The sequence below is a fragment of the Arachis ipaensis genome, chromosome B4, assembly GCF_059453495.1.
Source record: "Arachis ipaensis isolate K30076 ecotype BB chromosome B4, ASM5945349v1, whole genome shotgun sequence".
NCBI classification, from domain to species: domain Eukaryota; kingdom Viridiplantae; phylum Streptophyta; class Magnoliopsida; order Fabales; family Fabaceae; genus Arachis; species Arachis ipaensis.
Genome location: NC_142439.1, coordinates 9,798,102 through 9,849,414, shown reverse-complemented (window position 1 = coordinate 9,849,414; position 51,313 = coordinate 9,798,102). Strand labels below are relative to the sequence as shown.

At 37.0% G+C, this 51,313-nt stretch overlaps 4 protein-coding genes, 1 long non-coding RNA gene and 1 pseudogene across 7 annotated transcripts; 4 read left to right on the top strand and 2 right to left on the bottom strand.

The window, feature by feature from the left end:
* Positions 1-3,381: 3,381 nt before the first annotated feature.
* LOC110270891 (uncharacterized) lies at positions 3,382-5,712 on the top strand. Its single transcript, XR_002360634.2, has 3 exons — positions 3,382-3,651; positions 5,041-5,125; positions 5,613-5,712. It is a non-coding gene; the product is annotated as an uncharacterized LOC110270891 (long non-coding RNA).
* A 7,941-nt stretch (positions 5,713-13,653) lies between these two features.
* LOC110270890 (ADP/ATP translocase ER-ANT1) lies at positions 13,654-15,620 on the top strand. Its single transcript, XM_088484349.1, is given in 3 exon segments — positions 13,654-13,932; positions 14,635-15,006; positions 15,348-15,620. Coding segments are annotated over 3 exon segments (909 nt in total). The 5' UTR covers positions 13,654-13,668.
* Positions 15,621-16,785: 1,165 nt separating this feature from the next.
* LOC107638811 (ADP/ATP translocase ER-ANT1) lies at positions 16,786-20,914 on the bottom strand. Its single transcript, XM_088485642.1, has 4 exons — positions 20,422-20,914; positions 18,664-18,949; positions 17,590-17,961; positions 16,786-17,248 (listed from the first exon to the last, which is right to left on the bottom strand). The coding sequence occupies exons 2-4, from the start codon at positions 18,925-18,927 to the stop codon at positions 16,973-16,975; spliced, it is 912 nt and encodes a 303-aa protein (XP_088341768.1). The 5' UTR covers positions 18,928-18,949; positions 20,422-20,914; the 3' UTR covers positions 16,786-16,972.
* Positions 20,915-21,149: 235 nt separating this feature from the next.
* Positions 21,150-30,940, bottom strand: LOC107638807 (protein ROOT HAIR DEFECTIVE 3 homolog 2). Its single transcript, XM_016342204.3, has 22 exons — positions 30,589-30,940; positions 28,171-28,237; positions 27,878-27,980; positions 27,516-27,586; positions 26,985-27,048; positions 26,842-26,907; positions 26,704-26,751; positions 26,552-26,614; positions 26,413-26,469; positions 25,991-26,149; positions 25,846-25,914; positions 25,673-25,764; positions 25,079-25,157; positions 24,577-24,742; positions 23,971-24,095; positions 23,614-23,876; positions 23,088-23,184; positions 22,806-22,976; positions 22,617-22,721; positions 22,187-22,281; positions 21,931-22,027; positions 21,150-21,703 (listed from the first exon to the last, which is right to left on the bottom strand). Exons 1-22 carry the CDS (start codon positions 30,926-30,928, stop codon positions 21,416-21,418), a joined length of 2,685 nt encoding a protein of 894 aa, XP_016197690.2. The 5' UTR covers positions 30,929-30,940; the 3' UTR covers positions 21,150-21,415.
* Positions 30,941-37,992: 7,052 nt separating this feature from the next.
* Positions 37,993-44,929, top strand: LOC107638808 (tubulin-folding cofactor E). Of its 3 annotated transcripts, none has more exons than XM_016342205.3 (16): positions 37,993-38,132; positions 38,856-39,196; positions 39,470-39,640; positions 39,925-39,971; positions 40,694-40,840; positions 40,935-41,009; positions 41,682-41,791; positions 42,169-42,293; positions 42,383-42,444; positions 43,284-43,391; positions 43,472-43,506; positions 43,676-43,738; positions 43,897-43,988; positions 44,104-44,180; positions 44,264-44,341; positions 44,534-44,929. In XM_016342205.3, the coding sequence occupies exons 2-16, from the start codon at positions 38,887-38,889 to the stop codon at positions 44,630-44,632; spliced, it is 1,599 nt and encodes a 532-aa protein (XP_016197691.1). In that variant the 5' UTR covers positions 37,993-38,132; positions 38,856-38,886; the 3' UTR covers positions 44,633-44,929. The 3 variants fall into 3 exon arrangements, 2 of the variants coding, with proteins under 2 accessions (XP_016197691.1, XP_016197692.1); XR_001619866.3 differs by having other exon boundaries at positions 37,995-38,132; positions 44,094-44,180; XM_016342206.3 differs by lacking the exon at positions 37,993-38,132 and adding an exon at positions 38,146-38,570.
* A 2,870-nt stretch (positions 44,930-47,799) lies between these two features.
* On the top strand, positions 47,800-48,354 carry LOC148566628 (uncharacterized; annotated as a pseudogene).
* The last annotated feature ends 2,959 nt before the right edge of the window (positions 48,355-51,313 follow it).

The following is a 51,313-nucleotide window of genomic DNA, read 5'->3' as shown; positions in this document are numbered from 1 at the left end:
TATTTAATTATTTATTTTTCCCAATAAAATAATGTTTGTCATCACTAATTAATTTAGTTAATTTCTTAACTCAACACAGATTATTATTTGTGGACTGGATTGCACTTAATAAGCTGGATATTATTCTTTCTCATATTGCAGTCTCTCTTTTTATCCCCCCTAGTTCAGTTTTGAGGTTGGAAAATTTGAAGACTTTGTTTGAAATAAGTGTAGGATTTTGGCTGGGTCGAGCTCCAGAGTGTCTTTGTGTTGGTGCAGTCATGCACCCACAGATGAAGTGAGGTATCTGAATTGTCCTTGTGCCATTTAGGACTACAGAGATGTATGAAATGGCATGCTTAGCTTTTTTGATCTGTAGCATTTGTTTGGATATTTGAATGGTTCGGTTCTGATATCTTGTATAATGAGATGAAAAGGGCCCTCCGGCAATCTGCTTTTATCCTGATGAGGGAGTTATCATGGTGTTTCTTTGGCCACAAAATCGACTGGCGAAGATTGTTTCTTCTGGCGGCTGTTTTGACTATATCTAGTATTTTGTTTCAAATGCTTGTATATAGGTATTTACTAAATGATCAATCTCCTTATGAAAATGATTCATCACACCCATCCTTGAATAACAGCACCACCAAAGAGGCAATACTTCAGCAGGTTTGCCTCAGCCTTCCTTACTCTATTATTTTACTTAATTTGTCAAATGAAGTAGTCCAATCAGTCGCATTTGAGTCAGAGAGAGCAGAAACCCACCTGGATAGTTCAATCTCTAGGAGTAAAAGGGAGGAAAAGCTTGCTGATGCAACAAAAATACATGATTTTCACCCCCTCTTGGTGTTCCTTCTTATAAGCAGGTAGAAATTGGTGAGACCTTGAACCTACCACCTTTTCTATAAAGTCACCAATAAGTTGATGCATATATATTTCTCAGAGACACATACAGTTGTTGCCACCTCATGAGGCCCTTGTGTATGCAAAGAAAGAGATTGATAATGCCCCTTTGGTTAATGAAGATCCTAATCTCGATGCTTCTTTATTTAGGAACATTTTTGTTTTCAAAAGGTACCTCAAATTTATTTGTTTTTATTTTTGAGCGCATACATATTCATCTTGCAAGAAGGATTGGTTTGTTGTTAATACTTATTAATATTCATGATACTGAATTGAAGCATTTTATTTTATACTTTCCTTTAGGAGTAAAAATGTGAAAGAGTTCACATTTGTTGGTCACATGCATAAACCTGTCAAATTTTGCATAATAAGCTTTTATCACTGCACATTGATTTCCTTATGTCAAACCTTTTGAGAATATATTCCACTTGTGACCATGGTATATCACTGTCTGAACTACACAACCCTGAGTGCGGGATGAGCCTGATCCTCTGTTCCATGGCAGTAGTTCTACAAATACTTAGAAGACGATGTCTAGTCAAACTTTTATTGAGAACAAAACTGGTTTGCACCCAGAAGAAAAGCATGAATACAGATTGTGCCACAAAAGGGACAAACTTTTCGTTAAACATAATCCCCAAGATAGCTGGTGGAATGGATAATTTCGAGCCAGCTGTCGATCATATTGATGATATGAATCCAACACAAGCAAGAGCGAGATGAATACATGACGGGTTACATGATACTTAGCAATATTAGCAACTTTGTTAGGAGTAGTAGTTAAAATAAAATAAAAATAAATAAATAAAGTATTAATATATTTTTAATTAAATTTTGACTTATTTCAATATAAATTTTCTGTCATGATTTTTTAACCTTAGATGAATTCGTATTTTATTGTGTATTCTACGAATATCTAGGCATTATTTTAGGAAGGATGAGATATATCCTTACTTCCATTTAGTAGAGAATATTGTGTCTTTACCAATGCAATGATCAATTGCGATACATAATTTTTCTTGAGAGATTCCCACTTACCATATGTTCCCTTTAAAAAAATTATTTATATGATTATTTATCATTTATTCCAAAAAATGATTATTTATATGATTAACTATTATTCATTTCGGAGAATAATTATCTATATGATTAATTATCATTCATTTCGAAAAATGATATTAATATTAAATAAAATGTCATAAAAGATAAATAATAGAGAACTTCACTGGTTAAGCTTACAGATTACTTGTAAATCTAACATAAGGGAGAATTGAACTTCAAAAACTTAAAAGCCTTCAATAGGCCCACTTCATTGATTAACAATGTGCACAGAAGCAAGTACTATAGGTTCACTAATTTTCTAAGATTAGACACAGGAAATAATCTATCATGGGGTTGGAGGAGCGTTTTTGAGGGAAGAGTTTTAAAAAAGTGACAAAATTTTTTTAAATATTTAAAGATTTGAAGATTTATTTAATCAAAAATTGACTGGCAATAATAATATTCTTCTTAATTTAAGGATTGCTACTTGTTTTTAAGTTTAATAATTTAATTATTTATATAAGATAATTATTTACTCTATTTTTTAAATAAAAAATAAAATTATATAATATATAATAACTTTATAAATTTAATTGTTAACATTATCTTCGTTATTCTAATCATGTAGTTCATTCAGTTGCTAACTACTTAAATGCAATTATGAATTATGTTTATAACCTATAACTATGATGTTATGATTACTCATGTTTGGTCCAATAAAAGAGCCCAAATCTATATACGTTGTTGGAGGCATATAAATGAGCCCACCAACATTGACAAAAAAAAATGATATACTAGAGTCAACTAGCTATTTACCCAAAAAAAACATAACGGAGTCCAGTTGCCAACCACCTCCCTAAACACTAAACGGTATTTGCAATGTAGCTGGCTCTCCCATTAGCCCATCCGACAAGTTGCAGAAGCCTCTCGAAACTTGTCTCCCTGAGTGTAGCAACATCTCCACTTGTCACAACATCCTTGCATCTGTATGGTTTACATCTGTACGCTATAAATATCCTATATTTTATCTATGTTCTTTATATATCCTGGCATCCTGCCAAATTTTCTTGGGTTTCGCTGCCATATCCAATTGCTGCAGAGAAAGTCTTGTACAGCTTAATTTTAATTGTCCTTTTCTTCTGCATCTCTCAATTTGGTAGATTAACTGTTAATTTGTGTAAATCTAAATTTTATTTAAAAATTTACCGTTGATCAGTAAATTATTATGGCCATGAATTCTTTACTCCTACTTTTTTGTAGGAGTATGATTAACCATCATTAAAATAATAACAAAATATACTCCTTTTTTTGAAAAAAATTATTAATTAGATTTTGATCCCTCAGACTTTTTATTTTTTAACTTTTTTCCTTTTCTTTTTGATTTTAGATTTAGAGAACCCTAGCTAAATGGAAGTTCTGGACCCTGTACCTTACGGCTTGCGGAAGAGCTGTTCGTTACTATAGATGCATCTGATCTGAGCAGCGGATCATGATGCCGGGGAGTTGTTCACAGCGGAAGAAGTTGGAAAATGCTAGAGTTTTTCTTCCAATTTCAATCATTGCCATTCTCTCATCCTCTTCCTCTTCTCGTTCACTTATCATCGCCACCGCAACACGCCTCAGATAACATGAGGAGTAATCCGCCGCCGCCGCGCAAAACGCTATTTTTTCTCCTGCGAGCTTCTCCTCCTTCCTCGAGCTTTTGCTCTGCTAGCTTCTCCTTATCCAGTAACGTTCCTTCGCCTCCTCGATCTGTTTCTCAATTTGCGTTCTAACTTCTGACTTTTAGATCTGTAACTAAATTCACATCCTCTTGTTCTAACTACTTCAATGATTGTTATATGCTAATTATTCTAATTACATCCTCTATCAATAATGTTTTCGATTTTGATTTTGTATTCACTCTTAATTATTTTTTCTAGCATTTCATCTTTCATGAGGCTTTAATAATTGACTCGATGCTCTTTATTGCTTATTTCTTCCTAGTAATTTCATGGAAGTTCTATTTCGGTTCATTTCTTGTGATGTGCTGCTATCAAATTACCGAATTTAGGGTTTTCTCTTCTTGATTTTGGTTTTGGTTCCATCGAATTTTGATTTTGGTCCACTCCCTACGATTGTTAATTTTGTGATTGTGCCACTACTTGATTGTTAATTTTGGTTTTGGTTCCATGAAATTTTAATTTTCTTACTGATGCAGAGGTACATAAAGCAGAACAATGACGTTGCTCTCTGTGCACCAGGGATGTGTATCAATTTCTTTCACTTCTCTACTTTCTTCATGCACATTATTACCTCATTACTTCTTTTTCCATTAGGTTCCATCAAGAAAATAATCATTGTTTTAATATAACCAATATGGTACTATTACTTGATTGATTGTGTCAAAAGCAATTAAGAATTAAGATACAGGAGTTTTCGATATAATTGAGTTACTTTGACCTTATTAATCAGTAGTTTTGAATTTTAGATATAATCCAAATAAAGAAGCTAGTATTAGTAATTTTAAATTTTGATCTAATAATGGAAATCCATCTTGCATTGTTTCTTCTTGAGTTCTCTCTGTGCTTCTTGAGTTCTCATCACTTTTGGCTAATGAAGCTCAAGCAAAAGCTGAAGTAGGTGATAACTATGTGTATGCAACTATTGATTGGTCGCCTCATGATAAGTTGTTAGTATATTGATCATTCAGATAGCATATGAGAATTAATATCTTTTGGAGCTAATTTATAAGGGTTTTAATATTTTAGGTATCAAATAGGTGTTTTACTCTAACTTAATTATGCCGTGGATTTAATCTATTCGGGAATGACAAAATTCTATTCACAGGGAATTTTTGAAAAGCTCATGAGCAATGCTGTTAATGCCTAGGAACTGCACTTAAAAGGAGCTGTGTATGTAGCAATATTTGAAGTGTTTTTATGATTTCAGTATCTAATTTATAATTGAGGTTTGGTGTTTAAGTGTTGTTTTGTATATATCAATTGCACCTTTATGAATCTGTTGAAATTTATATCAATTGCTGCTCTAAAAAATTAAGACTGTTTAAATTAAAGCTTTACCAAATTGAATTTAAGATTTATGTGGTGATTGAATTTGTTTGTTTGCCATGTACAGGGGTGACCACACAGTAAAGATAATTGATTGTGAAACTAGAAGTTGCGTAAAGGTGCTAGGTGGTCATAGAAGGACGCCTTGGGTGGTAAGCTTGTAGTCTGGCTTTCCATAGTAATTTATTGGATCTATGCCATTAATTTCTTTTGGTGCTTATTGTATAAAATGAATGCTCCAGTATGAATTTTGATAAGATATGCATTTAGAAAGTGACAATTCTATGGAATTCAGCACCAAGTTTTCATTATTATCCATCAAAACCATGGGCTGTTGTTCAAATTGTGTGATTTTTTAATGTTTTGTTATTTGCTTACTGAATACTGTATCCTAAATTGGTATTTGAATAATTTGTTCAAGTGGTTAGTAGTTGTTGGTTTGAATAATTTGTCAAAAAGACTTGCTGTGATAAATATGAAAATGAGAGAGCAAGGTTAAAAGTTAAAAAGATAAAAAGAGAATTAGCTGGGCTAGGCTTTTACTCCCTACTCAGTCTCTGAGCTGCGCTGCAAAATCAATTATCTGCAAATTCTGTTTTGGCTCACTTTTATTTGACACAACAATCTTACTTCTTTCAGCTTGATGCTTCGTCTTAATAGGACCTTTGTCACTAGTCCTCTTATTTGGGATTTGAAGGCACTTCAAGAGAATCCTCACTAGTTCTCAGCACACAAATTTTAAGAGGAAATGTTACTGCAATAAGCAAGCATGAAATTGGATTAGTTAATTTAGAAAGACATCTAGCCACAGTTAAGCATGATTCAAATGAAACCAAAACACCTGAAACTCCAAAGGTTGTAAAGTTTTAACAGATTAAGCTATAATTCTATCAAAGCTAGAGAGAGGGATCAAAAAGTAAACATTTCTTTTCCTAATAGGATTTCAGCAACAAAATTGCATCATACTCTAACCATAATCTGAGGAAAAAGAAGTTTGTGGAACCCATGTTTTCTGATCAGTGAATTTTGGATTAGACTTGCATTATTTCATACATAATTACATAAAGATATTGACTTTCAGCAATAACAATATTACGTGCCACACCAAAGGTGATGGATACTTGCAACTACCTTTAATTCAAACATATTCTCGGCACTCAAAAATTAGTGGTAACATAAGGCATATTCATCATTCAAAATACAAATAACCATAGGTTAAAGACAATCACCAGTAATCAAACAGAGGTGATAGAAGCAGGTAAGCAGGACTTCAAACTTTGGTTCATAATAGTAAATAGCAATAGTCTAACATGTAACAAACATAATATTTGAATAGATCAATGTGACAAAGAACACAATAAATCCACTAACGAATGAAGGATAGCGAATTTTTCTTTTTCATTTCTATGATAGAATAAAAAAGCAAATGCTTCACATTATAACAATCTCGGATGATGCACGGAGCACACTAGGCTGAGCCGAAAGGTCTGAAACACAAGGGAACGAGGAAAGTGTTAACACAAAGGATGGCAATCCATTGTGCAAAATGGTGTTTGTTGATTGTGAAGGAGGTGACTAAAGGTTAAAGGTTAACCTAATGTAACTGTAGCATAAGAGAATTGGACAGCAGAGAACTGCAAATAGAGGCTTTGGCTGCCACAAACCGGCAGACTAGCTATAGCCAAAGAATGCTGCAGCTCTCAATATATGCAAACCAGATAATGCAATCTACATGATTCTATTCAATGGACAACAGGATTAAACTTCTAGAACATTTTGGATCCACCAAAAAAGTGTAATGCCGCAAATATTATCCTAAGAATGGGTGTCAATGACATGGATTTTGGTCTAGCTCAGAGTCAATTCAATGATACACCAAAGAGAATGCAAAGCAAAGTCCCCAATTTGATTTACCCTACTATGAATTAGCAATCACTACCACTACCGAATGAGCCCCTCACTCCACCCGATGTCTTTTTGGGATGAATTTTGACTCTTTATCAGCTGTGTGAACTCTTCTTGGCAATCACTAACTGAAGACAAAAGAACCATGAAATGATTCGCCATAAACTAGCATCAAGCCATAACAAAGAGTACAAACCTCAGCCTTTGCTAGTTGAGGTTTTGACGTTGAAAAGGGAATGGTTCAACAAGGATTTGATCCCCTCATGCTCAAAGTTCAGATTTGATTGGCCTTTACACTCAATTTTGTTTCATTTTCATTGCAATAACATTCCTCCTAACTATTGAGTAGTACAGCAATATCATCACTATTATCCCCAGAATCAAGGCTGGAAGAATCAAATCCAATTGGCAATTTCTGAGTGTGGAACCTAATAGCTATTTTGAAATCATTAAAAAACCTCCTGAAATTCAAATTTGAATCCCCTCTGCCTCCAAGTTTCAAGCTAAGAGAAGCAGCAGAACACACACTTTGCTTTGTGACATTGAAGTGCAAGTAATTTGATAAAGCTAAAGCGCAATTATCAGAGCCAAAGGTGAAGAACCTGGAATCAAAGGCAAATCGACCAATATGGGATACAAAATCATGGACAAGACCATGTTCTTGTTGAACACTCGCCGAATGAAACATGGTTTTTGTTCCGTGTTACTCTGCCGAGGTTACAACTACCATAAGAATAAGCCAATAAAAACACTAAAAACTAATAAATATAGTAGCAAGTAGAGAGAGTTGACATGAGAAACACCACCATTACCACCACCAACAACAACCACAACGTGTGTTAACCATTTACAACATAGAAAGTGCGTGTGTATAGAGGTCAAAGTCAGAGAGAGGGTCAAAGAGATTGAAGAAGTAACAGTGCAAAGAACAAAGAAAAAAAACATACGAAATGATGAATTGAAAAGGCATAATGATTAACTAACCTCCAAGCGTTGAAGCAGAGTCTTGCGCGGTGGCGGCGGAAGCAGGTTACGCGGCGGCAGAAGCGTCTTGCGCGGCGGCGGCAGCAGGTTGCGGCGGCGGCAGAGGCGTGTTGTTGCGGCGAGGATATGCAAACGAGATTTGCAGCAGAGGAAGAGGATGAGAGAATGGCAGAAATTGAAATTGGATGAAAAATCTAGCAGACATGCTTCTCTTCTCTGAATGCTTCTAATCTGAAATAAAAAAGAAAAGAAAAAAAGTTAAAAAAATAAAAAAATTGAGGGATTAAAATCTAATTAGTAATTTTTTCAAAAAAAAAAATGGTATATTTTGTAATTATTTTAATGATGGTTAATTATACTCCTACAAAATAGTAGGAGTAAGGAATCCATGGCCGACATAAAAATATCATAGAGTTGTTAAGTAAAATTGTCAAGTGCTTCAATTTGAAATGTTAAACGGCCGTTGAGGTGAGGTTAAATAGAATTAGACCTTTTTGGTTGGAACTGGTGGTGGATGGTGGTGTTGTGCGTGTGTGCGCTCGCGCTCGCATATTTTGATTTGACTTCGGCCAATAGAGAATGCGGGCATGTGGTTACTATTTTATTAGGCCATGAATTCCTTACTCCTATTTTTTTGTAGGAGTATAATTAACCATCATTAAAATAATTACAAAATATACCCCTTTTTTTTTGAAAAAATTACTAATTAGATTTTGATCCCTCAAATTTTTTTATTTTTTAACTTTTTCCCTTTTCTTTTTGATTTCATATTAGAAGCATTCAGAGAAGAGAAGCATGTCCGCTAGGTTTTTCATCCAATTTCAATTTCTGCCATTCTCTCATCCTCTTCCTCTGCTGCAAATCTCGTTCGCATATCCTCGCCGCCGCAACACGCCTCCGCCACCGCCGCAACCTGCTGCCGCCGCCGCGCAAGACACTGCCGCCGCCGCGCAAGACTCTGCCTCAACGCTTGGAGGTTAGTTAATCATTATGCCTTTTCAATTCATCATTTCATATGTTTTTTTCTTTGTTCTTTGCAGTGTTACTTCTTCAATCTCTTTGACCCTCTCTCTGACTTTGACCTCCACACACACGCACTTTCTATGTTGTAAATGGTTAACACACGTTGTGGTTGTTGTTGGTGGTGGTAATGGTGGTGTTTCTCATGTCAACTCTCTCTACTTGCTACTATATTTATTAGTTTTTAGTGTTTTTATTGGCTTATTCTTATGGTAGTTGTAACCTCGGCAGAGTAACACGGAACAAAAACCATGTTTCATTCGGCGAGTGTTCAACAAGAACATGGTCTTGTCCATGATTTTGTATCCCATATTGGTCGATTTGCCTTTGATTCCAGGTTCTTCACCTTTGGCTCTGATAATTGCGCTTTAGCTTTATCAAATTACTTGCACTTCAATGTCACAAAGCAAAGTGTGTGTTCTGCTGCTTCTCTTAGCTTGAAACTTGGAGGCAGAGGGGATTCGAATTTGAATTTCAGGAGGTTTTTAATGATTTCAACACAGCTATTAGGTTCCACACTCAAAAATTGCCAATTGGATTTGATTCTCCCAGCCTTGATTCTGGGGATAATAGTGATGATATTGCTGTACTACTCAGTAGTTAGGAGAATGTTATTGCCATGAAAATGAAACAAAATTGAGTGTAAAGGCCAATCAAATCTGAACTTTGAGCATGAGGGGATCAAATCCTTGTTGAACCATTCCCTTTTCAACGTCAAAACCTCAACTAGCAAAGGTTGAGGTTTGTACTCTCGTTATGGCTTGATGCTAGTTTATGGCGAATCATTTCATGGTTCTTTTGCCTTCAGGTAGTGATTGCCAAGAAGAGTTCACACAGCTGGTAAAGACTCGAAATTCATCCCAAAATGACATCGGGTGGAGTGAGGGGCTCATTCGGTAGTGGTAGTGATTGCTAATTCATAGTAGGGTAAATCGAATTGGGGACTTTGCTTTGCATTCTCTTTGGTGTATCATTGAATTGACTCTGAGCTGGACCAAAATCCATGTCATTGACACCCATTCTTAGGATAATATTTGCGGCATTACACTTTTTTGGTGGATCCAAAATGTTCTAGAAGTTTAATCCTGTTGTCCATTGAATAGAATCATGTAGATTGCATTATCTGGTTTGCATATATTGAGAGCTGCAGCATTCTTTGGCTATAGCTAGTCTGCCGATTTATGGCAGCCAAAGCCTCTATTTGCAGTTCTCTGCTGTCCAATTCTCTTATGCTACAGTTACATTAGGTTAACCTTTAACCTTTAGTCACCTCCTTCACAATCAACAAGCACCATTTTGCACAATGGATTGCCATCCTTTGTGTTAACACTTTCCTCGTTCCCTTGTGTTTCAGAACTTTCGGCTCAGCCTAGTGTGCTCCGTGCATCATTCGAGATTGTTATAATGTGAAGCATTTGCTTTTTTATTCCATCATAGAAATGAAAAAGAAAAATTCGCTATCCTTCATTCGTTAGTGGATTTATTGTGTTCTTTGTCACATTGATCTGTTCAAATATTATGTTTGTTACATGTTAGACTATTGCTATTTACTATTATGAACCAAGTTTGAAGTCCTACTTGCCTGCTTCTATCACCTCTGTTTGATTACTGGTGATTATCTTTAACCTATGGTTATTTGTATTTTGAATGATGAATATGCCTTATGTTACCACTAATTTTTGAGTGCCGAGAATATGTTTGAATTAAAGGTAGTTGCAAGTATCCATCACCTTTGGTGTGGCACGTAATATTGTTATTGCTGAAAGTCAATATCTTTACGTAATTATGTATGAAATAATGCAAGTCTAAAAGAGGATGTGAATTTAGTTACAGATCTAAAAGTTAGAAGTTAGAACGCAAATTGAGAAACAGATCGAGGAGGCGAAGGAACGTTACTGGATAAGGAGAAGCTAGCAGAGCAAAAGCTCGAGGAAGGAGGAGAGGCTCGCAGGAGCAAAAATAGCGTTTTGCACGGCGGCGGCGGAAGCAGGTTGCGCAGCGGCGGCGGATTAGTCCTCGCGTCATCTGAGGCGTGTTGCGGTGGCGAGGATAAGCGAACGAGAAGAGGAAGAGGATGAGAGAATGGCAGTGATTGAAATTGGAAGGAAAACTCTAGCATTTCCTAACTTCTTCCGCTGTGAAAAACTCCCCGGCATCATGATCCACTGCTCAGATTAGATGCATCTATAGTAACGAACAGCTCTTCTGCAAGCCGTAAGGTACAGGGTCCAAAACTTCCGTTCTGCTAGGGTTCTCTGAATCTGAAATCAAAAAGAAAAGGAAAAAAGTTAAAAAATAAAAAATTTGAGGGATCAAAATCTAATTAGTAATTTTTTCAAAAAAAAAAAGGGGATATATTTTGTAATTATTTTAATGATGGTTAATCATACTCCTACAAAAAAGTAAGAGTAAGGAATTCATGGCCATAATAATTTAGTGATCAACGGTAAATTTTTAAATAAAATTTAGATTCACACAAATTAACTGTTAATCTACCAAATTGAGAGATACATTGAGAAATAAAAAACAAAAATCGTACGAATATAGCCCCCATTAGTTACCAAATATCATTGAAATGTATGTAATATTGTACTACTGCTTGCAGAAGAAAAGGACAATTAAAATTAAGCTGTACAAGACTTTCTCTGCAGCAACTGGATATGGCAGCGAAACCCAAGAAAACTTGACAGGATGCCAGGATATATAAAGAACATAGATAAAATATAATATGGTGTGGAGCCAGGAGGAACGCACGATAATTGTTATTTTTTGAGACAGAAATAGAAAAAGAGAGAGAAAGGCGAAGGATATTCGATTTCCAACTTGTCCATCTCCGTTCGTCACACAACAACCGCACTTTCTTTTGTTCCGCCCGAACTGTAATTCGTTCTTTTTCTTTTTCTTTTTCTCTCTTCCTTTTCTCTAAATTTTGAACTTTTTGATTCTACAATCGAACTTTTCCTTTACAAATTACCCAATTTGCCACCCGTTGTTCTAATCGATCGCTTTGTATCGGACGTTGCCAAGCATACTTGGGGATTAAAGGGCTCCACTTTCCTAATTGGCTCGGTCACTCACTCTTCTTTCACTTTCACTCTCACTCTCTCAATGTTCTGACCTTTGCCGTCCGCCATTCGCTACCGGTCGCCTGCGTCTCCTTCGTCTGCTCGGCTACGCGCACAGCCGCACGTCGCTCTCTACTTTCTGCTCTGCTTCTCCGTACTTTCGCAGTCTCGCTCTTTGTTCTGCTTTGATGCACGTCGAGTCTCTGCCACCGTTCACTGTGTCTCTAGTAAGCCGCTGCTTCTTCAGTTTCGATTTTTAAGATTCTGGCTTCTGACTTGATTTTTTTTTTACTAGATTCTGAGTTGGGATTGTGTTCTAAGTTAGGTTGTTGCTTAATGTGATTCTGAATTTAGTATGGATTGTTTCACTAAGTTTTTCTGTTTCTGGATTTTGTGGATTTAGAGGATGAGTTGTCTGTATTATGAGTTTTTGTTGTTGAAAAGCATTGATTTTGTTGAACCTAGTTAGGGTTTGGTTAGTTATAAGAGGCTTGTTGCATTCTAATGGCGATTTCCGGCAGATGCCAAGTGTCGAGATTTAGGAGCACGCAGTGGTCTTCCATATCGTGTTGATGACCCATGCATGCTTCCTTCCTGCAGTAGATTTTCTTCCAGTTATGTTTTTTTCCACAATAAGAGATTTCATCAATGTGTTTTTCAATTGAATTGTATATTTGCAACGCAAAAAGGGATAATTGAATTATATATTAAGAGAATTGACGTTGAATAATTAGCCTTGACTTGACAATGTTGCCTGCAAGATCTTTAATTTCTAGCAGTTTGAGTGGAAATTCTTTGTCTCGTTTAGTTGTTTTAAAGTCATCAATAAATTTAGTGAAAATTAAGCCATTTAGTTTTCATTTTAACTCAATCAGAATACTATCAATGAATTTTTCACCTTCAATTTTATTATATCTTAAATTTATATACTAATGGATATTTTATAGTAATATGCATTACTCTATAATGGTCATAATCATAATAATACATTTTTTAAAGAACAATATTTAAAATTGTGAAATTGTGAACTTTTAATACTAAATTATGAATAATTTATTATATAAATTGTAAAATTTTGAATTTTATTAAGTTAGAAATTATTGAATTTATATATTTAAAGTTTTATATATAGTTTTTTTTATTAATTTTATTTAATATTTAATTAAACCGATTAAACTCCGGTTGAACCTTTGAACCAGTGAACCAGTCACTCTATCGGTTCATTAACCGGTCCGGTTCTCGTAACCTTGGTTCTAAAGTACTTGTTATAATTGTAGTACTATTTTAATTTATTATGTGTTTGAGGTTGAAATTGTTAATTTTAAATGCGTATATTTGAGTAAATATATATATTATATATGATATATACATATTTTTAAAAAAAAATTGTAATAGGTAAACTCTTACAAGTCTATGAGTCGAGTCTAGGTCAGTTTCACGAGTTTATTTAGACTCGCGAGTTTGACAATCTTGAGTGCAAGATATTAAAGGCTTCATTCCAATTTGGTGTGCTTGATGAATGCAACTTCCATGTTATTGGTAATCCTAAATTTTTCAACCATTTTGCTTTCCATTCTACTTGCTCATTCTTCTCTTGTGAAATTCATCCTGTTTTTGCTCTAGGAATGTATGTAATAATTTAATGCTTTAAGATTTTATCTTTCTTGTTATTCTATTTTTATTTTCTTTACACCTTTCAGATCAGACAGAAGAGGGGAAAAATGGTGAAATCGTCACAATATGAAAGATTCTCAAAGGATTTTGTAATGGGAGGGGTAGCAGCAATCATATCGAAGAGTGCCATGGCACCAATCGAGAGAGTGAAACTTCTATTGCAAAACCAAGCTGAAATTATTAAAAGAGGGCAACTCAAGAAACCATACATGGGTGTGTGTGATGGATTTAAGAGGGTGTTTGCTGAAGAGGGTGTCATTGCCTTTTGGAGAGGTAACCAAGCCAATGTCATCTGATACTTCCCTACACAGGTGAGTTATTCACTTCATTGACATCTTGATTGGTATTAGACAACTCTAGACCCTTCTCAAGTTTGTGAAGTAAATAGGTCATGGCTCATTGTAATCTTCCACAGTTTTTATTACTTTTCCATGTATCTCTTAGTAATATAGATAAAATAAGGAAGTGGAAATAGAAAATATAGCATGAATCTGGCATGTGCTGCATTTGTATCCATCTTGTATTGAGTTCGGTCTGCACAAGCATCCCGCATTAACGCAGGGTCCGGGGAAGGGCCGCATCCAAAGTGTGTAATGTACACAGTTTAACATGATATTTATATTAGTAGTTGTTTCCACGCTTGAACCCGTGACCTTAAGATCACACGGAGACAACTCTATCATTTCTCTAAGAGGAAATATGTTATTCTATTACATTTTGGTGGGATGATGCAAATATGTGTTGTAATACCCAATCTCATTTTTCTGAAATGTGTCCAGTTTGTTTGCAATTAACACTGGAAGCCTTCTATGTGCTTTTATTGTCAATGCATGTCTAATAGCATCAGCAAGGTATTGGCACTAAAATCAAATAATGGGCAATACATATAGAAGACTATTTGTTTTTATTGTTGTATATTCCCATCAATAATGTGATTGTGTATCAACTTTCAAATAATGGTTTTCTGTGTTTGTTTGAAATAATGTTTGAGCAAACAGTTGATTGGTCTATAGGCTTTCAATTTTGCATTCAAAGGTTACTTCAAAAGCATTTTTGGGCAATCCAAAGAGAGAGATGGGTACATTAAGTGGTTTGCTGGAAATGTGGCTTCAGGAAGTGCCGCAGGAGCAACTACTTCACTGCTTCTTTATCATTTAGATTATGCACGAACACGATTGGGCACTGATGCATTGGAGTGCTGTGCTACCGGTCAGCGCCAGTTTAAGGGGCTAGTTGATGTGTACCGTAAAACCTTGTTAAGTGATGGAGTTGTTGGCTTGTACAGGGGATTTGGGGTGTCAATAGTGGGAATCACAATGTACCGAGGAATGTACTTCGGGATCTATGACACCGTGAAGCCTGTCATTTTAGTTGGGCCTTTCAAGGTAAGAAGTACTTATATTTTTGAACGAGAGCTCAATGTTTCACAATAAATAGGAAAAGTTCTAGTTGATACTTGATGCTTTAACTGAAAATTCTTATGGTATCTTAACAATTAGTCTGTTTAGTCTGTTTCAGTTTCACAATAATATGTGGGTCCAATGTTGAAGTGACCCTTGATTACGCAGGTTTCCATGATGATCAAACCCTTGAGTTTGAGTATTCATCTTCAGGACATTTAGCAAGTCAGATAACAGTATTTCAGATGACTAGTCACTTAGCACTAGTTCAGTTCTTTGATGATCCTTCTTTCTAATATGAGCCTTTCTCATTTATTTCTCCACAGGGAAATTTCTTTGCTAGTTTCTTCTTAGGTTGGAGCATTACAACATCAGCAGGGGTTTGTGCATACCCGTTCGACACACTGCGTCGGAGAATGATGCTAACATCTGGACAACCAAACAAGTATTATAACGCAAGGCATGCATTTCGTGAGATTGTTCGTTAAGAGGGTTTTTTAGCTCTATTCCGAGGTGTTACTACAAATATGCTCCTTGGTGTCGCAGGAGCTGGGGTGCTCGCTGGATATGATCAGTTGTGCTTCTCATCTAGGCACTAGTATGCAGGTTCTGAGAGAGAAATACAATTTGAACCTAGAAAACCTATCTACCATTTAGCTTGACTTCAAAGTGCAATTCATTTATATTCTGGACTGTGAATATTATACATGGTTTGACATCTATTATTTTCTTAACACAATTCATTTACTTTTTTATAGGAGATAAAATGATAGAAGATAAATATTAGCATATTGTTTATTCTGATATACATACTCAATTTCTAAACCTTAATCATTGTGTATCGGATAGTATTTCAAGATTTTGACCAATGAGCTTATGAAAGAAAATGAAGAGAATAAACCAAAACGAGGCTGACATTGATCAGGAAGTAAAAACTAAAACTATTATGATTAGGAAGATAAACAGCAACAAGTGGAATCGTACTACTGGAGCAAATAATTGAAGAACTCAAAGAGCTTAAAATTATTGATTAATGGTGCTTGGTGGTACATGTTCAGCTTTCATCATCTTGGTACTGCTGATACTCTGCAACAAGATCCTTCATGTTGCTCTCCGCTTCGGTGAACTCCATCTCATCCATTCCTTCTCCAGTGTACCATTGCAAGAAGGCCTTTCTTCTGAACATGGCAGCAAACTGCTCGCTCACTCTACTGAACATCTCTTGTATGGAAGTTGAATTGCCAACAAAAGTGTACCATTACAAGAAAGCCTTTCTTTTGAACATGGCAGCAAACTGCTCGCTCACTCTTCTGAACATCTCTTGTATGGAAGTTGAATTGCCAACAAAAGTGGGTGAGCAGTTTGCTGCCATGTTCAGAAGAAAGGCCTTCTTGCACTGGTACACTGGAGAAGGAATGGATGAGATGGAGTTCACCGAAGCGGAGAGCAAAATGAACAATCTTGTTGCAGAGTATCAGCAGTACCAAGATGCCTCCCCTGAAGAAGACCAAGATGATGAAAACTAAACATGTACCACCAAGAATCAATAATTTTAAGCTCTTTGGGTTCTTCAATTATTTGCTCCAGTAGTACGATTCCACTTGTTGCTGTTTATCTTCCTAATCATAACAGTTTTTACTTCCTGATCAATGGCAGCCTCGCTTTGGTTTATTCTCTTCATTTTATTTCATAAGCTCATTGGTCAAAATCTTGAAATATTATCCGATACACAATGATTAAAGTTTAGAAATTGAGTACGTATATAAGAATAAACAATATGCTAATATTTATCTTCTATCATTTTATCTCCTATAAAAAGTAAATGAATTGTGTTAACAAAATAATGAATGTCTCCCAGTCCAGAATATAAATGAATTGCACTTTGAAGTCAAGTTAAATGGTAAATAGGTTTTCTAGGTTCAAATTGTATTTCTCCCTCAGAACCTGCATACTAGTGCCTAGATGAGAAGCAGTTGAGCTGATCATATCCAGCAAGCACCCCAGCTCCTGCGACACCAAGAAGCATATTTGCGGTAACACCTCGGAATAGAGCTAAAAAACCCTCTTGACGAATAATCTCACGAAATGCATGCCTTGCGTTATAATACTTGTTTGGTTGTCCAGATGTTAGCATCATTCTCCGACGCAGTGTGTCGAACGGGTATGCACAAACCCCAGCTGATGTTGTAATGCTCCAACCTAAGAAGAAACTAGCAAAGAAATTTCCCTGTGGAGAAATAAATGAGAAAGGCTCAAATTAGAAAGAAGGATCATCAAAGAACTGAACTAGTGCTAAGTGACTAGTCATCTGAAATACTGTTATCTGACTTGCTAAATGTCCTGAAGATGAATACTCAAACTCAAGGGTTTGATCATCATGGAAACCTGCTTAATCAAGGGTCACTTCAACATTGGACCCACATATTATTGTTAAACTGAAACAGACTAATCAGACTACTTGTCAAGATACCATAAGAATTTTCAGTTAAAGCATCAAGTATCAACTAGAACTTTTCCTATTCATTGTGAAACATTGAGCTCTCGTTCAAAAATATAAGTACTTCTTACCTCGAAAGGCCCAACTAAAATGATAGGCTTCACGGTGTCATAAATCCCGAAATACATCCCTCGATACATTGTGATTCCCACTATTGACACCCCAAATCCCCTGTACAAGCCAACAACTCCATCACTTAACAAGGTTTTACGGTACACATCAACTAGCCCCTTAAACTGGCGCTGACCGGTAGCACGGCACTCCAATGCATCAGTGCCCAATCGTGTTCGTGCATAATCTAAATGATAAAGAAGCAGTGAAGTAGTTGCTCCCGCGGCACTTCCTGAAGCCACATTTCCAGCAAACCACTTAATGTACCCATCTCTCTCTTTGGATTGCCCAAAAATGCTTTTGAAGTAACCTTTGAATGCAAAATTGAAAGCCTATAGACCAATCAACTGTTTGCTCAAACATTATTTCAAACAAACACAGAAAACCATTATTTGAAAGTTGATACACAATCACATTATTGATGGGAATATACAACAGTAAAAACAAATAGTCTTCCATATGTATTGACCATTATTTGATTTTAGTGCCAATACCTTGCTGATGCTATTAGACATGCATTGACAATAAAAGCACATAGAAGGCTTCCAATGTTAATTGCAAACAAACTGGACACATTTCAGAAAAATGAGATTGGGTATTACAACACATATTTGCATCATCCCACCAAAATGTAATAGAATAACATATTTCCTCTTAGAGAAATGATAGAGTTGTCTCCGTGTGATCTTAAGGTCACGGGTTCAAGCGTGGAAACAGCTACTAATATAAATATCATGTTAAACTGCGTATATTACACACTTTGGATGCGGCCCTTCCCCGGATCCTGCGTTAATGCGGGATGCTTGTGCAGACCGAACTCAATACAGGATGGATACAAATGCAGCACATGCCAGATCCATGCTATATTTTCTATTTCCACTTCCTTATTTTATCTATATTACTAAGAGATACATGGAAAAGTAATAAAAACTGTGGAAGATTACAATGAACCATGACCTATTTACTTCACAAACTTGAGAAGGGTCTAGAGTTGTCTAATACCAATCAAGATGTCAATGAAGTGAATAACTCACCTGTGTAGGGAAGTATCGGATGACATTGGCCTGGTTACCTCTCCAAAAGGCAATGACACCCTCTTCTGCAAACACCCTCTTAAATCCATCACACACACCCATGTATGGTTTCTTGAGTTGCCCTCTTTTAATAATTTCAGCTTGGTTTTGCAATAGAAGTTTCACTCTCTCGATTGGTGCCACGGCACTCTTCGATATGATTGCTGCTACCCCTCCCATTACAAAATCCTTTGAGAATCTTTCATATTGTGATGATTTCACCATTTTTCCTCCTCTTCTGTCTGATCTGAAAGGTGTAAAGAAAATAAAAACAGAAAAACAAGAAAGATAAAATCTCAAAGCATTAAACTATTACATACATTCCTAGAGCAAAAACAGGATGAATTTCACAAGAGAAGAATAAGCAAGTAGAATGGAAAGCAAAATGGTTGAAAAATTTAGGATTACCAATAACATGGAAGTTGCATTTATCAAGCACACCAAAGTGGAATGAAGCCTTTAATATCTTGCACTCAAGATTGTCAAACTCGCGAGTTTAAAACTCGTGAAACTGACCTAGACTCGACTCATAGACTTGTAAGAGTTTACCTATTACAATTTTTTTTTAAAATATGTATATATATCATATATAATATATATATTTACTCAAATATACGCATTCAAAATTAACAATTTCAACCTCAAAACACATAATAAATTAAAATAGTACTACAATTATAACAAGTACTTTAGAACCAAGGTTACGAGAACCAAATCGGTCAATGAACCGATAGAGTCACTGGTTCACTGGTTCAAAGATTCAACCGGAGTTCAACCGGTTTAATTAAATATTAAATAAAATTAATAAAAAACCTATATATAAAACTTTAAATATATAAATTCAATAATTTCTAACTTAATAAAATTCAAAATTTTACAATTTTACATAATAAATTATTCATAATTTAGTATTAAAAGTTCACAATTTCACAATTTTAAATATTGTTCTTTAAAGAATGTATTATTATGATTATGACCATTATAGAGTAATGCATATTACTATAAAATATCCATTAGTATATAAAAATATAAGATATAATAAAAATTGAAGGCGAAAAATTCATTGATAGTATTCTGATTGAGTTAAATTGAAAACTAAATGGCTTAATTTTTACTAAATTTATTGATGACTTTAAAACAACTAAACGAGACAAAGAATTTCCACTCAAACTGCTAGAAATTAAAGATCTTGCAAGCAACATTGTCAAGTCAAGGCTAATTATTCAACGTCAATTCTCTTAATATATAATTCAATTATCCTTTTTGGGTTGCTAATATACAATTCAATTGAAAAAGACATTGATGAAATCACTTATTGTGGAAAAAAACATAACGGGAAGAAAATCTACTGTAGGAAGGAAGCATGCGTGGGTCATCAACACGATATGGAAGACCACTGCGTGCTCCTAAATCTCGACACTTGCATCTGCCTGAAATGGCCATTAGAATGCAACAAGCCTCTTATAACTAACCAAATCCTAACTAGGTTCAACAAAATCAATGATTTTCAACAACAAAAACTCATAATATAAACAACTCATCCTCCAAATACAAAAAATCCAGAAACAGAAAAACTAAGTGAAACAATCCATACTAAATTCAGAATCACATTAAGCAACAACCTAACTCAGAACACAATCCCAACTCAGAATCTAGTAAAAAAAAATCAAGTCAGAAGCCATAATCTTAAAAATCGAAACTGAAGAAGCAGCGGCTTACTAGAGACACGGTGAGGGAGGAACGGCGGTGACAGTAAGCTCAGAAGAGGATCAGTTTGCAACGGCGAGGCCCCGAGCAGAGATTCCAGGCGAGGCCCCGGGCAGAGATTCACGGAGGAGAGGACGCAGATTCCAGGCGAGGCCCCGGGCAGAGATTCACGGAGGAGAGGACGCCCTTGAAGAGGATTGAGTAACCGTTTGCGTGATGTAGAGGAGAAGAGGATCGAGGACGACGATGACGATGGCACCCTCTGTCACTGCCGACGACGACGATCACAGAGGCGGGCTGGGGTGACGGTGGCTGGTGGGATTTCACAACAAGCACAGAAACGGTGATGAAGAGAAGAGTGGCGGCGGCTGGGGGCTGACGTAGCGGCGGTGTTTGTCCTGATAGGATTAATTGGATGAAATTAGAGATTCATTTTGGTGTGAGAGTGAGAGAGAAGAGAAAGGGGCAGAGGTGTTACGCTGTTTGAGTGAATTAATATTCTGACGGATAAAAAATATAATTGAAAAGATATCATATATTCTCACTACATGCAGATTTTTTAATAAAGAATAAGATTGAATATATATCATTTTTCACGGTAATATGTATCGTAAGGATATTAACAGTAATACCCAAAATGAAAATCTTGGCTCTGAATATTATTTAAACATATCTTCACTAATAGTAATAGCTAATAATTTTAAGTTTTTAACAAACTGAACGCTCGTATTATTTAATTATTTTTAACGGTCTTTGATATGACTTCCATATATTATTGAATAGTTGAACTTGAACCCCAATAGGGGTTCCTCCCCTTCATATATTTTCTGATAATTACAAGCTATAACGCATAAATATTAATAGAAAGGAAGAGTAACGTAGATAAAGTAAACAAAAAACTGATGCTGTATACCCAAAAAATAAAATAAAATAAAATGCAAAACTGACACTGGAAAGAAAACGTAACTGATACATGGATCCTATTTGAATGCTATAACAATAACCCTCAAGAAAATTCAGCTTCTGGAAGGTTTGTTCTTCGTCTTTGAGACAAGTTTGGTGATGAGTATTCTTGATCAATGCCAGATGAGCCAACACTGGATACAGAAGAATTGGAGAGCGTGCTTGATACCCTATCAGAATTTTGCATTTGATTTCTTGATACCGGAGCATCTGCATTTTGTGATTCTGACCCTCCAGGTGTCGAGTTCGCCTGAGCTTCTTCAGCGAGACGTTTAAGAATGTTCATAATTGTCGGCACAAACTTCGACGAAAGGGATAGAAGACCAGGAAGCTGCAAAGAAAACATGGTAACTGACATCATCTCACTAGCTCGCTCTTATGTTAGTTACTGCTTTTACAAATCATTTCCAACATTGTAAATTAAGATCAAAAAAAAAAATTGGGGAACAAAGTTTGCGAGAAAATTCAAAACTCGCAAACACACCCTTCAAACAAAATATTAGAGAGAATAGAGAATCCCAATTCAGGAGAAGAGTGAAAGAGGAAGTCCAATCATACCGCGCCATGCCGAAATTCGCCAGCTATGTCCATTTGTACCCAAAGGGCCTTCCCGATTAGATAGGCAACAAATATAATCATCAGGTAGAGAGGATTTCTGTTTCACGCGTAAAGTCAGAAAACTATTAAACAGAGGGAAATAGGTTCCAATCCATTCCACAATTATGAAGAGAATTGTCTCGGATAATCAGCTAATTAGATAAACTCTAATTATGATAACAACAAAGATACGGTTCAGACTTAGGTGATGACTTACTTTAGAAGCAGCATAAATTCATTAAAACCAAGGATGACCATAGCCATTATTGCCCATGGAGGAGGTAGCCAATTGTTACTCCTCTTGTAGGCCTCCTGAACCCACAACCAAAACAACGAAAAAAGGATTATAGATGTTACTCCAATAACTAATACCAATTCAGCTTTTTATAGGATTTTTCTGTCCAGCAAAAGAAATTGTAGTCCAATATTATAATTTGCACACTATGTAAAAACCATCCCCTCTTTCTCAGTAACTAACACACAGCATATATTTACCATACAGACCCTAATTTTAGCCAAAACATTAACAATCAGGGAATACTTATAAGCAGACAATTCGATTAGAAGTTTAAAATTGCACCAAAGGTTCAGTTAAGAAAGGTAAGGGGGGAAAAGTTAAAGTGAAGAATAGTTTTTTATGCTTTTACCTGAGCTGAAATAGCCTGGGTAACTGTATATTCAGTTTCTCCCTGGAACTGTCTCCACAAGGACTTGCAATGCACCGGAGTGATAAGTGTGTCTTTTGGATGAACCTACATTTATAACAGATGCTCAGAAATAATAGCTTTCTCTACAACATTAACAGGAATACCACAAATATTCGCATATAGTTGTACCTCCTCCCACGTGCTTGAAGCCAGTGGATCTGTAGGCCCTTCAATTCTATTTTGGGAAGATATTGCACCAGCAGGTCTATCAATGAGAGATGACTGAAGTACATTTTCAATGTGATCTGGCTTCTCATCCTCCAAGCGTATAGCAGCCATATCTGATAGAAGCTTCAGCGACTGATACAAGGCAGTAGAAAAAACATTAAATGGTGCTAAATGAAGTGATTTCTAACATACTTGCAAGTATAGGCAAGCTGAAAATTTATCATCAAATTGGCTATTAATTACCGCAGAGCGAGCATCCCTAGTAATAGCTCTGATATCTTCTTTCCCAGTCCACACTCTAGGGAGTGAATCAGCATCATGATTGAACACAGTAGAGAATCTGAAAAGTACCACAATACCAGTAAGCTTCCAGATAAATACTATACTACAGGCATCCTACAAAAACAAAAGCAAAAACAAATGGGGACAAAAGACAATAACAACAGGCCTTATCCTGCTAGGTTAGGATTCACTGCCAACGTAACGAGCAAGTTTTATTTTTAATAATTTATCCTAATTTCTTGTCCTGAAAAATTCTGGCACTGACAATAACATCCTCTTGCTTGAAAAATTCTGGCACTCCTATATCATTCAAGGACTTCACAAATACTTAGCAAAGCATCATGACTAGTTTCAATCCTTACTACTATCCAATTCCCAAACTCCAAAATCAATCAATTTATAAAATAAATCTAGCAAATTGCAATACAGACACATCTTGGTACATAGATTAAAGAATTGACAAGATTTATATTTAGAATATTGTTACCTATCCTTCATGCGAATCAGAATCTTTCCTGACTCTTCTTTTGCTTTATTTTCCACTATTTGTTTTGCATAGTCCCTTAAGCTTTGTTGCATTCTTTCAACTGTTTCTTCATCCAATTCAAAACCAGAAATACAAGCTGAAAGTTCTGATACGGCAGCTTCAGTCTCACGTTTAAGAAGCTTCCTTATTGAAACCCAAGTGTCTTTTCCACCTGCTTCAAATAGTGACTCCACTGGCTCAATCAGGGCCTTGGCCAATTGTTTCTGCCCAAAAAAAAGGTCTCCCTTTCAGTGTTTGACAGAGAGATATGAAACATCATCAAATGACTAATCTCTTATGAAGTGATGATACCATTACCTCAAATTTAGTTGTTATTTCTGATAACTTTGTGTCACGCACAGTTGAAGCATGTGACTCAATATCGCGATGCAGTTTGTCTCTGACTTTTGATGCACTCCAACTAGCCTGTCTCACAGCAGCATCTGGAAAGTACAAACAAAATTACAAAAGCACCAAATAGAAGTGAGCACTTCACCAGCAATATGAAAGTTTTACATGATTACCAAGAAAAAAAGGAGATTTCAAGTAAATCCATATGAGAGAATATGTATCTTTAATGTGAGAAAATACGAGCATAAGATGCTAATGTAACTCATTTGAGAAAATAGGAACATAAAAAAGTATCTATCATTAATGATTCATATACGTCCTTGACACAATGAAAAGGAAACTGATACCATCCAAATCTTTAAAGAACTTGATATAAATCAAACAAATGTTACTGCTTATTGATTTTTTCTCCATTTAAAGTACTTGAATTCTCCATATGTGTGGAGTGATGTATTATTAACTATAACGGTGGGAAACATAGCATTTGAGATTTGGCAATAAATTCTAGAACATGCAAATAAAGTAACAGGTGACAATGTATATGCAAAGAAGGCATTCTATCAGACTATTTACCAGCAGATCCTTTTTCAAACTCTAGCATAATAGACTCAGTCCACATGCGAACAGATGAAGCAAATCCTTCTCCGTTGTTCAGTGATTGCTCTAGCTTAGCCTTAAAATCATCTACAGCTTTAGAACGTAGGTGCCCCAGCAATGTTGTATAAGCAGGGTATACAAACTGAAAAGTTGAGGGAAAAAAAAAGATCATATAAATTTTGTGTATCACACACAATATGGACACTCTGTCCGTCTTCAGAAGCCCTTAACAATTTTTCAGCACAGTCCATCGTTTTCACTACTTATTTTCTGATCAATAACCAAGTGCACTTGTGTATATTAAAGAATGTTGCCGCATTGTTACTTTTATATGATATGAACTCATTTGCTTACCTTAAGATTTTAGAATACCGGGTTATAGAATCATTTAGACAACCCATATTGCCAGTATTGAAGTTTAGTCTAAATGAATAGAAATAAATCAATAAAGCAATTAAAAGATAGCAGACAGTCTTACATCCAATGCCTTGGATTCTAATTGCTTTCGTTTTGCATTTCTCACAGATTCATCAAAGAATATTGCCTCCTCATCATATCTGTTGAAATCAGATGTTATCCACATAAAAAGAAAGACTGGAACTCTGGAACTGTATAAGGTGATTAAATTACCCAAAACAATGATGTCTAAATGTAATACAACATCAACTAAATATTTAAGCTTCAATGACAAGCTGAATCCTTCTCTACCCAAGTGGAATGAATCCCCCCCCCCCCCAAAATTTTTATTCCATTGGAAGTGCTACTATTCGAAAGATTCAAACCTATTAAGCTTTTGAAAAGATTGGAAAGGCCATAATCCACTTTTTTATTTTATTCTCTTTTCACATCATTACATCATACAAACTCTGAATAAGGTAAAGACTATAGCAAAGCAGTGTTACCCTTCTGAGTGATCCAGTAACGAAATGTATCTCAATTTAATTCAAAAAATTACTACATTTCAATGGTTGTGATTAGCATGTAACATTAGAATCGGTAGGAAAAGCTCTTAATTATAGCTACCAAACACAAGAATATCTTTGAATACTAAACTCCCGCATCTGAAACTTACTGTGAAAGATAGGCATCAATAATGGAGCTCAGCTTTTCCCCAAAACCTCGTACTGGACCTGATTGAACAGCTTCCTCCAATTCCAACCAACCCTGGGCCAAATCATTCACGTTATGACTACTTATTATAAAAACAACTAATTTAACTTGCAATAGAAGGATATGGATAAGCACCTCATCAGAGCGTAAGCAGCTAAGCTTTTCATCAGCAATCTCTTCACAACGCACAGTTGCAACCATTACCTATTTATGGAAAAGAAGCCAAATCAATAAGAAGATCAAACCAATGTCACATCCCAAACATAAGCTAATAACAAACCTTATGAGCCGGAAGATCAAGGTCCTTGTTCTCTCGGATGACTTTCCATATTTGCTGTGCACTAATAGAAAAGGCAGAAGCAGGCACAACACCACGTCGATCACCAGCAAGACCTCCAGGAGCTATAGAATGGAAGAAACGCTGCCGTAGTTGTGCAACCTGTATGAGTAAGTGTAACACTGTGATCCACGTTGGCCCGCGGAGAAGCAGAAAAACCAAAAAATAAAGTGAACAAAGAATAAAACAGAAAATGTTCAATGCAGAAATGTTTAAACATCATTTATTTGCATAGATATTTATAGGCAAAAATAGTCAAAACCCAGTCTAATGGCAATAAATACTGAACTACTAAAGTACTCCAAAATGACAAACAAACAAGCATGCATAAAATCCTACAGAACTCCTATTTCAGGAAAGGGTACCTCCTCTTTGAACTTTTCTTCCTTGTCTTCATAGCTTGACAAAGCAGTAACCTCCACCTTTATTTGAAGAATCATTAATCAATAATTAGATATATACTTTGAATCATTAAAGAGAAGACAGACAGACAGATCCTCTTACATTGAAAAATTCACTGAGAGGAGTATGTTTATGAGCTTGGGGTTTTGGAACTGCATCCCAAATCTGACAAATTCATACCGCGTTAATAATTTCAGATGATGGAAAGAAGAGACAACAAAGGAAAATCCTTGGAAAATAAAAGGAAATAATACCTTTTGAATATCTTCTCTTAGAATAGGCTCCAAATTTTCAAGTGGGGTCTACATATACAGCCAAAAGAATGCTAAAATATTAAGTAGAATTATAAACATACGCAATGGTATATTCCCAAGAAAAGATAAAAGTGTTACCCTTGTTTTATCACGTATAACAAAAAGCAATGTTGTCTTGCGGGGACTGAATAGACGCATCATGACCTACGGATAAAAGAAAGGCCATTATATGAAAATTCATACTCAAATCAACAAGAAGGAAAATCATCGCTGGAAACTACCTGAAAAACTGTTTTTAAAAGTGGTTTATTGGCTGCTTGCTCCCGACCAATATCATGACACCACCTGTGAATAAAATAAAACCTTCAATAAATGTTGAAGGGACTGAAAGTTGTTTTGATATATCTACTACAAGGTTTCATAACCCATGACATTTAAGTTCTTTTTACGACATTTAAGTTCTTTTTACACTAATTTGACCCAAAGGAAGGTAAGAAAGGATTTGGATGGGCTGCTAAGAACATGTCAGTTCTTGATTGATTATTCTAATCTTTTACCACTGGTTTTTTTTTTTCCAGTTAATGGAACCCCAAAAGGGGTCCAGTTCGCGATTTAGTTAGCCAGGCCGTCCAGCTTTAAGGATACTGGTATAGCACCAAGATAGACCAAGCAATTTGCAACTCTACCTAGGTATTTATTGAGCAATGTAATTTTCAAAGGCTTCATGAAATTACTAAGTGTAAGTCTGTTTGCCCAATACTCTGATCCGTTTGACCAATTAAATAAAGCAATGATCTATACTAGTAACTTACATATTAATCAGAACAATATCTGATATTGCCAAAGCAAAAAGAGCACTCTGTTTCTCAAAAGCAGTATCATCCTGGAAGTTAATTTAAAAAAGAAAAACAAAACAAAACAAATATGAATTAAGATATTATATGTATCAAATGCACATCAATAAAAATGCAGGAAAGATGTCCTCGGTTCAAACCCGGGTTGAGACATCCTCATTTACATTTAAAAACAAAAAAGCAGGAAAGTGAGAGAGATTTGTTAGTAGAGGAAAAGCTAGGGCTCGAAATTTGTGATCATATGCAATTATGCATGGACAAGTGCCAGTTGCATAACAATGCACAGGAAATGGAGAAACAAAAAATATAAACTGACATACCTCACCCCTCTCCCTTCCATCAGTACCCTCTAAATCCATAGCAATTGTGCAAGGTTCAATCCCCACACACTTTGCTATCCAAATGCCCTTAGTTGTTTGAGATCTGCAAGAATACAGTATTCAAAAATTCTTTTAAAATAACTAAGACACAATAGACTGCATTATAGATGATGACAAATGACATCCAGTTTCCATCCTTTCTTTATACTCCCCAGCCCCCAACGCACCCCTATTTTCCTTGTAATGTTCCTTTTACTGTCCACAATACCAAGTCAATAATTTCAGAACCCAACCTTCCTTTGAAAGCATCCATCTCCCTGAAGCTTGTGTGGAAAAGATGGTTCATTAAGGTGCTCTTCCCTGCTCAGATAATTAAGTAAAAGCATAAGATTATATCACAGAAGTCTATTTGGGCATGTGTGTGTGTGTGTGTTGTTGTGTCTGTATGTGTGTGTGAGAGAGATGAAGAGGGAGTACAGCTAAGAAAATGCACCTAACTTAACACTGGAAAATGAAATATGGAAGATGAGATCACCAGTTAACAATGAAAAAATAATAAGAGTTTTTAAGTTGCCTTTGCTGCATTCAAAGAACACAGAACTTACATTATTTTTTCTCCTCAGCTGTATACGAGTATATCTAACGAAGTTATTTTTAGATTAAGGGCGAAAAACTATAAGGTTACAACTTTCCTGTGGGGCAATCTTTCGGAGGTTATTTGGGAGAATTAGGCATGTCCTCTCCTCGAGTGCAGTTTATCATGGTTCACTCTGAAACAAGATTATAGTTTTGGGTCGACCTGAATATTATGCAGTGATATTGGTTGATTCAAATTTATCGTAAAATTGATAAGGCTTATGACTAATGTTCTTTTGTCTGTTTCTCTTTGGCCATCTGCTCACTGCCAGCAAAAGTTAAAGGAAATAGGGACCCTTAAGGGGATTCATTGTGAGTTTTTATTTTTAGTTCTTCAAATCCTTCCCTTCCATTCCTTTCTCTCTAAAATTATAACTTGCAACTTTTAAGGTTGTAGCATTTGGATAAATAACTCAAAAAATACATTTTTTTTCCACAAAAAATGGATATTAAAACAACGATGATAACAAATACTTTTCAATATTGAATGTTGATTTTCTATAACCTAATCACTAAGATTACAATTGTTTAGGTAATTAATTCTTTATTTGCTCTCTTATTAGTTCCATTTTTTAGGTAGAAACTGGTTCTACTTCACTTCACCCATAACGGTGTTTTTGTATGTGGTAAATAGTAATAAAATTTTAATTCACAATAATCTTTATGGCAATGCCAAAGAAATTATTGTGTAGTTAGTGTTTGCTGTTTTATTGTGTATGATATGGTAGATAAAAATAAAAAATAAATGTGAAATGTGTGTCAATGTATATTTTGTTGCTGTTTTTTATTTTTTTTTTACTTCTATTAGAATTTCCTCCTCTTTTATTGGGTCAAGAACTTGCTATAACTAACTATAAAAATAATAGCAGCTATATAAAAATAAAATCACATGGAAAAAAATAAAATTAAAACTGAGATTTTATACCACACACGATGTTAAATACAAATTTAATAATAAAAATAGAGTGGTAAAATGATAAAAAAAAATTTGGAAGGAATATATACAATAGGTGATTTGGAACATTGTTTTAAAATGGTGGTGGAAGGTCAATATTTTCAGCAGATAAATCATTACGTGAAAAATTATGGAAGGCCAATGCTTCTAGCTTGGGTGAAAATGGTGGTGGAGGGCCAGTATTTCCAGTATTTTTTTACAGAGCCAAGAATGAAAGTAGATTTTTTTTTGTTGAGGTTATTTTTTCTACGGAAATGATAGAATGACTTGTCGAAGAGGAGAAGTCATATATTTCTACTTCTTCAAAAAGCTATGAATTAATTTTTGGGGAAGTTAAAAGTTCTTTTTAAAATAGTGCCAAACACGCATACTGTAACTTTTCATAATTCAAAAGTCAGAAAAAGTAAGCTTCTGCTACTTCCCATATGGGCTAGTGATATGGGTTTAGCTTATTGAAGTTCTTTCAAATCATCTTCTCTGTGGTGGGTTTTGGAAATTGGTGAACTCAGATCAATGGGTTCAATCACTTGTGAGCTTGGATTGATGGGTTCAGTTGCCTTTCTCTGTGATGAAAGGCTCATATTTGTCTTACTTACTTTAAGGAAATCCAAATAAAGTCATACTTTGTCAAATCTATGTTGACTTATTTGAAAAATATTGAAAAGTAGTCAAATCATGTTGATAACTGTTCTTCAGCAATGAATGTGTGCTTGCAACTTAAGTTGTTTACCCAAACTGGGCTAGACCTAAAACACACGGTAGCTCAGAAAACTCAATCAAGCAAACCAGCCATTGATCCAACCTCGATAATATCAAAGTCCCACAAAACACAAAGAGGATCACTTGGAAGGAACTTCAATTCAATGAACCAAACCCAAAAACCACTAGACCTAAACAAAAACAGAGAACTTCACAGAACTCAATCAAACAAATCAATCAGTAATAACCCAACCTAATTAATTTCCCAGAACCGAACTCAAAAACACTTCAATACAAGTTCAAAGGAACTTTCCCAAGCTAAATCCACATAAAGAAAAGATCTTGGAGAATCAAAATTTCCAAAGAAGCAGTAACCAATTGAAAGAATGAATCACACGATAACGAAATCGAAGAAACATACCGCTACTCTGAGGACCCATGATTGCAACAACGGCATAGGAAAGTCCGCAAGCTGCAAGCTTGACGTTCCTGATGAAGTGATCGAGGCCGGAGACGTTGAAGCCGCCGTCGCCGTCAATGAGCTGGGTGGAGCAGCAATCATCAGTGGCGGCGTCCATGGGATGAGAAATGAAGGTCGGAGAGAGGATAAAAACAAAAAACTCTGATCTTGAGAGATGATTTTGAGATTCTGTGTGTCTTCCCAGAGAGAAAGAGAAAGAGCAAGAAACACGAAGGAGTGTTGTTTGGGGTTTGATTTGAATGAAGAGAGAAGAGAGGAGAGAAACAAGTGGGTCCAACATTCTTCTTCTCCTCTCTTGTTTGTATCGCACGTGCCACTCACTGACGTCCAAATCCCCATACCCAATCAAACCACCTACTCTTTTTTAATTCTCCTTTTCCTTTTACCTTTTTTACTTCCTTATTTTACCTTTTACCTTATTGTTCTTGATTAATATAAAAAAATTATAATAAATCATCTTTTAGTTAATCAATATTAACCAACTTTAATATTTAAATTTATTATTTAGAATTTATAATTAAAATATATAATTTAAAATTTAATACAAATAAAATAATTTAAAAATATTAACTGACATTGATTGAAAAAATTAGTTGTCTATTATTATTCTATACTTTCATAATTCTCAATTTAATTGCATTTATTTTAATTTAAAACTAAACATCTATAGTTTTGAATAATTGGAGAAAAAATGCTAGATGGGTAGTAGAATTTATTATTTTTTGTCTGTAGTTAATTATTAATATTTAAAAATATAAACTAAAAATATATTATTAAATTATTATATTAAATAAATTGAGTTGATGACTAAAAATAATAAAAGAAAAAAAATTTTCCGTTGACCATTTCTCTAATTGGATTTGGATATGAAACGTGCATGTTCCGGAAAAGATGAGAAAAACCCAAATCAGCCCCTGACAATTACCTCGAAAGACAACGAGGCCCCTGACAAAAAAAATCCCAATCCGGCCCCTGACAAAAAAAAATAAACCCAACCCGGCCCCTGACAATTACTTCGAAAGGACAACGAGGCCCCTGTGCTAAAAAAAATCAATGTTATTTTTTTTGGCACAGGGGCTAATCAGTCCCAAAAAAAATTATCAGGGACCGGATTGAGTGTTTTTTTTTCTTGGGGACTCGTTGTCCTTTCGAGATAATTGTCAGGGGCCGAATGGAGTATTCACTCGTAAAAGATTTGCATCTTTGGTGGCTTTGCAACCAAGAAGTTTTGTAAATATAAGTCTTAATTTTATCCAACACTAGCTTAAAATGACTCATGTTTACGTTGCCTAAAAAGAGCTGAAACTGTTTTGTATTGTCCGAGAGATTATACATCTGCTCATATAGTATGGCATCATTTGATGAGTTCGGGACAATAGCTCCTCTTTAACTTTAACTAATGTTCCTTTAACTGAAACTTAGTTTAAGGCAAGGATCTTGAATCGTAGACACTCTCTTCCTAGTTAGCATTTGGAGTATATGTTGGATTATTAGAATAACCATAACCATGTTTTTAATAGTGAAACATCTTAAGGGGCGGAAGTGGCTTATAGAGCTTGAATGTTTGCAATGGAATTTGTTCCGGATCTAGTCCCGGGTCTCCCATCGATTATCCGGGCTCAGGTCATTATTGTGGCTCAAATTGGTTCGTTAACCATAAACTCCTAACCAATATTTAAATTTGAACACTTTCCTTATCTTAGCTAACAAAATAAAATAAGATAACAACGTCAAACAATATAAAAGGAGTCAAGGACTCCCTCATGTACGTGACACATTCCTAACCCTCACCTATACCTCTTGGATTCATTATGATTTGAGTGTCGAAGTGTCTTTACAGGTACTATCCTTTACTATTCCAACAAGATCCGATTCAAGTCACCACCCAAGGCCGGCAAGTCCATAATCCATCACAGAACCCGTATTAACAAAGTCTAGTACATTGGCGCTGTCTGTGGGGACTTGCCAAGTCCTGGCAACATGACGGAAGAATTCGAGGAGTGATCCTCAAACCTTCACCATGAGTCAGACCCACCGAACCTGACGGACGAACCACGAGATGACGTTCTCCTGCCGACCCACGGACGGATAACCAGCGCCGTGTACCGCCAGCCGACCCCTAAAAGAAGATGATCACCAACTCAATAAGACCAGAGCAACCAACAGCCTAAGAGAGAAAGCGATCCAGATAATCAAAGAACTCTATCAAAGAGTATAAACCCTCGAAGGCTGGGTCACTTCCAAGGAATGATACCAGCCAGAACATGCAAGCCAAGCGACCTCCAGAAGTCGATCACGGCAAAAAACCAAGAACAAAAGGTCACTCGAACGGCGACTCGGGAAACAACGGGACCGCAGCATCACTGGAGAGCTAGAGTGTCGATGCGACGACGACGATAGAAGGCACCGACAGAACTCCAAATGGACAAGGAGCGAGCACATGATAATGAAAACCACCTCATTCACCAATAAAATCCTAAAGGCCAAGCTATCAAAGGGTTTTGACAAGCCAACCGACATAAAATGCGAGAGAACGAAGGACTCATAGGAACATCTCATGGCCTTTGAGGCCAGGATGAACTTAGAAGGGGCCACCTATGCAATTTGGTGTAAAGTCTTCTCAGTAACCCTAGTTGGCCTCGCAATCAAGTGGTTCGACGCTCTCCCCAATAGCTCGATAGCCAATTTCGACGACATATCCAGAAAGTTTATGGCACAGTTCACTACCAGGATCACAAAAGCGAAGCACCCAATCAGCCTGCTCGGAGTCACGCAAAAGCAAGACGAACCCATGAGGAAATACCTCGACAGGTTTAACGACGAGTGCCTGACGGTCAACGGGTACACGGACTCTGTAGCCCGCCTCTGCCTGACTAATGAGCTCATAAATGAAGATTTTCGAAAGCACCTTACCGCCAAACCAGTCTGGACTATGCATGAAATTCAGAATGTTGCAAGGAAATACATAAATAACGAAGAGGTAAGGCAAATCCTGATAGCCAATAAAACGGCAGCACGATAATACGGCACCTCAAAATAATCCACCGCCGAAAGACAACGTTAACCCGAAGGAGCACTACAAATCCACCGCCCCAACCGACCACCCAGGGTGGGGAAGTTCATGAACTATAGCCCCTACAACCCCAATCATGGAGATCTACCACCAAATAGAAGAATGAGGCATCCTCCCGAAGGCTCGACAACTAAAAGAGCGGACAAGCGATAATAAAAGCATGTACTACAACTATCATAGAGGATATGGACATAAGACTCAAGACTGCTTTTACTTAAAAGACGCACTCGAACAAGCCATCCGAGATGGCAAACTCCCGGAGTTCGCTAAAATCCTTCGAGAACCCCAAAAAATTGAAAGGGAGAGATCGCAGGAATGGGAAGGACGCAATCCCAGAATGATAAGGTAGGCTCAGCAGGAAAGCCCAGAAATCGACCCGACGATCATAGTGAACTCCATCACCGGGAAAGATGCACTGGAAAATCTAAGTCAGCGCTAAAAAAGGACCTCCAGGTACTGGCAGTAAAGGACAAAAACCATCAACAACCTCTCCGCCGCCATATTTATCAAGTTCTTTATCATGAAGTTTCAAGCCGACAACGGAACTATCGGAAAGTTTCACGACGACCGAGAAATTGCAGTGGAATGCGACAACACCAACCTAGCCCTGCGGAAACAATCCCAAGCCGCAGCAGGAATCTTTCTCGCCGACTTGGACGCACGCCAAGATTATCAGCCCAGACCAAAACCAGAGGGAGACATGGAAAAGCTATAGATAGGGAAAACCAAAGATGAATTCACATTCCTCAACAAGAATCTACCCTCAACCTAAAAAGCGACCTCGTAGAACACCTAAAATAAAATAGAGACTTATTCGCATTCACCCCGACTGACATGCTGGGAATAGACCTAGATCTGATGTCCCACCAGCTAGCCGTGGATCCCAAAACCAAGCCAGTAGTACAAAGAAGGAGAAAACTGTGTTTATAACCCCCGAATGCACGTACTGCTACACAGTCCTGCCCTTCGGATTAAAGAATGCCAGGGCCACCTACCAAAGGCTCATCATCAAGATCTTTAAAGACCTCTCAGGGACCAAGCTGGCGGTCTATATCAACAACATGCTAGCCAAGACACAAATAGGCGAGGAGCTTATTGAGGACCTCAAGCTCATACTAAACACCCTGAGGAAGCACCAGATGCGCCTCAATCCGACGAAGTGCGCCTTCAGAATGGAGGCCGGGGAATTCTTGGGCTTCATGATCACGCAACGGGGAGTAGAAGCGAACCCAAAAAAGTTCAAGGCCATCCTCAAGATGAGCAACCCTGCAAGCCTCAAAGATGTCCAAAGGCTGACCGGGAGACTCGCCGCCCTCTCACGCTTTCTTGGAGCCTCGGCCCAAAAGGCCATCCCCTTCTTCAAGCTCATGAAAAAGGGTACAAGCTTCAAATGGGAACCCGAATGCGAAGAAGCCTTCCAACACTTCAAAAGAGTACTAGTGGAGCCTCCCATACTCTAAAAACCCATAACAGAAAAGACACTATACCTCTACTTATCCATAATGGAGGAAGTGTTAGCGGCGGCACTCATCCGGGAAGATGAACAAAAGACACAGAGCCCTGTATACTTTATAAGTAAGGTTCTCTAAAATGCTGGAACGCGCTACTCCAAACTCGAGAAACTCACATACACGCTACTCATGGCATCCTGATGCCTCCCACAGTACTTCCAAAGCCACCTCATCATGGTCTGGACGGACCAAGCTGTTAGGCAAGTGCTACAGAAGCCAGACCCAGTAGGAAGGATGCTCGCTTGGTCGGTCGAGCTATTCCAATACGAGATCAAATCCGAACCCAGGAATGCGATTAAAGCCCAGACCATGACCGACTTCATAGCCGAAATGACCCCAAGGACCGAACCCACAGAATTATGGAAACTCCACATTGACAGCTCGTCAAACGCCAACTTAGTGGGAGTGAGAATAATACTGGAAAATGAGAACATGATCACTATCGAATAGTCCAATCAATACGAGTTTTCGATCTCCAACAACCAAGCCGAATACGAAGCCCTCTTAGCCAGATTGATGTTGGCCAAGGAAGTCGGTGCAAAAACCAGGTAGTTAGCTCCCAAACAAATGGGACCCTCTGTTACAACAGTACTTATCCAAAGTCAAAGAACTAACCGCCGAGTTCGACGAAGTGACCATCCGGCACATTCCTAGGGAATGGAATGCGAGGGCCGACCTACTCTCTAAACTAGCAAGTACCAAGTCGATCGCAGCGAACCGATCACTAATCCAGAAAGTCATCGAGACACTGTCCATTGTGGCCATAACCACAACAAACCTCACCATATTGAATCAGCACTCCTGGACCTTCCTAACCCTTCGATACCTCACTAACAACAGCCTACCCGACGACCCGAAGGAGGCGAAGCATATAAAGTGGGAAGCCGCGAAGTATACCACAATAGCAGGGCAACTGCAAAAACGGGGATTGTCCTAACCCCTTGTCAAATGTATCGAACCCAGTGACCCAGATTATATACTTCGTAAGATTCACGAAGGATACTGCGGTCACCACATCGGGGGCAAAATCCTAGCCCAAAAAGTCATCTGTGCCAGGTAATTCTCGCCCACCATCATTAGAGATTCCCTCCAATTGGTCAAAAGTTGCAGGAAATGCCAAGTTCATGCCAACCTTTACCAAGCAGCCCCCACCAACTCAGCCCCCACCAATCAATCTTTCGGAACCTGGGGAATTGACCTCGTAGAACCTTTTTCCATGGCTCTCGGACAATTTCGAGATGCTGGCCACCATCACGGCTACTCAATGCTGAAAGTTCTTCTGAAGGCAAGTCATAACTCAGTTCGAAATCCTCGAGATCATAATCTCGGATAACGAAACCCAATTTGCGGACAAATGATTCAAGGAGTTCCTAGAAGGACTCAGCATCTCACAGCGATTTAGCTCGGTGGAACATCCGCAAATCAATGGCCAAGTAAAAGCGGCCAATAAGATCATCATGAAGGGCCTCAAGAAATGACTAGATGAGGCCAAAGGCCTATGGGCCGACGAGTTCGGATCCGTCCTCTAGTCATACCGAACATCTCTTCAAACCGCAACCGGAAAAAAAACCCCTTTCTGTTGACATACGACCTAGAAGCCATCATCCCGATGGAGGTCGGGGATCCCAGCCCACGGAGAACCGTGGGAGGACACGACGAAGATGCAGAGCGGGATCTTGCGGACGAAATAAGGAGCATAGCACACCTACTGAAGCAAGCCCTAAAACAAAGAATAAGCCTAAGATACAATCACAACATGGTGAAACGAGACTTCAAACAAGACGACTTACAAACTTATAAAATAAAATACAAAATAGAAACAAACTACTCTAAGTCAATGATTTGGCCATCCTTCACGGTTTGAAAGCTCCCATCACAAACACGTCCACGTTCGGAGTCAAAACCTGGACTTGAGCCTTCAAAGTCTCCTCGGTAGCTATGACGGCTACCCGGGTATCGGCTAGAAGATCAACATTCCGTTTCTTTGAGCTTTCCACCTCGGCCTTCACCACCTCCGCCTCGGAACGAGCAATAGCAGCTGCGTTCTCGTCGTCAGCAGCCAACTTCTGTGCCCTAGCCACCTGAATTGATAGCTCGGTCTCCCGCTCTGACAACCTTAGGATCTCGACACCCGCATCCTTGGCCGCCTTTGCCTTGGCAACCTCAACCGCCTCCAACTGCCCCTTCAGAATACCCAAATCCGTCTGAGTCTGTCGAAGCTTTCCATCCAGACGAAAAGTTTGCGAAAGCGCAAGTTCAGCTTTTTGGATAATAGCAACAGATCGGAGAAGAGCACAATAAACCCGATTGGAACAGTTGCCAAGATTTGATGACTATATCAAAATATATATTTCATTTTATACTTCCCATTTCATGCTTTTGAAGTTATGAATGGATTTTATCTCATGAATGCTTTTGCTGTGTTTTTATCCGTTCTGACTACATAATTTACAATTTTGCGTGATAATAGTTATTGTTACTCTTTTTTTTATTTATTTTTTTATTTGAGGATGAGTACTAGTTAGAGTGACTTAGTACTATAGTCAGTTTAATTATCGGTTCGATTTTGATAACCATGGATACAATATATAGTTATAGAATTTGGATTATCTAAATTTTAAATTTTTATTTTAGAGGATAAAGTGAAATCTTTTATTAATTATTATTGAATATTTTTTCTCTCATATTTTCTCTTGGTCTCACCTATAAAATAAATAATAATAGATCATATTTTATCCTCTAAAATAAAATTCAAAATTTAGAGGATCTAAATCTTATAACTCTGTCCCTTCCTTCTTTTTAAATTACCAAAAATACCCTTCTCCATCGCCACCGCCACCATCACCTTCACCAGCCATTGCTACCATACTCAACCACTCTAAGAAGTTTTCCCCGCAAAGGTAACACTCCCTCACTTCCCTCTCAAAGTTAATTGTGAAAACCTAACAAACACTGCTGCTTGTTCTTCCTTTGATTTTGAACGCTTCTGATGTAGGTTTTTGTTGAGTTCCCTATTCTAGCTGTAGAAGCCTGGAAGGGGGTTACTCTATGCTAGCTCTAATTGCAGCGTCCTCTTCTATTCTAACATAATCTAATCCTATATTTGGATATTCCAACTTTGAAATTTCAATTCAAAACGAGATTTGAGTTCTGGGGTGTGATCAGATTGCTTGAAAAATAGATATGATATGATTTTATTCGGTTGGAATTCTAACTGTTTGCCATTTCCTTAATCCTGATTTGAGATACACTAGTCAATAGGTTATTAAATTTAGAATGCCTAAGTAAGGAGGAGGTGGCTGAGAGAGGGGGACTTCAATTCAATCTATGGAATATAGGTGAGTAGGTTGGGATAGCTTCAGCCACTCCTTTAATTAGAACTTCCTTCACTTCCTTTGGTACTTCTCATGAGATTTGTGTGTGGCTTTTTTTTTGTGATAAGTTACTGGTAATATTGTATTCAGTGTTAGAATAATTGATTGTGTTGTAGGTTATATTGTCATCCTATTGGCTTACAACATCCCAGAAGATGTTCCTGTCGTGTTGCTATTTTAACTTGATTGCTTGTTAAATAATCACTAGCTTGTTCACTGATTCATCTCATTGACTTATTAAATTTTCAGTAGAGGAATTCTCGCCCAGCTTTAACAAAAGATGCAGGACTCCCCGGACTCAAGTCATGAATTCAGGGTGGGCCAACGAGTACATTCATCGGGTGATTCAAGGAGAATTGGTACAGTTAAGTATGTGGGGCCTGTAGAAGGCTATTCAGGCACGTGGGTTGGAGTTGACTGGGATAATGGAGAAGGCAAACATGATGGATCCATCAATGGTGTCCGATACTTTCATGCAAAGTCTGAAAGATCGGGGTCATTGGTTCGTGCTCCGAATTTGAGCCAAGGGATTTCATTGCTTGAGGCTCTTGAAAAAAGATACCGAAGTAAATCAACTAATGATGAAGAGGGTATGCCTTTTGCTAATATTTAAGTTTTGTTAACATATCCATGCTCTGGTTTCCTAGAGTAGTATGGAATAAAAATGCAATGCTAGTGGTATGATATGAAGCCTTGGGTGAGAAATAATAAGGCATATATTATTCTTTTCAAACATCTTTTCATTCTAGAATTATTTGGTGACAAATGACAGTTTAATATTTCTTCTGTATATAGTTTCTCACATGTGACTCCCACCAAACGTAAAATAATATGTGATAGTACTCGCTCTTTTTTTTTTGCAGATGAAATGTATGTCCTTTCAACAAGCAACAATCGAGTATCTGTTCAACTTGTGGGTAAAGATAAAATTCAAGATAAACTAAGTCGATTTGAGGAGTTAACCAATGCATCATTGGCGTATATGGGTGTTAGTTTCCCTGGAATTCCATACCAGATTAATACTACAGTCCCAAGTAAGCTTGACTCTGGAACACTTCTGTTTCATTTCTCATATAAAAAATGAATGAAACATAACCCGATCCATTTAGAAGTATTCTTTCTTTTTTTCACTATTTTCTTTTTTCATGATAAAATTGTAGTAGTGGTGAATTAGTTGCTTTTACCTGAAGTTCTTATTATCTGCTTCTACCTCAAGTTATGACTAGAAACTGCATTTTATCATATAAAGAAGTCCAAAATATCAAACTGCAATATTGATGTCAGGAAACTCTTTTTCTCCCCATTTTTTCCCCAATAGATATGAAAGAACTTGACCTGACTGGGAACCTGCTTTCGGATTGGAAGGTACGTAACCTGGTTTTTTTCCACAATTGTATCTTGACTAAGGCTGTAGCATTGAGTCTGCTAATTTTTAACACACCATTCATGTCTTACCCAGAGCTGTTATTCATGAAAATTACACATGGTCTTTTGCTGGTATTTGGTAAACTCAAATATATTTAGTCTGATTCTTGTGTTAAGAAATTTTCTTTATGTTTAAATATTCAGATTGTGGTTAGAAGGTTTGTGACATATGTTATTTTCTTAGCACCAACTCAATTTCTATACTATTAACAGCTCTTAAATGGTGTAATTGTTGCCTTGAGTTGTAAACTTATGACCTCGTGCAAACTGCCCAAGTCCCTCACACTAATGGAACTAATTGATGGCTGGTCCTACTATTTGTTTTTATAGTTATTTTTTTTCATTTCTCACATTTCGTGTTTTGCCTTTTGAGGATCTTGTTGAAAAAAAGAAGATTTAAAACTGTAAAAACATTAAAATCCTTTTCCTTGCTTCCTTTTCTAGTTTCAGTATTTCTTTCACTTTCAGAAAAATAATAAATGGAAACCAAAACAAGCAAGCCAACTTCCTCTCTTATTGGCGTAGTTTTCCCTCTATTCATCTCTTAGAAAGCTCATTAGTAAGTGATCATATATAAATTTCTTTCTGCTTATTTTGTATAGCGAAATATATTGATTGACAATAATTATTATTCAGTATCTTTTTTATTTATGTTTTTGCAGGATGTTGGCAAAATTTGTGGTCAGTTACCTGCTCTGCAGGCTCTCAACTTATCTAACAACTTAATGTCACCATATAAATCAGAACTTCCACCACTGGAAAGCATCCGCATTCTAGTTTTAAATAATACTGGTGTAGATTGGGAGCAGGTTCCTTTCTATATTTTTCCCCAACTTATATCTGCTGCTTAAATTCCCATCATGTTAGTTAGGAGCCACTAAATGTTTCCTGTTAACTGGGCAGGTTGAATTGCTTAGACAATCATTGACAGCTATTGAAGAGCTACATCTTATTGGAAACAATATAAGGAGAGTACTGGTACATTTTGTTTTTGGTTCATTATTCTTGTTAAATATCTTAACGGCTGTACACTCAGATATCCTCTCATGAGTACCCATTTCTAAACTATGGAGAGCAGTTTAATAAACATTAGAAATTGAACCATTTCGATCACACTGCAAGATTTCTCTAAATCATAGTCTCAGAATGGAAGCCCATTAAAGGAGGGAATAGCATTGTTGATATATTCTTCTTTCTTTAGCATTTTGTCAGCCTTTATTGCTCATCTCCTCAAAGGTTTGTCGTTTTACATGTAGCGGGGCAGTAAGTTTATTATTATCATTATTATTATTATAAATCTGATTAAGGCAAGCTAATAATCATGTTTCCCATCTGGCGAACAGTTAATTATGACAATCGCAATAAAAATACTGCGATAGCAATTATAGTCATATTTGAGAATGTGGATGTGTTATTGAATGTAGATTCTATTATCAAGCTTACTCCCTTGGATCTGCTATGCAATCTATTTATTTTATAGTTGATACTTAATTGATGTTGAAGTGTATTAATTTTAATTGTTTTTGGATGGAAATAATAAGCGTAATTTGGTTTTTACTTTAATGTTTAATCTTATATTGCTCTATGTTTTTCTTTTTGTCATTTGTATGAAGTACACAAAATTTTAAAGCCTTCTATCTTTTTTTTCAGCCTATGTCATCCTCCTTTGTTCAAGGATTTAATTCTTTGCGTCTATTGAATTTGGATGATAATTGTATAGCTGAATGGGATGAAGTCATGAAGCTTTCTCAACTAAGATGGTTGGTTATGGCAAAATGTTTTCAATTCTATAATACATTCTTAACTCCAAGTTGGACTGATACCATTTTAACCACATTTGACTTTAGTAACCATTTTTTTATTTATCTAACCACTTAATATATATGCTAACCACTTATTTTAAGTGCTTAGCACCAGAGTGAAATCTTATGATTAAAGTGAAATGTGGTTAAAGTCATAGGTGGTATCTGTATTACTGGAAGTACAGATAGATTGTATCTTAGACCTGGCAAAAAGTATTTACCTCCTTTGTGATTTATGTATTCTCTTCACTAATCACTACCTCTACTTCTGAGTAGATTTGGTTTTAAGTCTCTTGCTGTTCTAAATTTTCATGGTTTGTTATGTTTTGATTCAGTTTGGAACAGCTTTATTTGAACAAGAATTGTTTGAATTCTATCTTATATCCTGATAATGGCCAGCAGAATGAATTGGAAGCCACAAGCTATAAGCCCTTTCAAAATTTGCGCTGCCTTCTATTAGGTAGTATTTCTCTTGATGATGCTCATCATCCTGCACGAAATACAGATTGTGGACATCTATCGACTTTAAATCTCTGATTCTTCGTTCAGGTGATAACAACATCGGTGATCTGGTCTCTGTTGACTCATTAAACTTGTTCCCTAACTTGGTGGTAAGCCTTATACTGTGAAGTTTTATATACCTTGCATAGTGTACTTCTTAGTTATGCATGGCATGGCATGGCTGCTGTGCTGTATCTATGACAATGAATCCGGGTCCATTGACTGTTATATCAAATAATTTGTTAGAAATGATGAATTGGGGATGCAATATTTCAAATTATTTTGTAGCTATAATTATTCTGAGTATTTTTTGAGCATGTCTTTTGTGTCTGATTGAGTTATTGTGTCTCTTGCTTCTCGTGTAAACACATTTTTTTTGGTGTATATTCCTTTGGAACTGCTTTCTTTACATCACATGGATGGAGTCAGATTATGAATTCATAATTTACCATAACACCAAGACTCACCCTTGAGGCTGAAATTTATTTATAAACAAAAAATGGAAACTAGGAAAGACAGCGACATAACTTAAAGCTTGCTCTTCTCGAAACTTATCCAACATTCCAAAGCTGAGGAAGTTTGAAGAAACCCCCCCCCCCCCTTTCCCGAAAAAAAATGCAGAGACACACACACTCGAAAAAAAAGTAATCTTAAAACAGGCAGTTGCAATGATCTATCCTTAACTGCACTCTATTTCTCAGTAATGAATCAATTTATTTTTAATTCTTTATTTGTCTATTATCCTTGCAAGTTTACATTGAGAAAGTAACTAATCTGTCTAAAACTCTTCTTTCCTTTTCACTGTAGAGACTATTCTTTCCCTTGTTACTCTTTTTCTTCCACCTCTCTCTGACCTTTTACTTGCTTGATTTTCTAGAGTAGTTTGTTACTTATGAGAATGTTCTATTCTAATTATTTATTTTCATTTTTATTTTAATCAACGTCAAAGGAAACTAGGCTTTCTGAGAACCCAATAGCTGATACTACAAGTGGTGGAGTTCCAAGATTTGTTTTGATTGCTCGTTTAGCAAAAATCAAGGTGTTTAATGGAAGTGAGGTAAGTGATGGATGATCTCTCCTAATCTTTAATACCTTCATGTATCAGATATAATGCATTCATATCTTATTACCTTCCAGGTTACACCTCGTGAAAGGAAGGACTCTGAGATTAGGTGATTATTCTCTAGTTACCTTTCTGATATTTATTTACACGTGTTTTTGCAAATGTGCTTACCTTTAGTTTCTGAATTCAATTAAAGGATCACGTCTCATCGTGCTTTGAATGTAAAATGGCATCCTCTTTTTTATATTTTTGAAAACTTTTTAACAGTTATCATGCAGGTATGTTCGACTTGTGATCTCGAGGTTGCATGCTAATGCTGAAGAAATCAAACAGCATCCCAGGTATAAAATTAATTGAGTAGTTTTTGGAAGGTTTGGTCCAGCATTCTTATTGAGTAGTATTTGATAAAATTAATTGAATAAGAGAATTATTCAGCATATTCACACGTGTTGTATATTGATCAATAATTTTGTGAATGTTCTGATGTACTTCATTACAGGTTTTCTGAGCTCAAGAGTTTGTATGGAATTGAGGATGAAAGACCATCAACTGGAGCTTCAGGCCCACAAACAATAGGCTCAGGGTTCTTGTGTATGAACCTATGGACTTTATCTGTGCATTCAATCTTTTTTTTTTTAAATAAATAAATAAATTAAAAAATTCCAAACTTGCAATAGCTTTGTTAACTTGATATAGGGATATGCAGCTATCACTTTGAAGTGTGTTGGAGCATCCATGGGTGAGAAGCAACCATTGACAAAGAAGCTGCCAGCAACAACTACGGTTGAAAATCTATTCTTGTATTAATGTAATGTTCACCCTGTTTAGACCTCACACAGTTTTTCTAATTAACTTGTTTTTCTCAGGTTGGTAAGCTGAAATTTCTCTGTGAGAGCTTTTTTAAGCTGAAGTCATTGAAGCTAAAGTTATTTCTTCAAGAAGAGGTTTGTTTTTATTATATTAAAAAAAAATAGGATGTGTTGTTCAAATCACGATTGCCTGATTCAGTTACCCTCAACTTAATCTTGAAAAATCATTTCATTTTCCCTTGATTGACGCAAAGCTTTTCAAACTGATATGCTGGAAAACTAGAATATAGTTTGTATTGATGTAGTGCCATGTCTTTGAATTTGCAGGGCTCTCCATTACCTGTGCTGCTCGACAACGACACATCATCTCTTATGGATCTTGGAATTGGCAATGAATCAATCATCCTTGTAGACGAAGAAAATTGATAGAAACTAGAAAGATCAGAAATTGAAGAGCTTCTCTTGTGCTGAAATTTCTACCCTGTTCTGACTAGCTGCAATTAATTTTAAAAGTTGGCTTGCAAATGAATGTATTTTGAAGTGGTAGATCGATTGAGTGTGGTTACAAGCCAACATAAGTTGAAATCTTTTGTTTTTTTGAGGCACTGCTGAATTGGATGCTCTTTCCCCGTTCATGCCACAAATATTTTCTGTATCCCCAGTTCCTTTGCAAATAGATTTGGATCTTGCACACCAAGAAAGAAGAATGGCATTATTTGGAAAGTGAGCTCAAATCTTTTACAAATATGTGTTTAGGAAACATTTATGTTTGCAATGCAGATTCGGATTAGTCCCTCAAAAAGTATTGTTATCTCTGTTTAGTCCTTGCATTAATTGGCATAAAATATAGGATAAATGGAAAAGTTGTGATATTTTAAGGGATAGAAAAGAGTTTAGTTTGATATACTAGTGTAAAATATTTTATATAATCATTTAATTAGATTTATGCGTTTAGATAATCTTTTAAGTATTAGGTTTGAATTTTTTTTTTGGATGTGGCAATATAAGACTGGTTTATAAAAATTAAATTATAAAATTATAAAATTTTCAAGTGTTAAGCAAAAAGAAATTATATTATTTTATGAAAATATTTTATTTATACAAAATGTTATGTGCACTCTAAAAATTAACTTTTTTATTTGCTGTGGTTCCTCTTGCTGGGAATAGTGTTTCTCAAGGGTTCATTTCTGGAATTGTGCTCTGTTTGTTATTTAAATTGAGGGAACTTGATTGTGGTGCTTGTTTTGGGTTCTTTCGAGCAGCAGTCCCCTCAAGTATTTGTAATTACACATTTGTCATATGACTTGTTCCTGCGTGAGAATGAGTATTTCGAAATATAGTTCATCTTGCTAATGCTCAAACTAGCTTTCTTTGGAACAAGAGGGTGGAACGTCGTCTTCTTGTAGGAGAGGCGACGTTGGACACATGCAAAGGGACTCCAACGCTCAAGTAAGTAAAGTGTGTGAGATATTCAGAGTAGAGAATAGAATGAATTGCGTACTGTGACCTAGTAGGTCGCTAGTATATATTGAGTCACTCTGAAGTGGTTATTCGTATCTTTGTTACTAGTTTTACGAAGTCTTTTATTAATGCTCCGATTTTTTGGGTTTTGATGGTTTGGTTGGAGAGATTTTTGTAGGGTTATCTCCTTTAGCAGTTATTCAATTCCGAATTTTGCTAGGTTAGGCCGGTTTTGGTGGTAACGGATCATAGCCCCCAAGCTATACCTATTTTGAGGAACTGAGCTATAATAGGTTGAGCTTCAGAGGTATAGCTCGAATCGGAGATAGTTAAAGCCCCCCAAGTTCAACTTGGTTTTTGCGAATTTTGAAAAGTAGGGAAACGCTTGGGTTTTTCGCGGCAATTTATGTAGGGTTATTTTGAAGAGAGAGAATGTTTTGGAAAAGACAGGTTCATTTAATGCTCGTTGGGTATTGAACCGGTGATGAATTTTTTTACCTTTGATTCGTAATGTACCTTTGTTCATCGACGGATAGGGTATGTTGTGATGTTTTAACTTGCTGAAAGTGTGGGTAGTGGGCTAGTGGGTTGTTTTGGCTAGACTCTTTGAATATTTTTTTTGTGCTTTTACATCTCCTGTGTTTTTGTTGAAGATGAGTAAGAAAGGTTAGTTACTCTTACTTGGTTTCTACTTGCTTTATTGCTTTCATTTCGTTTTTGGGATGGAGAAAGGGAAAAAGGTTGTGGTGGGGACGGCTGTTAGAGGTCGGGGTAGAAAGGAAGTTGACGAGAAGGACAAGATTGTGGAGGAAGTTTGGGTTTGGGACCCTAATGATCCTTTCGCATGGGTAGCTGAGTCAGTGAAAGGGTATGCTTCTGTTTTTTATTATGATCAAAGTTTATCTCAGTTAGGTTTAGCATCTTCGTGGGTTAGGGAAGGTGGGGGTATAAGTCTGAAATTTTTGTCTTGCAATGCTGATGGTCGCATGTGTCATCGTGGTGAAGGGTTTGAGTTTTTCTTTATGTATAGTTGCGTTTTTGTAGACCTAGGTGTTAGATTTCCCTTCACTGAGTTTGAATGTGGAGTGTTGATGTAGCTTAAATGCGCGCCCTCTCAATTGCACCCGAACTCGTGGGCTTTTGTTAGGGCGTTTGAGGTGTTAATGGAATATCTCGAGTTCGAACCGTCGCTGGAGGTGTTTTTTGCTCTTTTTCAGTGTAAGGGTGTGAAAAGGGGTGGGTGGTTGAACTTGGCCAGTGCTCTTGGTCGAGCTATATTTAGCTTGTATAAGTCGTCTTATAAGGGGTTTAAATTAATGTTTCTGAAAGTTAATGTTACTGAGGATGAGTTTTCCTGGAATGTGGATGACTGTTTGCTGGAGAAGTTTTCTTTATTTTGGTGTCCTAGGCCTAGGCAGATATTGGGGATGGATAAGATGGAATATAGAAATGAAATGGTGGTGGAATTTTTGGTTAACAGCATTTTCTCTTCCGGTTTGTTGTCTGTTGTGGAGCTTCTTGAGCAGGAGTCTGATAAAGATGTTGTTTCAGAGTATATAGGTAAAGACTTTGTTTGGTCTTGTCTGCTTTGTTTTATGGTTTTTTGATGTGTCTCTTATATTTGATGTTTTGCAGTTGAGAAGCTCCGAAAGTGAAATCGAGTAGTTTGAGGGCGTTCTTTCGATCGAAGAACGTGGATAAAGAGGGGTCTAGTAGTCATGTGAAAGATGAGAAAGGAGCTGAGGTTAATCAACCCTCTCCTACTAAGAAGGTAAATTATAACCGAAAAAGGGGAGATGGGAAGAAAGAAAAGGTGATCGATTTGGTTGATGACAAAATTGGTGGGAAGGAGGTCGACTTGGATCAGGTGAAGAGGTTTATGAAAAATCAAAGGGTACTGCATGGTTATAAGGGAGATGAGGATCTCACCTCTCTGTGGAGCGAGCACTTTCCTCTGTCGATGGTTGCTGACAAATATTGTCAAAGTCCCGCCGATGTCAAACTGGTTCAGGAGGTTGGTGATATTGGCATTTGTCAGTATCTTCAGGTATAATATCTTTGCTCGTCTTTCCTTTGCAATGTTAGTTTGTGTTGGTTTGATTTGATTGTTTGTTGTTTCAGGTGATGGGAGCTCGGTGATGTCTCTCGGCCGAACTTAGGAGTTAAAACATGCCAGGGACTCGTTTAACAGAGCTACTGTAGATCAGCTGATGCAGGATAATTTGGATAAAGGGAATAAACTTCGCATTGCCTTGGACTTGGTGGACTCTTTGCAAGAGAAGCTGACTGCTGCCGAAAATGTCGGAAAGAAGCTTGATGAAGAAAGAGCTGTATTGGAGACTAGGCTGGCTGTACTGGTGGCCGAGAAGAAAGAGCTCGAGACTGGCAAAGAAGACCACGGCCTCGAGATGTTCGTTGCAGGTTTTGAGAGGGCTGTTGAGCAAGCAAAACTTCTGGTGCATGCTGCTGATTTATCTGCAATGGATCCATGTAAGGTTGTTGTTGGCGAGGAGTTAGTAGATGATGATGAAGATGGTATTGAGGGGGAGGGTGAGAACCCAAATGTTTAGTTACTTTCTATAGTATACTTTTGTTCTTGCGTATGTGTTTTGGAACTTCTTGCTTATAGCCAAAAAAAGTGGTTGTTTTTGTTTGTAATTGTTGTCTTGTAGTACTTAGCCAAAAGGATTTGGTATTGTTAGAATTTGATTGCATATTTAAATTATATGTTTGGTTGTGTGATTTTCTCGTGTGAAGAGTCTTTTTGAATACTCATACTTTGAGTTAGTATTATTTGTTAGTAGTGCTCGGCCGAGTAGGATAGATAATTTATTACGGAAAGTAGGTTATGTTTGTTGTATTGTAGGATGATAATTGAAAAAGTGCGGGGTGGTGTGCCTCATTAAAACCTCTCCAGCAAAAATCCTCCTTAGGGATAAAACCTGGTAGTAGGAAAAAGAGTGCATCACCGTGCCCGACTTATAGACTAACTGAAATGCATTCTTAAAGAAGATATGTTCCAATTGTTTGATAGGATAGTTCCATCAAGTGTTTGTATTTTTTAAGCTCCTTTGTCGAGGACTTTGTGTACGCGGAATGGTCCTTCCCAGCTTGCACTTAGCTTGCCGTGTCCTGGTTGCTTTCGTACATCTTCTATTTTCCTGAGGACAAGGTCGCCCTCTAAGAATGCTCTTGGTTTGAGTTTTTTGTTATATTTCCGAGCTATAGCTCGCTTTGTGGCAAGTTGTTGCAGAGTTGATTTGTTTCGGTCCTCTTCGACGAGGTCAAGCTCGGTTCTTCTGTTTTGAATGTTGTCGCCTTCGTTGATGTTCTCGGTCTTGGGTGATCGTAGTGAGATTTCAATTGGTAGCATGGCATCACATCCATATACCAGCCCAAAAGGAGTTTCTTTTGTTGATGATTGTTCTGTTGTGTTATAACTCTATAGTACTTCTGGAATGAGCTCGGCCCATTCTCCTTTGAAATCTTCGACTTTCTTCCTGAATCCCTGTAGAATAATCTTATTGGCAGCCTTAGCTAAGCCATTAGTTTGTGGATGTTCTACAGATGAGAATTGTTGAACTATGTTGAAGTTTTGTAAGAATGTTGTGAATTTTTTATCTATGAATTGTCTACCATTATCAGTTATAATGGATTGAGGAATACCAAATCGGCAGAGTATGTTTTTCCATACAAAAGAAATCATTTTTTCAGAAGTTATTTTTGCCAATGGTTTTGCTTCTATCCATTTTGTAAAATAGTCAATAGCAACAATTAAAAATTTAACCTGGCCTGGTGTAGGTGGGAAAGGTCCGAGGATGTCTAGCCCCCACTTATTGAATGGCCAACTTACCTCGGACGAGTGTAACTGCTCGGCTGGATTGTGAATGACTGGTGCATGACATTGGCAGTGGTCACAATGTTTAACCTTATACATGCAGTCTTGTTGCAATGTTGGCCAGTAATAACCTGCTCGGAGAATCTTGGAAGCTAAAATTCGTCCTCCTATGTGCATTCCACAGATGCCTTCGTGAACTTCATTCATTGCCACTTTAGCTTTTGCCGTTTTCAGGCATTTTAGAAGAGGTCTTGTAAAGCCTCGCTTGTATAATTTGGTGTCGAGTAGTGTGTAAAAACTGGCTCTTCTCTTGAATTTTCTTTTGTTTTGGACGCTATCAGGTATATGACCTGTTTGTAGGTACTAGGTAGTGTATCAAAGGTCGTCGCCAGTCTTCTTCCTGTGAGATACTCAAAATTGGTTAGCAAAACACTAGGTTCATTGAGTGTTAGTTGAGATAATATAGGTGTTTTAATTTGACTTCTAGTTGTTGCTAATTTTGAAAGGATATCTGCTCTATCATTTTGTTCTCGAGGTATATGAAAAATTTTAAACTTTTGGAAACCCTGGACAAGGTTATTAACAATAGCATTATACTTTTCCAACAGTGGGTCTTTTACCTGGAAGTTACCTATTACCTGCTGTACCACAAGTAAGGAGTCACATTTGACGTGCAGTTGTGTTATGCCTATCGTGTGGGCCAGCTTCAGTCCTGCTATGAATGTTTCATATTCTACTTGATTATTGCTTGCATGGAAGGTGAATTGCAAGGACTGTTCTAAAGCTGTGTCGTGTTCATCTTCAAGTAGGATCCCTGCTCCTGAGCCTTTGTTGTTTGAGGCTCCATTAACGTATAGTGTCCATGTGCTCTCTATGGGATTAATTTCTTCTAAGGTGAGTTCTGCGATGAAATTGGCCAGCATTTGAGATTTTATTGCTCCTCGGCTTTGGTACTGGATATTGTACTCAGATAGCTCGATCGACCATTTAATCAGTCTTCCAGCCAGCTCAGGCTTTATCAGGATTTGCCGAAGGGGTTGTTCTGTTCTGATGATGATGGTATGACTCTGGAAGTAGTGTCGCAAGCACCTGGCCGTTGTTACTAAGGCCAGGGCAAGCTTTTCTAGTTTTGGATATCTGACCTCGGCGTGTTGGAGGGATTTGTTGACAAAGTATACTGGGTGTTGTTGTTTTCCTGTTTTTGTTACCAAGGCAGAACTGATGGCATGGTTAGTAACAGATAAGTATAGATATAATGGTTTACCAGGCTCTGGTGTTTGTAGTATGGGCGGTTCTGATAGTATTGTCTTGAGCTCAGTGAATGCTTCTTCGCACTCCTTGGTCCATTCAAATCTTACTTGTTTTCTTATTGTCCTGAAAAAGTGATGAGATCGATGTGCTATACGAGGTAGAAATCTGGACAGTGCTGCTAGCCGACTAGTTAGTTGTTGGACCTCCTTAACCGTCTTAGGGATTCTCATGTTTAGGATTGCTTGACATTTTTCGGAGTTGGCTTCAATACATCGGCAGGTGAGCATGAAGCCGAGGAATTTCCCTCCTTGCACTCCAAAAGCGCATTTTTTAGGATTGAGTTTCATGTTGTATGTGCGGAGTTGTTGGAAGATCTCTTTCAAATCATCTATGTGATTTGCAGCATGTAGTGTCTTTACCACCATGTCATCAATATAGACTTCTACGTTTCGGCCAATTTGATTTGAAAAAATTTTGTCCATCAGCCTCTGATATGTTGCACCTGCATTTTTGAGTCCGAAAGTCATGACTTTATAACAAAAATTATCATTGTCAGT

What these genes read in the sequence shown, in the direction of transcription:
- LOC107638808 (XM_016342205.3), top strand. Translation starts at nt 38,887, where the DNA reads ATGCAGGACTCCCCGGACTCAAGTCATGAATTCAGGGTGGGCCAACGA. An exon ending in AGGAAGGACTCTGAGATTAG is followed by an intron (nt 43,507 to 43,675) that starts GTGATTATTCTC and finishes GTTATCATGCAG; the next exon opens with GTATGTTCGACTTGTGATCT. An exon ending in GAAATCAAACAGCATCCCAG is followed by an intron (nt 43,739 to 43,896) that starts GTATAAAATTAA and finishes ACTTCATTACAG; the next exon opens with GTTTTCTGAGCTCAAGAGTT.
- LOC107638807 (XM_016342204.3), bottom strand. Translation starts at nt 30,928, where the DNA reads ATGTTGGACCCACTTGTTTCTCTCCTCTCTTCTCTCTTCATTCAAATC. An exon ending in TAAGAGAAGATATTCAAAAG is followed by an intron (nt 26,615 to 26,703) that starts GTATTATTTCCT and finishes TGAATTTGTCAG; the next exon opens with ATTTGGGATGCAGTTCCAAA. An exon ending in TAGAATCCAAGGCATTGGAT is followed by an intron (nt 24,743 to 25,078) that starts GTAAGACTGTCT and finishes TCAACTTTTCAG; the next exon opens with TTTGTATACCCTGCTTATAC.
- LOC107638811 (XM_088485642.1), bottom strand. Translation starts at nt 18,927, where the DNA reads ATGGTGAAATCATCACAATATGAAAGATTCTCAAAGGATTTTGTAATG. An exon ending in TCCGATACTTCCCTACACAG is followed by an intron (nt 17,962 to 18,663) that starts GTGAGTTATTCA and finishes ATTGGTCTATAG; the next exon opens with GCTTTCAATTTTGCATTCAA. An exon ending in TTTTAGTTGGGCCTTTCGAG is followed by an intron (nt 17,249 to 17,589) that starts GTAAGAAGTACT and finishes ATTTCTCCACAG; the next exon opens with GGAAATTTCTTTGCTAGTTT.